The sequence below is a fragment of the Haliotis rufescens genome, unplaced genomic scaffold (assembly GCF_023055435.1).
Source record: "Haliotis rufescens isolate VD_foot unplaced genomic scaffold, xgHalRufe1.0.p SCAF_3, whole genome shotgun sequence".
In the NCBI taxonomy this organism is placed as follows: domain Eukaryota; kingdom Metazoa; phylum Mollusca; class Gastropoda; order Lepetellida; family Haliotidae; genus Haliotis; species Haliotis rufescens.
This window is the reverse complement of record NW_025964001.1, coordinates 42,216,589-42,279,323: the sequence shown is the minus strand read 5'-3', so window position 1 is coordinate 42,279,323 and position 62,735 is coordinate 42,216,589. Positions and strand designations below refer to the sequence as shown.

Sequence of the window (62,735 nt, the reverse complement as noted above, 5' to 3'; positions counted from 1 at the left end):
CAAACACGGTAGGGTGAGTGTGTGGTGTTACCCCCTTTGCAATATGTTTTCACGCTAGTTCTCAGTAAGAGCAGGAAGTTACAGGTGTTGTCATTAACACTTCCCTTCATCACGTAATGTATGGATGGATATAGATATATGTTGTCATAGTAACTGCTATAAATATTAAACAGGCTGATTTGCGACACACTTAAGTCACGTTGCAGTCACGTAACCAGTTATGGATATATAGTACATTGTCTCACTTTACTTTGAATGAGATCTATACAATAGAATATGAGAAGTATACCAGTTCTCACATAGCAAAGTGTACCAGTTCTCACATGGTACAGTATACCAGTTCTCACATATTACAGTTTACCAGTTCTCACATAGCAAAGTATACCAGTTCTGCATCTGTAAGATGAGTAGGACGGTCAAGGTCACAGTAGGGTTGCTGTTTATACAGAAACGTTCTCTCCCGTCCGCCGTGTGGACATTAGGTCAGACATGTCACTCGTTCTCTCCCGTCCGCCGTGTGGACATTAGGTCAGACATATCACTCGTTCTCTCCCGTCCGCCGTGTGGACATTACATCAGACATATCACTTGTTCTCTCCCGTCCACCGTGTCGACATCGCGTCAGACATGTCACTCGTTCTCTCCCGTCCACCTTGTGGACATTAGGTCAGATATGTCACTCGTTCTCTCCCGTCCGCCGTGTGGACATTAGGTCAGACATGTCACTCGTTCTCTCCCGTCCGCCGTGTGGACATTAGGTCAGACATGTCACTCGTTCTCTCCCGTCCGCCGTGTGGACATTAGGTCAGACATGTCACTCGTTCTCTCCCCCGTCCGTCGTGTGGACATCACGTCAGACATGTCACTCGTTCTCTCCCGTCCACCGCATTGACATCACGTCAGACATATCACTCGTTCTCTCCCGTCCACCGTGTGGACATCACGTCAGACATATCACTCGTTCTCTCCCATCCACCGTGTGGACATCACGTCAGACATGTCACTCGTTCTCTCCCGTCCGCCGTGTGGACATTAGGTCAGACATGTCACTCGTTCTCTCCCGTCCGTCGTGTGGACATCACATCAGACATGTCACTCGTTCTCTCACGTCCACCGCATGGACATTACATCAGACATATCACTCGTTCTCTCCCATCCACCGTGTGGACATCACGTCAGACATGTCACTCCTTTTCTCCCGTCCGCCGTGTGAACATTAGGTCAGACATGTCACTCGTTCTCTCCCGTCCACCGCATGGACATCACGTCAGGCATATCACTCGTTCTCTCCCGTCCACCGTGTGGACATTACGTCAGACATGTCACTCGTTCTCTCCCATCCACCTTGTGGACATCACGTCAGACATGTCACTCGTTCTCTCCCGTCCGCCGTGTGGACATTAGGTCAGAAATGTCACTCGTTCTCTCCCGTCCGTCGTGTGGACATCACGTCAGACATGTCACTCGTTCTCTCACGTCCACCGCATGGACATCACGTCAGACATATCACTCGTTCTCTCCCGTCCGTCGTGTGGACATTACATCAGACATATCACTCGTTCTCTCCCATCCACCGTGTGGACATCACGTCAGACATGTCACTCGTTCTCTCCCGTCCGCCGTGTGGACATTAGGTCAGACATGTCACTCGTTCTCTCCCGTCCGTCGTGTGGACATCACATCAGACATGTCACTCGTTCTCTCACGTGCACCGCATGGACATCACGTCAGACATATCACTCGTTCTCTCCCGTCCACCGTGTGGACATTACATCAGACATATCACTCGTTCTCTCCCATCCTCCGTGTGGACATCACGTCAGACATGTCACTCGTTCTCTCCCGTCCGCCGTGTGGACATTAGGTCAGACATGTCACTCGTTCTCTCCCGTCCGCCGTGTGGACATTAGGTCAGACATATCACTCGTTCTCTCCCGTCCGTCGTGTGGACATCACGTCAGACATGTCACTCGTTCTCTCCCGTCCACCGCATGGACATCACATCAGACATGTCACTCGTTCTCTCACGTCCACCGCATGGACATCACGTCAGACATATCACTCGTTCTCTCCCGTCCACCGTGTGGACATTACGTCAGACATATCACTCGTTCTCTCCCATCCACCGTGTGGACATCACGTCAGACATATCACTCGTTCTCTCCCGTCCACCGTGTGGACATCACGTCATGCATGTCACCACATCTACACAAACACGGTAAGGTGAGTGTGTGGTGTTACCCCCTTTGCAATATGTTTTCACGCTAGTTCTCAGTAAGAGCAGGAAGTTACAGGTGTTGTCATTAACACTTCCCTTCATCACGTAATGTATGGATGGATATAGATATATGTTGTCATAGTAACTGCTATAAATATTAAACAGGCTGATTTGCGACACACTTAAGTCACGTTGCAGTCACGTAACCAGTTATGGATATATAGTACATTGTCTCACTTTACTTTGAATGAGATCTATACAATAGAATATGAGAAGTATACCAGTTCTCACATAGCAAAGTATACCAGTTCTCACATGGTACAGTATACCAGTTGTCACATAGTACAGTATACCAGTTTTCAGATAATAATGTATACTAGTTCTCACACAGTAAAGTATACAAGTGCTCACACACTTAAGTATACCAGTTCTCGCATAGTACAGTATACCAGTTTTAATTATACCAGTTCTCACGTAGTAAAGTATACCAGTTCTCACATAGTAAAGTATACTAGTTCCCACACAGAAAAGTATACCAGTTTTCACACAGTAAAGTATACCAGTTCTCACATAGTAAAGTATACAAGTTCTCACATAGTAAAGTATACCAGTTCTCACACCGAAATGTATACCAGTTCTCACACAGTAAATTATTCCAGTTCTCACATAGTAAAGTATACAAGTTCTCACATAGTAAAGTATACCAGTTCTCACATCGTAATGTATACCAGTTCTCACACAGTAAAGTAAAACCAGTTCTCACACAGTAAAGTATACCAGTTCTCACATCGTAATGTATACCAGTTCTCACACAGTAAAGTATACCAGTTCTCATATAGTAAAATATACCAGTTCTCACACAGCAAAGTATACCAGTTCTCACATATTTAGGTATACCAGTTCTCAAACAGTAAAGAATACCAGTTTTCACACAGTAAAGTGTACCAGTTCCCAGACCGTAAAGTATACCAGTTCTCACACAGTAAAGTATACCAGTTCTCACATAGTAAAGTATGCCAGTTCTTACATACTAATGTATACCATAGTGACGGCGATGTGTAAATAATCGAGTCTGGACCAGTCATAGTACAGTATAGCAGTTTTAATTATACCAGTTCTCACACAGTAAAATATACCAGTTCTCACATAGTAAAGTATACCAGTTCTCACACGGTAAAGTATACCAGTTCCCACACAGTAAAATACACCAGTTCTCACATAGTAATGTTTACCAGTTCTCACACAGTAAAGTATACATACCAGTTCTCACATAGTACACTATACCAGTTTTAATTATACCAGTTCCCTCACAGTAAAGTATACCAGTTCTCACACAGTAAGGTATACCAGTTCCCACAAAGTAAATTATACCAGTTCTCACACAGTAAAGTATACCAGTTCTCACATAGTAAAGTATACCAGTTCTCACATAGTGATGTATACTATAGTGAGGTCGATCTGTAAATAATCGAGTCTGGACCAGTCGCAGTACAGTATAGCAGTTTTAATTATACCAGTTCTCACACAGTAAAATATACCAGTTCTCACATTGTAAAGTATACAAGTTCTCACACGGTAAAGTATGCCAGTTCCCACACAGTAAAGTATACCAGTTCTCACATATTTAAGTATACCAGTTCTCACATTGTAAAATATACCAGTTCTCACACAGCAAAGTATACCAGCTCTCACATAGTAAAATATACCAGTTTTCACACAGTACAGGTACCAGTTCTCACATAGTACAGCGTACCAGTTCTCACATAGTACAGTATACCAGTTCTCACTCAGTAAATTATACCAGTTCTCACACAGTAAATTATACCAGTTCTCACACAGTAGAGTATACCAGTTCTCACACAGTAAAGTATACCAATTCTTACATAGTACAGTATATCAGTTCTCATATAGTAAAGTATACCAGTTCTCACACAGTAACATATACCAGTTTTCACATAGTAAACTATACCAGTTCTCACACAGTAAGGTATACCAGTTCTCACACAGTAAAGAATAGCACTTCGCTCCACATTTTCCGCTCACTCGTTCATTCGCCCACTCTGTGGGAAAACTTGAGAACCTTGGATCGTGACGGAACTGATGAGGATGAAATTGCCCCCATCCCCATCTGATTCCCGAACAACCACGATACATATCAATAAGAGAAACCAGTAGCACCATGCACGGTCTTTCAAGAGCACAGACGAAATGATGGAAACTAGTTTTCAACTAACAAAACAGTCCTTGGTCATGGATTCTCCGATTACGATCCAAGTTCGTTCACTTCACCAAAGCGGTAAGGATCTGACACCTGGGTTATAGTGTGAGCTAACCTCCCTAATTTAGCTGCCTCGATTTAACCGAAATACTTGTCAAAGTTAGGTTAAACCCAACTCACTCATTGAACCAACCTGTGGGTATCGGTTCAGAAGAGCGTTATGCCTCTGAGTGGGGAATCGAACACGACCTTTGTGTAGCCAGCATGTAACCACTGTGCTACCTCGATTCAAACTGTTGTTTTGTGATCGATGTCATCGTCTTCAACACGCGGCGCGAAATGAGTGGTTTGTAGAGTTGAATCGCTAAGCATGAACTGAAGCCCAGGCTCATATGTTTGTTTGTTTGTTTGTTTGTTTGTTTGTTTTTGAACGCCGCAATCTGCAATATTTCAGCTTTGTGACGGCGATCTGTAAATAATCGAGTATGGACCAGACAATTCAGTGATTGAACATCATGAGCATCGATCAATTGGTATACGAAGACATGCATCAACCAAGTCAGCGAGCCTTACCACCCGATGCCGTTAGTCGCCTCTTATCTTCATATGGCCCAAGACAGATAGTTCAGCCCCATAAGACTTATTTAGAGCTCCGTCTCCGAGATTTTTGTTTCTTTATAACAGCTTATATTAACCTCATGAATGAAAGTGCACTTTGACTTATGAAAAACACCTGTATTATGCTTCTTTAAAACATTTGTGGGTAATATAAATCTGATTTATTAAAATTACAAGATTTTTGGTTTATTAGAGAATCAAATGTGATATTAGAGGATGACGAAACCGCTTTGTTCGCATTCCGTCATTAAGAGCGCGTGTCGGATCAAAGGGACCGCCTTCTTACGGGATGCTGAAGGTGTGACGACGATAGCAGCTGATGCACTTAGCGTCTCGGACACTTGTAAACTCCAGCCTTGAGACTTACACTTGTAGGCCGAATTGTTTCCATGTAACTGTCGTGTAGCAGGTCGCCGAATCTTGTTTACGGCCTACAATGGTTGCTACTCGTTATTTTGCGTGAACTTTGCCGTGTTTGTGCGACTATTACCAGCAGTTGGAACTGCTGGGACGTGGGGTCTAAATGAATTAGGTTCTAACGCTGTTTACTTATAGCATTTACCTGTAGATTGGGCCGGCGGCCAGGTGTGAACACAGGTATAACGCCGGTTTGTCTCACATGTTTGGATTACTCCTATATACATGCGCACTGTAAGCCTCCCCGCCGACTCGCTGCCCCACTATAGGCCATGACCCACCTGACACCGCGCCCGACTCTATACTTTCGTCAACTTTGGCGACAATGTCCCAATGATTGACACCTACGTGAAAAACGACCTTTTAACCACATTTTCATCTTCACGTTTCACAACACGTAATAGTGTGAATATGGCCAAAAGAAATATCCAATTTGTCTGTCGGGTATTTACGGAAGCCTTTCAGGGCCATTTGCTTATATATTTTTCGTGAAATTTCAAGATACTAAATTGAAATTTCAAGATACTAAGTTGAAATTTCAAGATACTTTAAACTTGAAATTTCAAGATACTTTATACTTGAAATTTCAAGATATTAAGTTGAAATTTCAAGATACTAACTTGAAATTTCAAGATAATTTCATCATGATACTACTCATGCTGATTTGTTAGACATTTATCAAATATAACTACATTGCCGGTCAAAAGAAAGTATACACTTGAAAATCCACACTTCACTCTGATCATTACTGTTACATTGCGACACCACGCTCCTTGTGACGTCATGTGCACGTCATCTGTTGTGAGATACTCATTGTTATGATGCATGTAACATCGCCTTTGATACCCGTATCAAATACATCATCATCCCCTAACCGTTTCTTGTTTCATTTTAGCCGGTATCAAACACGAGCGTATACTTCTTTTTCCCGGGACACTCACCCATGTATTTAATCGCCATTTTCTGCTCGGGGTTGGCGAGATATATGAATTCAAGGGTACTGCCTACATCATGCACACAGACAACCGGTTACCGTGCACGTGTTCACGTCGCCTCACAACAAGGCCCGTCAGGAATGTATTCAATATTTTGTACGACATCGCAGTAAAGATGCCTCGCTAGGCTAGAAACCCGGGAGCGCAATATGTCATAAAGGATTTCTTTTATAAAAAGTGTTAACTTAGCAGCATTTTTATAAACTAAAAACAGGCGTTCAAATTGCAAAATAACTCAAATTTCGAATCAAACAAAAGTTAGCCCCGTCCCACCCCACCCCCAACCCGATAACAATTTCTAAATGTAAAACAGTTTTGTTTGTTTCAATAAGGGGCAGTATATTATTTCATATTCCGTCAGAACATCTCCGTGGTCAAGTGCATAGAGAGTCTGCCTGGAGAGAAGGTCGGACGTTCATGCCAAAAGTCGTTAAAAGATGGAACTTGTTGTTACTTCTCCCCCTGCCCCTCGGTATTAAGGGAATAAAATAAGGACTGGTCGGCTCTGAGTCGGTATATTGGGTTTGAATAAAGTGTCGTCAGTGTTAAACTGCGGTAAGGTATCTCAGTGAGTCAGCACCCATAAGCAGACACACACACGCACGCACGCACGCACGCACGCACGCACACGTGCATGCACTTCGCTATATAAATGCAATTATCTTGAACTCGATATATAAACCACATTTAACCTCACCTCAAATTTCGTCAAATGACTGCATTTTCTGCACCTAAACAATGCAACCTGTTTTACGCGAATGTATATATCAATCCTCAGTACACGGCTCTTCTTTGTGTGATCGTCTCTTTTTAAAAATCATTCCCATTGGTTGTGATTAACATAACACTATTACAGAAAATTATTCCAGATCTTTAACGTGAAACGCCGCATAGCTTTTTGGATGATTATTAATCGTAGAAGGCCGCGAAGTGTATTGAAGTTAAAGAAAATAAAATATTTTGAGTTGATAATAATTAATTAATTAATTTAGTTACAGTATATACTGTTGGCCATGTACGCCATAAGCAATGCAGGCAGCAGAATGAGTCATCGCTCCATTGTTACCGAGGCACACGTTCATAGCTGTTCTAACTTCATAGTGGCACTCAAAAACAAACCAGGGTCCACAAACGCAAAGTTTTCTTAGCGATAAGGGTGAGTGAGTGAGTTGGCTTCAACGCGGCTTTGAACAGTATTCCAGTTATATCACGGCGTGTCTGCTTAATGTGGGAGGAAAGCCCGAAGTGATGCAGGTCTCAGGTGTTGATGAAATGCTGACAAACCTAGAAACATTATCGAGGCGAACCGGGTTAGCGACAACTCCTTTACAAAAAAAATAACTTTTAATATTCGTAGAACTAAATCTCTTTATGTAATTGGGCTCTTTAATGTATTTACCATGATAGATTTATGGAAAGAAAGTAAGATTTGATGTTCCTCTTGCATTAAAATTGTTGCAAGCGAGGTAAATAACGTGGACATTATCAAAGAGCGTTTGTGCCTGTCGGAGATGTAAGGACAATCCAACTATCAGATCTTCTCACAATGTTGTTATGTGTTTTTACGTTATATATACTACTCAACTCTAGATAGGGATAATCCGATATGTCCTTCTACTTAAATACTAGCATACATTTTCTTATACAAGACATTAAATTTACCCCTTTCAAAGTTTGAGTAGTATACACCGACACAACCAATCGTAAACGTGATTATGACGTCAGACTCGCTGCTTGATGCATGTTATTGTATCCCAATTGAGGAGATCGATGTTTATGATGCCAATCACTGGATTGTCCAGTCCAGACTCGGTTATTTACAGATCGCTGTCATAAAGCTGGAATATATTGGGTTAAACAACAATCAACATATTATACTAGACCCCGCTTCGTAAACCGATCGTCGCGCTACGACGATCGAACTCCCATACATTATCACAGACGAACGACAATTGTAGCGATACGATCACTTTGGGAAACGGGGACCTTATTTGAACACTGAATAAAGAAGTACGGACATGTAATATATTTTTTCAAAACTGTTTCCATCCCTATTTAAACCGAGCTGGGCATTTTACAACGGAGAAAGCGTCGTTTACCTCACCATCGCCCATTCACTTCATATCATGTATACACTACTTGACCACAGGTCCACACTTGACCACAGGCTAAGGTTGGGCGAGATTAAGGGCTACCACAGTAAGGTCGCTATGGGTTACCAGTCATTGCATGGAGATGTTGCCATAACAACCAAAACATCACCCGTGGCAGAACGTAGTGTTGTGGCTAGGATATAACTGATTGTGTGTGGTTGATATAACATTATCTACGAAATACCTGTGGTGTGTGATTGATATAACATAATCTACAACAGACCTGTGATGTGTGATTGATATAATATCTACGACACACCTGTGGTGTGTGATTGATATAACATAATATACGACAGACATGTGATGTGTGATTGATATAATATCTACGACACACCTGTGGTGTGTGATTGATATAACATAATCTACGTCAAACCTGTGGTGTGTGATTGATATAACATAATCTACGTCAGACCTGTGGTGTGTGATTGATATAACATAATATACGACAGACCTGTGGTGTGTAATTGATATAACATCTAAGACAGACCTGTGGTGTGTAATTGATATAACATAATCTACGACACACCTGTGGTGTGTGATTGATATAACATAATATACGACAGACCTGTGATGTGTGATTGATATAACATAATCTACGACAGATCTGTGGTGTGTGATTGATATAACATAATCTACGACAGACCTGTGGTGTGAAATTGATATAACATCTAAGACAGTCCCGTGGTGGGTGATTGATATAACAGAATCTACGACAGACCTGTGGTGTGATTGATATAACAGAATCTACGACAGACCTGTGGTACGGATGGATATAACATAATCTACGACAGACCCCTGGTGTGTGATTGACATAACATCTACGACAGTTCAATGGTGTGTGATTGATATAACATCTAAGACAGACCTGTGGTCTGTGATTGGTATAACATAATCTACGACATGTGGTGTGTGATTGATATAACATAATCTACGACAGACCTGTGGTACGTAAATGATATAACATCGTCGGCAGATCGATCGTGTGTGATTTATATAACATAATCTAAGACAGGCCAATTGTGTGTGATTGATATAACATAATACAAGACCGACCAAATGTGTGTGATTGATATAACATAATCTACAATAGACCTGTGGCGTGTGATAGATATAACATAATCTACGACAGTTCAATGGTGTCTAATTGATGTAACAGTAACATGATCTAAGGCAGTTCAATGGTGTGTGATTGATATAACCTATGCTAAGACAGACCAATGTGTGTGACTGATGTAGCATAATCTAAGACAGATCAATGGTGTGTGATTGCTTTTATATCATCTAAGACAGATCAATGTGTGTGACTGATGTAGCATAATCTAGACAGATCAATGGTGTGTGATTGCTTTTATATCATCTAAGACTGACCAATGTGTGTGACTGATGTAGCATAATCCAAGACAGATCAATGGTGTGTGATTGCTTTTATATCATCTAAGACATATCAATGTGTGTGACTGATGTAGCATAATCTAAGACAGATCAATGGTGTGTGATTGCTTTTATATCATCTAAGACATATCAATGTGTGTGACTGATGTAGCATAATCTAAGACAGATCAATGGTGTGTGATTGCTTTTATATCATCTAAGACAGACCAATGTGTGTGACTGATACAACATAATCATCACAAATAAAGGCACGCTACCGTAATAGTATCTACATAATATTTATAATGCTTTAATCATTTAGCAAAACGTTTTAATTTTAAGAAATTCTGTAAAGTTTCAAATAAAGTGCGTGTTTATTTTGTGAACGTCCGCGCATCTCACTTGCACATCGTTGATCCATCGTCACCATATGTACACTGTGCTGGTCTTTGATGACGGAATCTATTTTAAAAAACGGAAATATTCAAGCTTTCTCTTTTTCCGGCAAAATTAGCCTCAATTATCTGTGGTGTCAATTTAGCATTGAACTTGTGTCTCCCCGAGTGGTAGGTTTGCAGCATCAGACTTGGAGGAGGGAAATCTTCAATCTAGTTGGGCCTTACACGGAAATATCTCCTAACAATGAATTATCGGCGACTGGCGACATCCCCCGGACGCCCCCCGTCGGCCATGTTGTGTGTCCCGCGAGGTCCGCACGTGCCAGGGCCGTGTGCTGATTAGGTGAGGCAGACGACTGGAGTTATTGGAAAAGATTAGGACTAGAAAGCGACAGTAGGAGCAGATCCTCGTGTCTCCCCGATCATCCAGCGGAGAGACTGCTATTGTTGGCGACTTTTTAGACGAACTCAGCAGAGACAGTTAAGGTCTGTGCAAAGCACTCGACTTCATTTAGACTTGACTGCATGGGTGATGCGTTTATCAAACAGAGAAACTTAATCATAACTTTATGCATTGGGCAAGTACTGGTCGAACGAAGGCATTGGAGCTAAGGGGAGGTAACTAGATACGTGTAGTTGCCTTACCGTAAAGCAATGCCATGGGTTGAAGTTGGGTGTTCGAGATGGCGTTATATGGGTGGAAGTCGGGTGTTCGAGATGGCGTTAGATGGGTGGAAGTCGGGTGTTCGAGATGACGCTAGATGGGTGGAAGGCGGATGTTCAAGATGGCGCCAGATGGGTGGTAATCGGGTGTTCGAGATGGCGCCAGATGGGTGGAAGGCGGGTGTTCGAGATGGCGTTAGATGGGTGGGAGTCGGGTGTTCGAGATGACGCTAGATGGTTGGCAGGCGGATGTTCGAGATGGCGCCAGATGGGTGGAAGTCGGATGTTCGAGATGGCGCCAGATGGGTGGAAGGAGGATGTTCGAGATGGCGCCAGATGGGTCGAAGTCGGGTGTTCGAGATGGCGTTATATGGGTGGGAGTCGGGTGTTCGAGATGACGCCAGATGGGTGGAAGGCGGATGTTCGAGATGGCGCCAGATGGGTGGAAGTCGGGTGTTCGAGATGGCGCCAGATGGGTGGAAGTCGGGTGTTCGAGATGGCGCCAGATGGGTGGAAGTCGGGTGTTCGAGATTGCGCCAGATGGGTGGAAGGAGGATGTTCGAGATGGCGTTATATGGGTGGGAGTCGGGTGTTCGAGATGACGCCAGATGGGTGGAAGGCGGATGTTCGAGATGGCGCCAGATGGGTGGAAGGCGGATGTTCGAGATGGCGCCAGATGGGTGGAAGTCGGGTGTTCGAGATGGCGCCAGATGGGTGGAAGTCGGGTGTTCGAGATGGCGCCAGATGGTAGGAAGTCGGGTGTTCGAGATTGCGCCAGATGGGTGGAAGGAGGATGTTCGAGATGGCGCCAGATGGGTGGAAGTCGGGTGTTCGAGATGGCGTTAGATGGGTGGGAGTCGGGTGTTCGAGATGACGCTAGATGGTTGGCAGGCGGATGTTCGAGATGGCGCCAGATGGGTGGAAGTCGGGTTTTCGAGATGGCGTGAAATGGGTGAAAGTTGGATGTTCGAGATGACGCTAGATGGGTGGAAGTCGGGTGTTCGAGATGGCGCTAGATGGGTGGGAGTCGGTGTTTGAGATAGCGATAGTTGGGTGGAAGTAGGGTGTTCGACAATGCGCCAGATGGGTCGAAGTCGGTTGTTCGAGATGGGTGACAGTTTGGTGTTCAAGATGCCGCTTGATTGACATGATTATCAAACACATTTTACCCAGACACACATGAACATCAAGCCAGGTTATTCAAAGACACATGTTCTACACAGCTACAGCTCGTTGCAATTAACGAAATGCACATAATGCAAGTAATATGCAAAACATCATTAAAGATGATCACAGTCGACTTCTAACAGGCCTGAAGTATGGTAGAAATCCTTTGATGGGTGATGTGGCTTGACTGAAAAACGGTGTATGTGTTAACTAAAATAATGACAGATTCCCTGTCTCTAAAGATGCATCACACTGCAATATTTTTTATACAAATGGTTCGTTAATCTGTAAATTGAATCCTTTTTTTCCAAGGTTGGCTTCAACGAGCGAGAGTCTGCCGAGCTGTAGATGGTTGATTTTGATGAAGAGGTTCCCGGGGGAACTTGGATTTGCGGGAAGAGAGGGAGAGAGGTGCCGGTGCCCTTCAGATCCTCAGACCACCCCTAGATCAAGACGGCAAGAGGGCATCGTTGTCTTCCGGATACACCCCGCCTCTGTAACGCTACATCCCCAATCTATTACTGTCACAACATTGCCGACGAGGAGGGACTCCGGGGTAAGACATTGCGTGATCACAGCTTGACTAACCATCAGTAACGGGATTACTAAGGCTCAGAGTGATCATGAAGCCCTTGGGAGCCTCCGGACTCACCCTCCTACCAAGTGATCAAATTTAGGAAATATGTCGAGTGTAAATGTTTACTATACTGCCTTTTTTATCATCCGATGGAAGAAAGAAATGCTACATTTGGCTCAGAACTGATGTGATCTGTGTGCACAGTTGTTTTTCCCTTTGTGATCGTAATCGATGATGTTGAAAATGCCGCATCTACCTATCCCCGAGGTCGTATCCTGGACCCTCGCGAATGTCGTGGAGTCACATCCTCATCGCTAGGTGGACAAAATGTGGCGCCACGACACATAGGCCTATGTGTTGGCAGCCATACTATGTATCCGGCAACTACACTGGTGAGGGAATATCTAGCACGACGGCATTGACAATAACAATAGTATTGAAATAAACATCCATTACATATGTTCTTGATAGTGGCTATTAACAAGCAGCATGAGTTGTATGATCCCCAGGGAGCTGAGAAACTCGAGTGCACACTGATCCATTCACCGGGGTAATAATGTAGCGCTTTGAGCAAGCTTAAGGGTGTGGATTTTGCACATGTGCTCAGTATTATCACTTTCTAATTTAACTCTCTCTTTTCTTTTTCTTTTTTTTTATTATTATCATCATTATGATAATGATTATCATTATCATCATCATTGTTATTATTATTGTTGTTGTTGTTGTAATTTTTACAGCTTAAAATAAATATATGCAGCAAAGAGGGTTTGAGTCATCCTGGCACAGTCAGGCTGGTTAGGCTCATCATCAGCTCAGGGCCCTAGCCCCCTCTACACGCAGTCCAGACAGCGAATGGAACTTCTCCCAGGACGCGCTGCCTAGTCAAACCCACCCAGAACTTTTCGGAGAATGTGAAGACTCCCCAACACTGTAGCCTTCTGCATTACCCAGATTGTCAGAAGGGCCGTATTCCTGGTAAGCAAACCCGGGTACTCCGCAATGTCAGTCAACAAATTGGGAGGTACCTAAGGCACCGAGAACAATGGGGAGTCGGACAACTTGGTACTTGGGATGCAAGCGTGACATTTCGAAAGCGAGGTCCGCATATTTGCCATCTTTTTCCTCAATCTTGTCAATCACATTAGTGTCAAAGGGGGACAGAAAACTCAATGATATGAATGATTTTATTGGATTTATCAAAAAGGACAATATCAGGTTTGTTGGCCAGGATACGTCTAAGGCTGTAAATGGGCCTATTCCAAAGAATTTTATGTTTATAATTTTCCATGACGCCCTCTACATAATCCGGGTCGTACCATTGAGGGAAGAGCGAGGGTGGTGGGATCTATTGTCTGACATGATTCTTCGTGTGAGGATGTCAAACCCTGAATTTCTTGTTTCGTCCAATCAACAACACCAAAAGAATACGAAAGTACGGTCACAGCATAAGTATTTGTGGCTTTGACTTTATTGAGAGCATTCAGCTCTGAACTCTGATTTTCTTTAGTCTACATTTGTACTCTGCCCGAAGTTTGTCCTTGATATGGGCATTCTGGAGTTCGTCCCTAATCTGCATCCCTAAGTACGTATAGGCCTGACCTTCCACAAGATGGTCAATTACTCCTCCTCCAAGTACATCCCTCTTCTACCTTGCCACGTTTCAAATGAAGAATGTTGCATTAAAGACTTGAGTAAAACAAGTAGTCGCCCGGGGAAGTCAATACATTCTAGTGACCTCAAAATCCATTCGTGAGGTACAGAATCATAAGCATTTCTGTAGTCCATCCAACACATTGAGAGGTTACGGTTGTAAGTTTTAGCCTCTTCAAGGATCATTTCTGAACTAGTAGTTGATCCTTACAACCCCAACATCCTTTTCGGGCTTCTTTCTGCTCGATGTAAATAATGTCATTGGATGCGCGGTATGATGACACATAGACATCCTGTAAATATTTTGTATTGTGTATTGAGACAAGTAATAGGGCGGAAGTTTTTGGGATCAGTCAAATCATCTTTCTTTAGAAGTATTGTTCGACCCTTGCACAACCAAGGCGGAACATCCCCTGTATCCACAAGAGAATTAAAACAGTGAAGTAATGGTGTTTTGACACAAGGAAACAGATTCCAAAACCTGTTTCGAATACTATCAGGTCCTTGCGCCAATTTGGGATTATGCTTTTTTTAAATACATTTTTTCAGGCAATCAGGCGTAATGAAAGACAACAATGGTGATTTTATTTTTTCGTGTACACAATCATTATATTCCTCTACCCATGGTCCCTCGAGGTTACAGATGCCGGGCATAGACCACAACTGTTTCCACAACCTTTCACTGGAATCCATGGTGGGTCTTTCCTCATCACTGCCATTGGATGCATTTAGATGCCTGTAAAATTGTTTTCATTGGAATTAAACAATTTTTTTTGTCTGATGAAATTATTTTTCTTGTCCCACTTTCTTTTTCTTGCCCAAACCTTCAATTTTGCTTTCAGAGAATCTAGAATTTGATCAAGAATTTTCTCTTTTGTTGTCTTGTATTTTGTTTTTAAGTTTTTCCAAATTGATTTTTGCCGTTTTGACATTGATTGCCCTGAGGAACGTAATTTTTAGTTCTATATTATTATTATTATTATTATTATTATTATTATTATTATTATTATTACCTGCATAAAATGTCACAGATTGGCCACAAAAAAAAACATGCATAGGAACAGTGGAGGACGCTGTTTTTAAGTTTGTTATCACTTTAGAGTGCAACAGCTTGGTTGAAACCTATTCACGTTCTGCAATAATATTACAATCAGTGCTAACGTATACATCAATGTCTTTTATATCATACTCTTATTATCTGGCCCGGTCGACCAGCTGGAGCAATGTAAAGATACATATTGAAAACACATTCAAGTGAAACTGTAATATGAATACAACAATTAGCGTTGCGGGCCGCCACCTTCTGCAAAGGAACATTAAACTATCTTTACAGATCATGTACATGACAACATCGTATGTTATCACAGCAGTAGATTAAAAAGTAATAAAATGACTCTTCCAAAAACATTTAATTGCTAATTATGTATTGAGTGTGATTCCGCTGGAGCCTGTGAACTGTTAAATCTCGTTTGATCTAAATCCTTTGAATCGAAGAATAAAAAACCGTTATCAAAGATGACGACTGCAGCGAGCGAGGTGAGATTTAATCTGTATATGAGTACAATATGGCACATGAGCGGAAAGGCGGTTGTAGCGGGGAGGACGGGCCGTCTCCGCCATTAACCCTCATGTTGACGTAATGCGACCCATCAAGCGAACACGGAACAGCCATGTTTGGCACGACACAAATCACACCGTCATCCGCAATTGGAAAATGTGATCCGCCGTCACGTGCGTGACGTCACAAGCCATGTGGTCACGCGTCACGCGGGTAGATCTGCAAGTGTTTCACCTGTAAAGGTAGTGATCAACGTTCGCCAGGAGCACTGCGCGAGCTGAATGAACGACTGCCCTTTACAAGCGCACTAGTCGTTATCTGATTTTGAATTTATTTGCTGTACAAAATGAGTCTTTTGTCTATCATATTCATTGGATTAGCATAGGTTCCTGTAATCAGTTCCTGCGGAGGGTTGTGTCCCGCCGAACGGCGTCAGAACGCGCCTTTTTACCGGTAATAATGAGGAACGAATCCTCTAGGAACAGCGGAGTCGCGTGGCAGGTAGAGTACACCATGTTTGATGGCGTGTCGCGGGTGTGGCGCGCTGGGCCCAGGTTGGGTTGAGGGTTGCCCTCCGTCCTGGCTCTATGATATGGATCTGGCTGCAACAAAGCCGTGTTGGGTTGGCGGGGGAGATGGAAGAGTGAGAAAGGTGAAACCCGCATCGCCACTTTTCGCTTATTAAACACTAACTGATGACAAACTTGATTACATCAGGGGACTTGAGAGGTTCAGCGGTGTAATTGTGACAGAAAAACAACTCAGTGAGCGAGTGAGCTAAACGGGTTGGTGGTTTCTCTATATTCTGGAAATGGGGTTGCGCATGTGGAAGATCACATTATGTGCGTGGTGGTATGACAGTCGAAGATCACATACTGCACGTGTTGGCATGACAGTGGAAGATCACACACTTTGCGTGTTGGCATGACAGTGAAAGATCACATACTGCACGTATTGGCATGACGTGGAAGATCATATACTGCACGTATTGGCATGGCGTGGAAGATCACATACGGCACGTGTTGCATGACGTGGAAGATCACATACTGCCATGTTTGCATGACGTGGAAGACCACATACTGCACGTGTTGGCATGACGTGAAAGATCACATACTGCACGTGTTGGCATGACGTGGAAGATCACATACTGCACGTATTGGCATGACAGTGGAAGATCACATACTGCACGTATTGGCATGACTTGAAGATCATATACTGCACGTGTTGGCCTGACGTGGAAGATCATATACTGCACGTGTTTAAGAATCACTTTCAAATAATGATGGTACCAGGTGTTCGCGAAAAGGTGAGCGTATACCGCTGTATCACCGTCACAAACACATGCAAAAGCCAGTCAATTATTCACCTAAAACGGAAACTGGGTGACGAGTATCGCACGTATTTATCGTGTGAAAGCTACAAGATCTTTAATTACATTTTTGTACACCGAAAGGCGTAGTGTCATACAATTAAAGATATAGTCTTCAATTTGAAGGCGTAGTGTCATACAATTAAAGATATATTCTCCAATCTGAAGCCGAAGTGTCAAACAATTAAAGATATATTCTCCAATCTAAAGACACAGTGTCATACAATTAAAGATATATTCTCCAATCTAAAAGACCATTCTCTAAGCTTGTGCAGTCCCCCTCCCAACTCTATTGCAGGTGTACAGTGAAGATTCATTAAAGCAATGGAATTCAAAACATCGGCACCACAGAATAATCAGTCTCGAATACCTGCCGAAATATATTCCGTAGGGCTTGAAAGGCACACCAGTGATGAGTGAGTGAGTATGGTTTTACGCCGCTTTTAGCAATATTCCAGCAATATCACTGTGGGGGACACCACAACTAGGCTTAGAACATTGTACCCACGTCGGGAATCGGACCCGGGTCTTCAGAGTGACGAGCGAACGCTTTTACCACTAGGCTACCCGACCGCCCCAACAGTGATGAAAAATATATGAATGGATCACTGATTATTGGCGTTCGAAAAGGGTAAGCGTGTCCTGCTCGACCTGTAGCAGGGGCGGTCGGGTAGCCTAGTGGTTAAAGCGTTAGCTCGTCACGCCGAAGACCCGGGTTCGATTCCCGACATGGGTACAATGTGTTAAGCCCATTTCTGGTGTCCCCCACAGTGATATTGCTGGAATATTGCTAAAAGCGGCGTAAAACCGAACTCACTCACTCACTCTACCTGTAGCACCCGCCACTCACCCAATTTGCATTAAAAACGGAAGTAGTTATAAGTGAGTAAGGAGGTTTAAAAACCCCGTGTTAATGGCATAGCATTGCGTATCATGTTGAAAACGACGTGTAATATCTTTCACTTAATCTAAATGTCAAGCAGGTCTTTGATAGTGAAACCTTGATTGGAGTGAGTGAGTGAGTTGGGTTTAACCCCTCTTTTAACAGGGCCCCCGATAAAATAAGACAATTGAGCAGAAACTTGGACAATGAGGAAATCTGTGACCCACGAGGGATGTTTCACCATATGTGTCCTTAGACGTCGATGAAAATGTTAGGTGGTAGATATTAGACGAATGCTTTCTGAAAAGCTATAAAATTTGGTGACACATTCTTTGATTCTTTGACACATTTTAATCATTCCGTCTCATTAGATGCACATGTAAGTATAAAAACGTGGAAGCGTTGAAGAGTACAAACTTTAAGTCCAATTTGCATTCATACGCTTCGAAGACAAATCGTCAAAAACATTTTCTCAACATTTTACTTTTGCATTTTAGTTAGCCGATGAGTGTCCTTAACACACCTCGACCTTTAGGGTCGGGTTAATGGAAGGCGGTTTGTCAAAGCTATTCTTTAAGTGGTCTGGTTAAGTTGTCCTTTTTCTAAAGTTTAACAGCCTTCCTCACTTGACCTAAATGTTAAAAAATAGTTTTATTGATACTTTGCCCGCACTTTCTCCTGGTTCAAGTGTCAACACAATGTCCGATGTCTAGGAACACCATTAACTCCTGTACGTGGCAACATCGGGGCCAAGGGTAGCCCGCTGATTGGCTGGTCTATACAAGGACCGCAGAAAAGACAGGACCCGGATGGAGTGTATCAGGACATGTGTTTATGCGAGTCACAATATAACATCATTATAACATATTGCTTTCTTAAAGCTTATTTGTTTCTTTTGTGGAACTTCTCCACATCAATATTCATCAGTGGGGAAGATTTATTACCAATTGTTGTGAGAATGAGGTGTATGGCAGGACAATGTGCATGTTTGTCCCCCGCCACTGTCCCCAGGACAACATTACCATGACAACACAACGCTCATCCCAGCACGTGTTGTCACATCCTCCCGTCGGCTCACCCGGTCAACAGTCAGATCAACAGGAGTCGAATTTGAATTTTAACTTTACAATACTACGGTTTTACTTTGTCATAGATCTGGTTTCTTGGCGGGATGAAAGAAGGGGTTGCGAGTGTTTGATTGGGGATCTCCGTGAATGAGATTAGAGAGTCTGGGAGATTATCAGAAGGGGTCTTCGACGGGGATAAGACGGATTTGTTTGTACCAGAGAAGTTGGTAAACATTGCCTTTGCTTTCTTTGATCTGTGTGTGACCTGTGACGATGTTTCCTGAAGTAAATGATAAATAGTAGCCATTCGTACCTTTCACCTTTACGAACATAATATCATACTTCAAATGTGGTCATGTCCTTTGGCACTCCAACGTCGCTATATAAGTGCAATAATCTTGGACGCGACGTTAAACCCAATTTCACCTCACCTTTGGCACTCCAAAAATCAATGTGGGTTCGAATCCTGTCTTATGATTATGATTATGTTTCTAGGTTTATCAGCACCATACCCGTGCTTGTGGGTTTCACCATAAGTGGTAAACGTCTGAGACCTGCATCACTTCCGGCTTTCCCCCCAAATTAAGCTGACACCCCGTGATGTAACTGGAACATTGTTAAAATCGACGTTAAACCCAACTCACTCACTCAAATGTTTTCAAAGGCAAATTATCTTCTTTTTCAGGAAGCTACATAATTGATCGTGTCACGAGGTGGGTGAGTGATTGACTGAGTTCGATTCTACGTTTCTTTGAGCAAAATGCCAGCTAGACACCTTAAACAACGCATTGTTTTCAAGCGGGAATCAAACCCAGGTCTTCGGATTGACTAACAATCGCTTTACCCACTAGGTGCCCTATGTCCCACAAGCTCGACATAAACGACCGAGAATCACAACACACACTGACAATATGGTTATAAATGGCGAGTATTAGTGTCGGTACCTGTGTCGATGAAGGACAAAGCAGATTGATCAGGATTTTTACAGTAACTTCACATTAATAGAGTTTGACTTATAACACACTGAATAAATTGCAAACTCGTGTGCGCGCGAGCATGCACGTGCGGTACCTGGCCGCAGTGTTCACCATGGCGATGCTGCAACCGTACCACGTGACCGGGTCACGCTCCCGTCTCACGCCAGCTCTGCGAGGAAGCGGAAATCAATGTGACATCCTTCTGTTGGTGCGTGAAGAAACCTCGGTGAGGAGCGTGATTAACGGCGGTCTGATACACACGCGTTTAACACGGAGAACGATCGGGGCGCATGTAGATAGATACATGACCAGATAGCGACCCTCGGACAACAAGGCCTACCCAAAAGGTTCCCGATTGAGCAAATCAAGCAGATTTAAGGCCACTTTTGCAACAATTTTATGTTTAACTGCTATCATTAAGGAAGCGATCATGTCTAAATTACAACGTGACCTGTGTGAAGGGGAGTGGCCACCTTAAACAGGCCGATTATTTTCGGGTCCTGCTGACCTTCGGTGACCTCTAAAACATGATATCAGACAGACAGTGTTTCTTTAGGTTTGAAAGTTTAGTTTTTACGTTTTGGAGAATATCTTTTTGGATTCATTTTATTGTTTACCTCACGGGTAAAGTTTCGCGATTTGTTGTATTATGGATGGTTTTCTGTACGAATGTTTTTTGTTTTTTCTTGTTTCTTTTTTTTTTCTGGCTTGTGGTGATAAAGGGTGATAATGATGTTGGAGCAGGGTCAGCGTCACGTGTTATACCTGTATGAGGAATCGACCCCCAGGACTTCCGGCCACGTTCACACTACCCGGGACCTGTGTAGATCCGGGGTGAAATAGGTCTTCAGCAACCCATGCTTGCCATAAAAGGTGACTATGCTTCCCGTAAAAGGCGACTATGCTTGTCGTAAGAGGCGACTAACGGAATCAGGTGGTCAGGCTCGCTGACTTGGTTGAAGCATGTCATCGTATCACAATAGCGTAGATCGATGCTCATGATGTCAATCACTGGATTGCCTGGTCCAGACTCGATTATCCACAGACCGCCGTCATATGGCTGGAATATTGCTGGGTGCGGCGTTAAACAACAAACAATCAATTGAAACAAACACACTACCTTGTACATCACTAGAGCGGAGGTTGTTCTGGCTGACTGGAGTGTTGTCGAACGTTGTTGTGGAGGTTGTTGTTGCTGACTAGTATGTTGTCGGTGGTTGTTGGGGTTGATAAGAGTGTTGTCGAACGTTGTTGTGGGGGTTGTTGTGAGTAACTAGAGCGTTGTCGGTGGTTGTTGTGGCGGACTAGAGTGTTGTCGGTGGTTGTTGTGGCTGACTAGAGCATTGTGGAGGTTGTTGTGGCTGACTAGAGTGGTGTCGGTGATTGTGGCTGTCTAGAGTGATGTCGGAGATTGTTGTGGCTGACTAGAGCATTGTGGAGGTTGTGGCTGACAAGTGTGTTGTGGAGGTTGTTGTGGCTGACTAGCGTGTTATCGGGCGTTGTTGTGGCTGACTAGAGTGTTGTGGAGATGTTGTAACTAGAGCGTTGTTGGATGTTGTTGTGAGTAACTAGCGTGTTATCGGGGGTTGTTGTGGCTGACTAGAGCGTTGTGGAGGTTGTTGTGGCTGACTAGAGCGTTGTTGGACGCTGTTGTGGCTGACTAGAGTGTTGTGGAGGTTGTTGTGGCTGACTAGAGCGTTGTTGGACGCTGTTGTGGCTGACTAGAGCGTTGTTTGACGCTGTTGTGGCTGACTAGAGCGGTGTTGGACGCTTTTGTGGCTGACTAGAGCGTTGTTGGAGGCTGTTGTGGCTGACTAGAGCGTTGTTGGACGCTGTTGTGGCTGACTAGAGTGTTGTTGAGGTTGTTGTGGCTGACTAGAGCGTTGTTGGACGCTGTTGTGGCTGACTAGAGGGTTGTGGAGGTTGTTGTGGCTGACTAGAGCGTTGTTGGGCGCTGTTGTGGCTGACTAGAGTGTTGTTGAGGTTGTTGTGGCTGACTAGAGCGTTGTTGGACGCTGTTGTGGCTGACTAGAGGGTTGTGGAGGTTGTTGTGGCTGACTAGAGCGTTGTTGGACTCTGTTGTGGCTGACTAGATTGTTGTTGGAGGCTGTTGTAGCTGACTAGAGTGTTGTGGCTGACTAGAGTGTTGTCGGAGATTGTTGTGAGTAACTAGAGCGTTGTTGGACGTTGTTGTGGCTGACTAGCGTGTTATCGGGGGTTGTTGTGGCTGACTAGAGTGTTGATGTAGATAAACAGAGCGTTGTAGAGAGAGTTGTATCGAGATTAAATATTTTTCAGCAACATCTTCAAAACCAGGATGTTTTTTTTAATTTATAACTATGAGTCTGATATTTCTCAAAGCAGGCATGTCTGTTTTTTCAACAGTCAGGAGCATTATTATTTACCCAATGTCGTTGATTCACGTATTCACTATCCATCGTCAAATTATTTTAGTAATACAGTGATAACGTTTACAACTGTCCCGAGACAATAATTCTAAATAAACATGCCCCACTGTTAAAAGGCTACTAGGCATTTACGGATACTGTCAGTTTCGAAATATCTTAATTTATTCTTTTTGTTTTGTCAGTAAGTACGTATCTAGAAGTATTTCTATTTCATTTAACATTGGCACCCTGATATACTTCTCAAAAAAAGTTAAGAACCAAACGATTCTTTTATATTATTATAGTTAATCTGTCAAGGCACGCCAGTAATATGAACGTATCTGGTTGTCCTTTAATTTTTATAGTATATAAAGTTTAAGTACGGCTGAGAATAATCTGCCGGTTATATATTGTTAAAAGGTTCAGAAAAAATTAAACTTATAAACAATGTCCTATAGTCGGACTTTTAAATTGTATTAGGGAACATATTAATTTATATACCTTTCACATATTTAAAACAATCATTTCATCGGACGGGTTTTTCTTTGTTTCTGAACTTTATTTTTTTAAAATGTATGGAACCAAGGTGACAAGATCCCCCTGTTGATACAGCTATCGATAGTGAGAGAAGTGATGTATAAACAGTCACCATCTCTCCCAGGGCGCATCGTCAACGGTGTCAGCTGGACCCGCTACAGCTTCAGATGGTCCAGGCGTTTCCCATCACCCCCTACCCCCAACCAACGTCGTCCCTGTAGCCTTCAGCCAACTGCAGTCGTCGCCGGTCGCCCCAGTCAACGTTCCACGCCAAGCCTGCGGGAATATGCCGGCGTAAGAGCCGCAATCATATTTTTCTATTTACGCTAGTTAATCTTCTTACCACCGAAGTCGCTCCTTGATGAGCAACGACAGCACAAAGACTTGGGATGTCTCACTACCCATAGGCTTCTTATTAGTTATTGATTTGCTCAACCAATTAATTTTCTGGCACAATATGTTAGACCCATCATGATGCTGATTAAAGCGGCCCCGCCCTAATGTTTAGAGGGGTAGAAGGCGTCTGATTTGGTCCAGCCCAAACCCGCTGTGCTGGTACAAGCATCAACATTAATGTAATGAGTATTGTGTTTGTGTTGACTATCTAAGAGGACACACGTTGTCCGGCTGACTGCGTCCATGGACGGCGGGCGACGTCTTCATCTTCGTCGTACTCGCGCACCTGCGTCCTGGTTTCAATGTGGCTTCTCAACAGATTATCTCATCCCTAATGAAACGACATGTTAAAACACTTCACCATGGCCACCTCTCATCCTACTCCCGCTAACCTATCACCGTGATCATGTGCTCTTCACATCTCACATCAAATCAACAATTTAATAAATTAAGTACTCCGCTGCACGAGAAGTTCAGGTGTGTGCCTGTGTACCTGGACGAAGGATAATCAGGCATATGTCCCGGGGCCGACATGCCGCGCTTTCAATGCACCACACAATCGACATCAACGTCAATACAAATTTCAATGATGTTATTTCATTTTCTCCGAATTAAAACCGAATAGAAGGGCTAGAGGAGGATTTTAGATTGTAGGATTCTCCACTTGGAGTTAATTTGATGGACAAGACACAAATTGAGGCATTGAAATATTGCAGTTAAACAAAATACGTTGGTTGCAGGGGTTCGTCGGGTCTCAAGTGTTGAGCTTATGAACATCAGCAGTAATGACTGGATAACGTCACATTCAGCATCACTGATGACTGTCGGCACACACACACACACACACACACACACACACACACACACACACACACTTACCCTGCGTATGAGATAGTAGTTTAAAAATTATGAAAACATTTATTTTTATTAAAACGTTTTTTTAATATATCATAGAAATTTATAAACATTTTTAGTTTGTAAAAAATATGTTTTATTCTATATTGTAGCATTCTATATCAGACTTACAAAAATGATTGCGCATTACCCGTGAAGATCCGGGGTAGAATAGGTCTTCAGCAACCTATGCTTGCCATAAAAGGCGACTATGCCCGTTAGAGACGACTAACGGGATCGGGTGGTCAGGCTCGCTGACTTGGTTGATGCATGTCATCGTATCCCAATGGCGTGGATCGATGCGCATGATGTCAATCGCTGGATTGTCTGGTCCAGACTCGATTATTTACAGACCGCCGTCATACAGCTGGAATGTTGCTGAGTGCGGCGTTAAACAACAAATAAACAAACATAAATGTTTACTGTTCATTTTTGATCATGTTTATGATCAGGGAGCACATTCCAAAACCATATGTCGCTGAGGACATTCAACTGCTCTTACTAATGCTGTTGTCAAACACAACTAAACCTTATTGGAAATAACCCACATCAAAAGTAATGTTCCATTTTAATGAATTATTCACAATCTCCTCCGCATCACCTTTGAGGCAGCAATCAGCCCCATCAGCAGTCTCTGTACTTCACTTGGCGGCGAAGGATATCGCCTAAATGGATAATCACTAGCAGCCATGTTAATGCATTATGTTTAAGAGAAAGGAGCCATTCCGTTTGAATATAAATTACTTTCTTAATACAAGTAATCGTATTAACAGTATCGTACTCAGTAATCACAGTGCCGCTCGGAAACTCTATACATTTATCGATGTTGAAATGGGTCCCATCACCGCCGACGATGTCGTAAGGCGCTGCAGTAAGTGCCGGCATCAGAGACGGCGTAAAAAGAACAAAGACCGTTGCCAATGGAAGTAAACGTTTAATAACCTGTTTGGCACTGGTTTGCGCCTCTAGAACCCTGCACGTGCAGAACGGAAATGCAGCGAGAGTGTAGCGCACGTGAGGTTAGCACCTGAGCGAGGTATCAGGTTACCTTGAATTACTGTGTCTATTGTAGAATCGTAACAGCTGACCAGAGCAGAGGTCGCTGTCATTCACCCCACAGAGAATAAAGTCACTGGTACGGATCCCGGGGCGAATAGATCAGTGCCGTTATAATTTACGGGATGGGGTGGGCAAGGTTGCCTGTGGGTGTGGCGGGCAGGGGGACACACGATAGCGTCGGGGTAAGGACGTCTTGTTATACTTAATTCATCGGACAGAACCTGCAAGATGAAACGGGCATTTAGCCTGGGCGAGGACTCACTCGAGAAGAACTGCGTAATGGTTTTTGGAGATAGTAAATCTTGAAATTGATGGTTGTGCTAGATGGACGCCTGAACTCATCACTCACGTGCTGGGGGAGGGCGGAAGAGTGGGAGGGGGGAGACTGTGAGGCTTGTGGATCTCGTGGTAGCTCGGGCTGACAGGTTGAGAGATGGAAGGTGCGCGATTCACAATTACTGGCGTCCCCCCGGCCCCACGCGCTCTACCCTGCGAGGCACGACACAACAACGCGAGGCTACAACCATACATGACACGGGAGATGGAAATAAAAGCATTGCAGCTTTTGTAGGGTATAATCTGAAAATGACTGGAAAATCTCCCGCAAGTAGGAAAGTAATAGTGGCAAATCCTTTTACGTAGGATTCTGCCTTTAATCTTCATTCACGAGTGACAATTTTCATTTTCTCCGTCGAGGCTGAAAATTAGTCATCGGATTTTCCTTTATCATGACGAGAAGTCTTTTTGCTGACATTAATCAAAACCTAATTAGGCTTGCTGTCGTCTATCTGTTGATATTTACTTGAAAAATACCCAAAAGTTTTTCTGGGACAATAATCCAAAAACCGAAATACCGAAAGCGTAAATATTTAGGAGGCGCGCTGCTAATTAAATTGTCATTGTCAAGGGTGGCGGACAAAATACTTAATCATTCTGTCGTCATTAGTGCAGATTTATATCCTTGCTGCGCTATTAGGAAATGCTCAACTGGGATTTCTCACCCACGGCTATAGAAGCCTGTAAGGAGCTAAGCTAATAAGAAAGTGATATTCTTCATCTGAAGAGGACGCACTTGACTCAACCGGCCCTGCAACAGAGCACGGAGTGACAGAGGCATGTGTCCTTAACATTGAATGTGAGTTAAGGAGTAAATTAAAACATTTTTATCTGAATAAACAGGATAACAGTATTTGCGTTATGGCATTTGTTTTCTGTAAATAGATGAGAAGGTGTTCGAGTCAGTGACAATATTACCTTGAGTGGGGTACAACCTCGTGTACTACTTTGAACTCGGCTCACCGAGAAGTGCTTTATCCAGGTGAGCTAAACACGTTACGAATGTAGAAACAACGAATCAAGCCATTTACATTAACAGTTTAGGGAAAAGATTAGTTATGACTATGCTTTAGAAAATTGTCATTTTAAGCACGGAACACATAAGCGCTCTCAACAAACAATTAAATATTATAAATGCAAATATTTGTTGATTTTCTCGAGGCAAAATTAACAGTCATCGGGATAGTTTTATTTATGACTAACTATGTCAGTGTTATTTTGACGTCAATTATTAACACAAATGTGATGGTAATTTCTGTAATTATAAGAATGATGAGGGTTATTTTGAAAATCTTTGTTTTTTTATGGCGCTAGGTGTTTTACATTCAGGAAAAAGGTTTGGAATTTTTGGAATTTTGTAACCATACTACATTTACATTTATTTATATTTTAATTAAAATAAGGACGATTTTTTTTTAAGTAAAGCAATAAATGGCATCTCCTCATAATTGTTTATTTGTTTTTATAAGCATGTATCTTTGGCATGGTACAGATAGTTTACAGATGTAATAGTCACGTCATATTCATTCATTTTTTCATTCATTCATTCATTCATTCATTCGGGCGGTGGGGTAGCCTTGTGGTTAAAGCGTTCGCTCGTCACGACGAAGACTCGGGTTCTATTCCCCACATGGGTACTGTGTGTGAAGCTTATTTCTGGTGTCCTCCGCTGTAATATTGCTAAAAGCGGCATAAAACTATACTTATTTATTTATATATTTATTTATTGATCTTTATTAGATGGTTATTTTTTACAGTCACCGTCTTAGCCCAATTTACGCATAATGCTTCATCCTTCCCTGTCAGTAGGGTAACGAATTCGTCACGCGCTGCAATGAATCCTAACAGAGACTGATTTTGTATTATTGTTTCCATAACGTTCACTCGCACATTTCATCAATCGTTTCAATGATATACTTATATCAAAAAAATATTTTAAATTCAGTTATATTTAGATCTTATTCTAAAGGGACATTTACAAATTATTCTACTCACCGAAATTAAGGGGGCGATGGACAATGCTGCAGTCTATTTTCACGCCAGTTCATGTCGCAGGGGAAATGTACGTGACAACCCATCTTTCGGCATATCCAACGTGTGTGATATGCATGCTTCACATCTTACGAGCAGAATTATGACAAATCGTCGACCTAAAAAATGAGCCGTTTTACGTGCTGAGATAATAATGTTGGTGTTGCATTTTACCACAGCCAGTTTAGTTACACAAAATAATTAGATGGGGAAATACCTTTGGCTACTCAAATGTCTACATGTCCATCTATCACTAACATTTTTCTCACCTTCGTTAAGTGTAAGTTTCGACTGATATAAGTTCGAAATCCCAGACAATTCTCTGTGCGGACATCCCAATATAGTCGTGTCAATGCAGGGAATGCACGTGTAATATATTATAGTATATTATGTACTGATATCTGTATCTCATACAGAATGGCGATATTGGTTTCCATATATTGTGCTGTAGCATATCATTGCATGTAATAATTGTTGATATTCAGAAAGAAGTGAATATAATGACGGCAAAAGCAATTATTCACCCATGTTTGATGGTGGTTAAAATTGAAACAAACAAGTAATGGTTATTTGATAGGGATGTATTTGACACGGGTATTATAGTTGTATTGTCGACCTTAAGTTTACAGTGTCTCAGTGACTGTTTTCGGCATGGAGACGTTTCGGTTACGTTGGTAATTATTTTGTCAAAATCAAGTTTCAAGTTGTAAACTTTCTTTTGCCCGGCAGTGTATTTTCGCGTTACAGTTTAGGCCATATAGTTGCTCTTCTTATTTCTCATCACTGACCGAACTTATTTTAATTTGTTCGGTCAACTCTCCAGCTCCGAGTTATTTTTAAAACTCTATGCACTTACTCAGTATTAAGCCTAGTGGTTAAAGCGTTCGCTCGTCACGCCGAAGACCCTAGTTCGATTCCCGACATGGATACAACGTGTGAAGCCCATTTCTGGTGTCCCCCGCTGCGATATTGCTGGAATAGTGCTTAAAGCGGCATAAAACCATACTCACTCTCTACTCAGTATTAACCTGATGAAGGAGCAGGTAGTAGCTCTGAAACGCCGTGACAAAGAATAAAAGAAGTCGTTATCCATAAAAAGTGTTATATATGTATATAGATTATGATATGTTAACAACACACAAGCTTGGTTGAAGGTACAAAGATGACAAGACAGTGACAAAGCAGAGTTCACACAGGTAAAAACTTCACCCCTGACCTCTGTGTGGCAATCAGTGGTATAGTCTCAGTGCTGTATAGGTGGAAGCCGTTGCTCTGAATGTTCTGCAGACATCCGCGGGGAAGACAGGAAACATATCTTGGCGTAGCGAACCTATCTTGCGGTTCTATCATTCTTGGTGTATTCTACACTTTTTGTTAATGGTACTACATTACATGGTGACATTTTATTTTTGGATTATCTTTCTTCAGAAATTGAGAACATCAAATGAGCTTGGCATCCGAGACCTAAAACTGGAAGCCAGTAAAACCATCAATCATGTTTTAGCAAAATAAGTATGTTTGTTTGTTTGTTGTTAAACGCAACACTCATAAATATTTCCAGCTTTACGACAACCGTCTGTAAATAATCGAGTCTGGCCAGACAATCCAGTGATTGACATCATGAGCATCGATCAACACAATTGGTATGCGATGTTATGCATCAACAAAATCAGCAAGCTTTACCACCGGATCCCATTAGTCGCCTATTACAACAAGAATGGATTGATGAAGATCAATTCTTACCCGGATCTTCACGGGTCAGCAAAATAAGTATTAGAGAACGCTTGAAATTTGTTTTGTGTAGATCAATTAACCTGTACACCATCTGAATTACTTTTCATATAATTTATATTGCATTATCATATCCATTTCTTCATGATGAACACACATTTCGGACCCAAGAAGAACAGTGTAGCTTCGTTAACTCTGTGCCTCGGGGACTATCCAATATACCGTAGTCGCCGTAATAAGCGCCCTGACCAACAAAATTACAGAACACAACAGCACAAGAGAGGTATATAATTACCTAGTAACTAGTATCGAATTAGTTTCATCGACGTTTGAACAACATGTCTACTACTGCTCCATATCTGAAACAGATTTAACCCTTTGTGTATGGTTTTAATAAACGCCACCTTTGTCAATTTCCTTAACGCTCTAGGCGCTTATTATGGCGAATACGTTATGTCGAAGTGCGAGATAGGCGGAGTTCCATTAGAAGGCCTGGGTGGAGATTTGACTGTCGCCGGAACCCTGATTTTATTTGATCTTACAGTACACAACAAGTGATCCGGGTTGGAGCTAGAGCTAACGGGACATCACTGCATGCCATCAATTCAGAAACGAGAAGCTCTTAATATGGATGTTTATGTGACGGACAATTCCTGATATGTTTACTGCTTCGATTAATAAAGTTTCTAATTAATTTAACAGCGTCCGTTTCGGCACGTTAATCTTTTTCAGCGTGTCGACACGTTTTGTTTGCAAAACCTCACTTTTGTTTTCGATCGTTTATATGCTCTACTTCTTTAAATATAAAACGTCAACGCCAGAGAATAACCAGTCTCGATTATCTGCCGAAACAGATTCCACTGAATACTATATGAATGGATCACTGGAAATCAGTGATGACACCAGGTATTCGAGAATAGGGTTAGCATGTCCTGCCCTACCGGTAGCACCCGCCACTCTTTAGTTTGCTTAAAAAATACGTGTTTTTGCCTAACGCCGGACAGCAGAACTCCTGCCCTATGACGGTGGCCTGTAAACGGTCGAGTCTTGACCAGACAATCCAGTGACACGACACAGAAACCGGTGTGTCCAGTACCGCTGAACTTTATCAACAGATTGTGTCAATGAGACAATACAAGAAAACTCCTTTTAGCTGCGTTTTCATTGTTATGAGAAAAAAAGAAAACGTAAAATAGACGGAGCTATTCAGTGTCGATTTTTTGTGGAAACTTTGTTAGTGACGAAGCAACAGTAAGGGCAGTCTGTCTCCTTGACCCAAAAGAACAAATAAACACATGAAACCAACAAGTATACATTGCTTTGTTTTGTTTGTTTGTTTGATTGTTCGTTATTTAACGCCGCACTCAGCAATATTCTAGATATATGACGGCGGTCTGTAAAAAATCGAGTCTAGACCAGACAATCTAGTGATTGATATCATGAGCATCGATCCACGCAATTGGGATCGATGACATGCATCAACCAAGTCAGTGACCCAGACCACCCGATCCCGTTAAGTCGTCTCTTACGACAAGCATACTGGCCTCTTACGGCAAGCATGGGTTGCTGAAGACCTTTTCTACCCCGGTTTATCACGGGTCAGTCTACATTGCCTCAGCTCTGACATTAAGCATTGCTTTAGCCTCCATTTTGATTTTATTTCTATTTTGAAGATATTTATTGTTGAAAAAGATATCTTTATTGCAAAATGTTAGTCAACAGAAAGGCAACAAACAAGGGCTTCTGGTCGCCATAACATACACTGTTCCTTTATTTGTCAATAACTGGCTTCTGGTCGCCATAACATACGCTTATATCCGTCATATAGCTGGAATATTGCTGATTGCGGCGTTAAACAATAAACCAACCAACCATAACATACACTGTTCCTTTATTTGTCAATAACTGGCTTCTGGTCGCCATAACATACACTGTTCCTTTATTTGTCAATAACTGGCTTCTGGTCGCCATAACATACACTGTTCCTTTATGTGTCAATAACTGGCTTCTGGTCGCCATAACATACACTGTTCCTTTATTTGTCAATAACTGGCTTCTAGTCGCCATAACATACACTGTTCCTTTATTTGTCAATAACTGGCTTCTAGTCGCCATAACATACACTGTTCCTTTATTTGTCAATAACTGGCTTCTAGTCGCCATAACATACACTGTTCCTTTATTTGTCAATAACTGGCTTCTAGTCGCCATAACATACACTGTTCCTTTATTTGTCAATAACTGGCTTCTAGTCGCCATAACATACACTGTTCCTTTATTTGTCAATAACTGGCTTCTGGTCGCCATAACATACACTGTTCCTTTATTTGTCAATAACTGGCTTCTGGTCGCCATAACATACACTGTTCCTTTATTTGTCATAACTGGTAAACTCTGACACCAAACCTCTTCTTTAAAAATATCTTCGTTTTGTGACACTGAACACTTACTAAAACACAATGCCACTGGTAGCCACATGTTCTCTAACACAATTACATAATATATAACAGGTAGATGACATTAAACATATACATGCTTCATCTCTTGTTCGCCAAATCTTTTAAAACGATGTATATGTATTTAATATTATTGATTTAAATAATCATCAAAGGTCTCAATCAACACAACTCTACAATTAAACGTTATGCAATACTGTTCTGATTCGGGTTTATTTCTTATCCGCTCGTGTGAACCCATTTCGGGTGTGCCCCGCCGTGATATAGTGGTATAGCTGAATATTGCTAAAAGCGTCGTAAACCGCATCTCACTCACTCACTCCGGTTGTATCGATCACTATCGGGCGTTGGATTCAGATACACCGGGGCAAGTAGGTTGGTAAAGGCTGTTCCCCAGTTGAGCACCACTGGTGAAGTTAATGTTACCAGCATAGCACCCGAGACGTCTCATCGTAGCAAGGTATTTGTCATCTCAACAAGACACTATTTACCCGTATCAGGTAGTTGGTGCAACACTTGTAAACGCGGTAGATGAAGTCGTAATGCTTTAGATTGTTGTTGTAACTGTTGTTTTAAAATTAACATTGTCAAACCGATCTTTGTGCAGGTGCGACACAGGTTCCTATCATTATAATGTTATTGACATGCCACATAAACAAATAATATCTCTACTTTTATTTTGTTTGTTTGTTTGTTTGTTTATTGTTTAACGCCGCACTCAGCAATATTCCAGCTATATGACGGCGGTCTGTAAATAAACGTGTCTGGACCAGACAATCCACGCACTTAGGATACGATGACATGCATCAACTACCCGACCCCGTTAGTCGCCTGTAAACGGCAAGCACGGGTTGCTGAAGATTTATTCTTACCCGGATCTTCACGGGTGTTACTTTTATTGAAAAGAAATGGGTAAGTAGGCCAAATTATTATTAATATTGTTTTGATTTCCCATCCTCTCCAACCATTATTATTATTATTATTATTTTTATTTTTATTTTTATTATTAAACGCAATGAAATAATGAAGCAGAGGAATATATTTGGACATCACGAACGGCATAGCTGGTCGTCAGGACTAGCTGCATGAAACTCTGGCTTTTAATCGGAGCTGGAAATAGCAGGCAAAATTAAATTAAGTTCGGTCAATGATGAGAAATAAGAAGAGCAACTATATGGCCTAAACTGTAACGCGAAAATACACTGCCGGGCAAAAGAAAGTATACAACTTGAAACTTGATTTTGACGAAATAATTACCAACGTAACTGAAACGTCCCCATGCTGAAACCAGTCACGGAAACACTGCAAAATTAAGGTCGACAATACAACTATAATACCCGTGTCAAATACATCCCTATCAAATAACCATTACTTGTTTGTTTCAATTTTAGTCACCATCAAACATGAGTGAATAATTTCTTTTGTCCGGCAGTATATATGTGTGTACCGGTATATTTTTTAAAGAAATAATAAATTTCCCATAAACTTTATGATATGGTGTCGTGTGAGTCTTGATTTGAGCCTATCATTCCCACTGATATCTGTTTCCCAGGCCGTCTCCGCGATCACGTCGCTGGACGTTGACGCTGTTGTTACCGTTGTCACCTCAACTATCAGAGACACGAGCCTCCAGCAAACTCGCCGGCCACTTAGCTGCATGACGAGCTGTTTCTGATGCAGCCGTGAGAGTCGACGCTGTCCCCAGTCGGCTGACCAACGACGTAGACGGTCGGTGCCGATAGGAACAGCGAGGAGAGATGGGAGGGAACACTGCGCTGAGACCCGACCTCGCGACTCCGCGTTCGTGAGACACAACAATTAATTTCCTAATAGACCCCGCGGCGTACGATTGATTTTCTTTTATCAACTGCTAATCTGTTCCGTGCACTCTCGGATTAGCGGACAGGCCGAGTTCGACTAATTTAAACACGAGAAACATGCACGGGGCGTTTTGTGTCCACTCCCTGGAGACCGCCATGGCACGGCGGACGAGTGACGGAGGATGGAGCTGAATGCGGTCGATGATGTTACCTGTCGTCACGGGGAATTACCTGTTCCCGCGTGACACCACAAACTACACACCTTCCCTGCCACGCCCATATCCATAGTGATCTCGTAGTGGCTTACGTTGTGACATGACGGTGACACTGATCCACTAGTGTGACCATGGTATCTAGCCATACGGTCACGACACTTGCCCACTGGTGTGACCATGGTATCTAGCCATACGGTCACGACACTGATCCACTGGTGTCACCATGGTATCTAGCCATACGGTCACGACACTGATCCACTGGTGTCACCATGGTATCTAGCCATACGGTCACGACACTTGCCCACTGGTGTGACCATGGTATCTAGCCATACGGTCACGACACTGATCCGCTGGTGTGACCATGGTATCTAGCCATACGGTCACGACACTGATCCGCTGGTGTGGCCATGGTATCTAGCGATACGGTCACGACACTGGCCCACTGGTGTGACCATGGTATCTACCGATACGGGCTCGACACTGGCCCACTGATGTGACCATGGTATCTAGCGATACGGTCACGACACTGGCCTACTGGTGTGACCATGGTATCTAGCGATACAGTCACGACACTGGCCCACTGGTGTGACCATGGTGTCTCCGGGCAGACACTCTACCACTAAACCACGGGGGCGATCCTATTACATAAACTCAAACTTAACATTTTGCCAAATCAGTAACATCTGACCCATACCGTGACATGACCATGACCTTAACATCTGACCCTATTACTAACATCACACTAAATAATAACATCGGATCATATCCGTAACATCGCCTTATCCGTAACATCTGGTCCAATCAGTGAAACAACACAAACCAACAACATCGGATCACATCCGTAACATCTGGCTCTCTCAGTAACATTTGACCCTTCTACGGGTCAGTAGGGGTGGCGCCCTAATTCGTTGTAGAAACCTATGATTGTGGGTTCTAAATCCCGGTTCGCCCTGATTATGTTTCTAGGTTTGCCAGCACCATACCCGTACTCGTGAATTTCACCAATGTGGTAATCGTATAACACCTGCATCACTTCGGGTTTTCCTCCCACATTAAGCAGACACACTGTGATATAACCGCAATACTGATCAAAGCAGCGTTTGACTCCAAAACATTTTGTCTAACATCGGTTTTAGGGAAATATGGTGTGAACAAGAATAATCTTCTCATTTTTTACCCATGGTTAAGCAACGCATTTTGCATCATGTCTTTCAGAATATTACAAGTCACTTGTTTAATTCTTCTAAAAGTATACTTTATGAAAACATTATTGGGACCTGTACATTACAGTATTATTTACATAAACTTATACTATATTTGTATAAGAAGTATTTGTGAAAGTTTCGTCTTAGGTCAAACAATTCATCAATAGAAACTGGCAGGTATCATAATATAGAGGTATCATAATGGAGAGGACGAATTCCATTTCATATTAAAATTTCTACACTGTGTCAGTCTTAGATTAACGTATATCAAACCATATTATTGGAAATGTGCATCAGTATTCTAACTTACACAACTTTAAAGTGTAAACAAATGCCAATCAGTTATGTAACCTAGGTAAATATTGATATAAAGTCTGTTGTCTTAGAAATGAACTTTAAATTGATAATATGTCCTACATTCAGTACCTTCTCCTTACACATATCCCATTGTAATTGTCTACCTGCACCAGTCTGTCCACACCTGTATACAACTGCCGATTGTCTATAACGGTAAAGGTAAATAAAGAACTGAATTGAATTGAGGTATCCTTGGTTTGGTCTGCCAATCAGCCCTCCGTAGGAGCAATCAATTCTTGTTCAATCTCTGACCATGCAAATATTGTATTTTTTCAAATTTGAAAACAGGTGGAAGTCACGTGGGGCCAGATCTTGCTGATAGAAGCTAATATCCCCATGCCCATACATAAGCCATTGCAGCATGGCTGGTGAGAATTGGAGCATTGTCCTCATGGAGGGGAACAACAAGTCGATGTTTGCTGCGAAGCTTCTCTGTGATAGACTCGCACAATCTGTTCAATAAGTTGCCATAATATCCCCCCCTGTGGTATAATCGATGTGTATTATGCCTTGCTGTTCCATAGCAGGTGGCCGTACCTTTCCCAGTGGATCTCTTTGCCTTAACATCATGGTTTTAGGAAACCCGAAGCGTTTCCACTCCATATTAGTTTACACGCTTATATATAGGGGTTTATGCTGAAACGATCTTATCATGTCTTACATTTTGGGGTACATGTTGGAACGATGTTATTATGTCTTATATATAGGGGTACACGCTGCAACGATGTTATTATGTCTTATATATAGGGGTACATGTTGGAACGATGTTTTTATGTCTTATATATAGGGGTACACGCTGGAACGATGTTATTATGTCTTATATATAGGGGTACACGCTGGAACGATGTTATTATGTCTTATATATAGGGGTACATGTTGGAACGATGTTATTATGTCTTATATATAGGGGTACACGCTGGAACGATGTTATTATGTCTTATATATAGGGGTACATGTTGGAACGATGTTATTATGTCTTATATAGGGGTACATGTTGGAACGATGTTATTATGTCTTATATATAGGGGTACACGCTGGAACGATGTTATTATGTCTTATATATAGGGGTACACGCTGGAACGATGTTATTATGTCTTATATATAGGGGTACACGCTGGAACGATGTTATTATGTCTTATATATAGGGGTACACGCTGGAACGATGTTATTATGTCTTATATATAGGGGTACATGTTGGAACGATTTTATTATGTCTTATATATAGGGGTACACGCTGGAACGATGTTATTATGTCTTATATATAGGGGTACATGTTGGAACGATGTTATTTTGTCTTATATATAGGGGTACACGCTGGAACGATGTTATTATGTCTTATATATAGGGGTACACGCTGGAACGATGTTATTATGTCTTATATATAGGGGTACATGTTGCAACGATGTTATCGTATCTTACATATAGGGATACATGCTGAAACGATCTTATCATTTCTCACATATAGGGGTACATGCTGAAACGATCTTATCATTTCTCACATATAGGGGGACATGCTGAAACGATCATAGTATGTCTAACATACAGGGGTACATGTTGGAACGATCTTATCATGTCTTATATATCGGTATACATGCTGGAACGAACCTGTGATATCTTATACACCGGGATACATGCTGGAACGAACCTATGATATCTTATACACCGGGATACATGCTGGAACGAACCTGTTATATCCTATACACTGGGATACATGCTGGAACGAACCTGTGATATCCTATACACTCCAGTATGGTGTTTGGAGCAAATATCTCCAGTATGGTGTATAGAACAAATATCTGCAGTGTGGTGTATAGAACAAATATCTCCATTCTCCAGTGTGGTGTATAGAACAAATATCTCCAATCTCCAGTGTGGTGTATAGAACAAATATCTCCAATCTCCAGTATGGTGTATAGAACAAATATCTGCAGTGTGGTGTGTAGAGCATGTATCTCCAGTATGGTGTATAGAACAAATATCTGCAGTGTGGTGTGTAGAGCATGTATCTCCAGTATGGTGTATAGAACAAATATCTGCAGTGTGGTGTGTAGAGCATGTATCTCCAGTATGGTGTATAGAACAAATATCTGCAGTGTGGTGTGTAGAGCATGTATCTCCAGTATGGTGTATAGAACAAATATCTGCAGTGTGGTGTGTAGAGCATGTATCTCCAGTATGGTGTATAGAACAAATATCTGCAGTGTGGTGTGTAGAGCATGTATCTCCAGTATGGTGTATAGAACAAATATCTGCAGTGTGGTGTGTAGAGCATGTATCTCCAGTATGGTGTATAGAACAAATATCTGCAGTGTGGTGTATAGAACAAATATCTGCAGTGTGGTGTGTAGAGCATGTATCTCCAGTATGGTGTATAGAACAAATATCTGCAGTGTGGTGTGTAGAGCATGTATCTCCAGTATGGTGTATAGAACAAATATCTGCAGTGTGGTGTGTAGAGCATGTATCTCCAGTATTGTATGAAGAGCGTTTATCTCCTGTGTCGTGTTTGGAGCACATATCGCCAGTGTGGTGTATAGAACAAATATATCTACAGTGTGGATTATAGAGCAAATATCTCCAGAGTGGTGTGTAGAGCATTTATCTCCTGTGTGGCATGAAGAGTATTTATCTCCAGTGTCGTGTTTGGAGCACATATCGCCAGTGTGGTGTCTAGAACAAATATCTTCAGTGTGGTTTATAGAATAAATATCTCCAGTGTGGTGTATACAGCAAATATCTCCAGTGTGGTGTCTAGAACAAATATCTTCAGTGTGGTTTATAGAATAAATATCTCCAGTGTGGTGTATACAGCAAATATCTCCAGTATGGTGTATAGAACAAATATCTTCAGTGTGGTGTGTAGAGCATGTATCTCCAGTATGGTGTATAGAACAAATATCTGCAGTGTGGTGTGTAGAGCATGTATCTCCAGTATGGTGTATAGAACAAATATCTGCAGTGTGGTGTATAGAACAAATATCTGCAGTATGGTTCATAGAACAAATATATCCAGTATGGTTTATACAACTAATATCGCCAATGTGGATTATAGAACACATATCTCCAGTGTGGTTTATAAAACAAATATCTCCAGCGTGGTTAATAGAACAAATATCTCCAGTGTGGTTTATAGAACAAATATCTCCAGTAGGTGTATAGATCAAATATGTCCAGTAATGTGTGTATTGAGTATTTATCTCCACCGTTGTGTATGAAGCATTTATCTTCAGTGAGGTGTATAGAACATATACCTGCAGTGTGATGTATAGAACAAATATCTGCAGTGTGATGTATGGAACATTTATCTCCAGTGTTTTGTATGGAACATATACCTCCAATGTGGTGTATGGAACATTTATCTCCGGTTTGGTGTATGAAACATTTATCTCCAATGTGGTGTATGAAACATTTATCTCCACTGTGGTGTATGAAACATTCATCTCCACTGTGGTGTATGAAACATTTATCTCCAGTGTGGTGTATGGAACATTTATCTCCAGTGTGGTGTATGGAACATGTATCTCCAGTGTGGTGTATGGAACATCCATCTTCAATGTTGTGTTTGGAACATTCATCTCCAGTGTGGTTTTTGGAACATGTATCTCCATTGTGGTATATGGAACATTTATCTCCACTGTGGTGTATGAAACATTCATCTCCACTGTGGTGTATGAAACATTTATCTCCAGTGTGGTGTATGGAACATGTATCTCCAGTGTGGTGTATGGAACATGTATCTCCAGTGTGGTGTATGGAACATGTATCTCCAGTGTGGTGTATGGAACATTTATTTCCTGTTTGGTGTATGAAACATTTATCTCCAGTGTGGTGTATGGAACATTTATTTCCAGTGTGGTGTATGAAACATTTATCTCCAGTGTGGTTTATGGAACATGTATCTCCAGTGTGGTATATGGAACATTTATCTCCAGTTTGGTGTATGAAACATGTATCTCCAGTGTGGTTTATGGAACATTTATCTCCAGTTTGGTGTATGAAACATTTATCTCCAGTTTGGTTTATTGAACATGTATCTCCAGTGCTGTATATGGAACATTTATCTCCAGTTTGGTGTATGAAACATTTATCTCCAGTTTGGTTTATGGAACATGTATCTCCAGTGTGGTATATGGAACATTTATCTCCAGTTTGGTTTATGGAACATTTATCTCCAGTTTGGTGTATGAAACATTTATCTCCAGTTTGGTTTATGGAACATTTATCTCCAGTTTGGTGTATGAAACATTTATCTCCAGTTTGGTTTATGGAACATGTATCTACAGTGTGGTATATGAAACATTTATCTCCAGTTTTGTTTATGGAACATGTACCATTAAATATCAACCTCAATACATAAGATGTAAGTACGTATATTTAAACCTAGATATAGGGGGAAAATAGAAATTTGTTTTGTGGATATGTATTGTAGATATGTATTGTTGGCATGTATTGTGGATATGTATTGTGGATATGTATTGTAGATATGTATTGTGGATATGTATTGTGGATATGTATTGTAGATATGTATTGTTGGCATGTATTGTGGATATGTATTGTGGATATGTATTGTAGATATGTATTGTGGATATGTATTGTGGATATGTATTGTGGATATGTATTGTGCATATGTATTGTAGATATGTATTGTGGATATGTATTGTGCATATGTATTGTGGATATGTATTGTGGATATGTATTGTGGATATGTATTGTAGATATGTATTGTGGATATGTATTGTGGATATGTATTGTGGATATGTATTGTAGATATGTATTGTGGATATGTATTGTAGATATGTATTGTGGATATGTATTGTGGATATGTATTGTTGGCATGTATTGTGGATATGTATTGTAGATATGTATTGTGGATATGTATTGTAGATATGTATTGTGGATATGTATTGTAGATATGTATTGTGGATATGTATTGTGGATATGTATTGTGGATATGTATTATGGACATGTATTGTGGACATGTATTGTGGATATGTATTGTACACATGTATTGTAGATACGAATTGTGGACATGTATTGTGGATATGTATTGTAGATATGTATTATGGATATGAAGTGCAGACATGTATTTTGGAAATGAATTGCAGACATGTATTTTGATTGGTTGGTTGGTTGGTCGTTTAATGCTGCACTCAGCAATATTCCAGCTATATGACGGCGGTCTGTAAATAATCGAGTATGGACCAGACAATCCAGTGATTGATACAACATGCATTGTGAATATGTATGGTGGATATGTCTTGTGGACGTGTAATTTGGGCAAGTATTTTGTACATGTATTGCAGATAAGTATTTTGGACACGTATTTTGTACATGTAGTGTAGATATGTATTGTGGACATGCACTATGGACACATATTGTGTATATACCCTTCTTCACCTTGTACTCTTTGCGTCATAAGCTTTGACCAGTTTGGCCTTTTGTCTCCCACGCGTGTCCTCTTTTACGGGCAAAGCGGAATTCACAAGTGGACGCATCGTCACAGTGTCCAGAGAGAGGGTCACTCAGATCAGTTCCAGTTTGACAAGGTGGACAGAGCGTGTTTCCCCTTGTATGATTCCTGTAGCGTGTAGCACGCTGCGAGGAACATCGAGACTCCTCGTCCATAACACCAGCTTATGTAAGGGGTTTACACCATTGATTTTAGATGCAATTAGTTTGGAATAATGAACGAGTAAGTCAGTAATTGACTCAGAAAATATATCAAATACCTCGTGACATTTATATCTTCTAAGCATGTGTTATATTTCCTTAGATTTTCACCTAATTGTCAATCATTTGTTTTAGATTACATGTTTTTTACACTTTAGTACATCGACCTTGTACCTCGTATAGGTTCAGATGGGCTCAATTTGACATGAGCTATCCGATGTTACACTGGAATATTTTGTTCTCAATCATATGCAACACTGATTTCATTTATAGGATATGATGATAAACAGCCGTTATAGTACAGTACAAGTATATGAACATGTGTTATACTGCCTGTTGATATACAGCCGTTATTCCACCGGGAGTACAGTACAAGTATATGAACATGTGTTATAGTGTATGTTGATATACAGCCGTTATTCCACCAGGATTACAGTACAAGTATATGAACATGTGTTATAGTGTATGTTGATATACAGCCGTTATTCCACCAGGATTACAGTACAAGTATATGAACATGTGCTATAATGTATGTTGATATACAGCTCGTTATTCCACCAGGAGTACAGTACAAGTATATGAACATACAGCCGTTATTCCACCAGGAGGACAGTACAAGTATATGAACATGTGTTATAGTGTATGTTGATATACAGCCGTTATACCACCAGGATAGACTAACATTTAGTCTCTGAAATCTTATATTACACAATATCCTTCTTGACTCTAAAAATAAAAATAAATTCCCTAAGCTGTGGAATAGAGCTAGCTTGAGCTGGCTAGACTAGCTTTTGTATACTTTTCTAGATTATTTTTTTTCATAACATAAATATATTCCACGGTCATGGTGCAGGACTACCACCAGGACTACAGTACAAATATATGAACATGTGTTATAGTGTATGTTGATATACAGTAGGACTAGTGCTGACAGCCTACTTTATATCAGCGGATCAGGTATTATAGTGAGAGAATGCCCTCCACTCGAGTGTTCTAATCTGGCGGTAAATGGCGTCTACTCTCGATTGCACCTCATCTGGAAATGTTTCACGGCACTTCTCTAGACGTATTGGCTCTCAACACACTTACATTGCCATTTAATGTACTACCCGTATGAGGTGGTAACAATAATACCCGGGCCCCTCTCCCCTGGCATGTAGTTCTGGGTAGGTATGCGGGTAGGTATGCGCCTGATTAAGTCACAACAATCACCCACAACTACAGGTGTTGGTTAGGGGTGGGGGAACAGACCCATGAGCGGGGTGGGTTACAGAGTGCATCCCCGGGGTGGAGGAGGCAATAGAGCACGACCAGGCCTTGGATGTACACAGGCTATCTCTATGTTGATGAGGCCTTACAATTTGTTTGATAGATGGCAGAACACACCGTATTTATTCCAACACTGTCATCACTTGCTGTAAATTGTGCGGGGCGCATCAAAGGGGAGTAGATTGCAATACCAGACTCAGCCTATTTCCTCGTGCATGGCGATATGATTGACAAGCCGTGAAGTTAATAGATATGAAATTAGCTTCGTTTGTGAGTCGAGATCGAGGTTTCAATGTGACAACAAATAATTTGTCACCTGTGACCTCTGGGCCTGGCTGGTTAGCAAGAAAGGGCCCGGCTCTGTGTGGCGACGACAATGCCCCTCTGTGTGGCCGAGGAGACGGGGTGGAGGAGGGGGTGGGAGGGGTGCTCGCTGTCACACCTCGCTGACTCCGATCAATGCTTGTTTTGGGCTAGGAGACGCGGCTCACCTGTAGGGGTGTGTCCAGGTGCTCTCGTCGGGGGGAGCGAGAGAGGGAAGGGAACTATATTGTGTCAGTGATACCTTGATACCTCCCAACAAGCGCATATTGAGCCGGCTCATTGCATTCACTCTTCTGTAAATTCCTGTGCTGGTTATCTGTGTGACGAACGCCAACCCCGGAACTTCAGCGCTGATAAACCCATCATTACCCACAGAGGAGTGGGAGGAGCTCCACGCCCTCTCATTATGTAGATATACACTTATATACTCTGCTCGCTGTGTATATTGGGTGATTCATGTCACTACACGTACATTGACTCGCTGGCTTAGGGCGCTCTCTCCTGACACTGAGGGCGCAATGAACTGTTCTGGCAACCTGTTGAAGTCCTTGTCATTCATGGTTTAATCTGACAGCCGCCTGTCACACAATGTAGACGATACGTACATAAACAACATGGCCTTTCACCAGACCAACCAATACACTCGATACACTTGATACAATCAGTCTGTTTAGAAAGCTATTTATCAATATTTATTCATACAGAATTCAGTTACGTTACAGTAGAAATAGTTCACGAAACTAGTACTACATCAAGTGTAACTGACCAACAGAGGTCAGAAAAATCATTAAGAAAGTTGGCTAAAATAAGATTTCCGAATGATAAATGTGGCAATTTTCTAGAATGTCATATCAAAACATAAAACAGAATTTATGTCATATAAAACCAGTGGGGCATGTTTATGTAAAATTATTGTCTCGGGACAAAAGTAAACGATATTACTGCCTGACTAAAATCATTTGAGGATGAATAGTGAATACTTTAAGCAACGACACAAAGGGATAACGGTTAAACAATTATGCTTCAGACTGTTGAAATAACAGAGATTGCCTGCCAAAAAAATTAGATAGTTCCAACATGTTTTTCTTGAAATAAAATCAGGCTCAGAGTTTTAAATATTCCTGGTGTTGAAGTTGTTGAAAAATAGTCATATAAAACAAGACATACTGTTCATCACGAGCTAATTTATGCACATTTTGTTTTACTAATTCATATATTTAACCTATCTGATTAAGCACTAGGTCGAATGTCTTCATTGCCCTGAATGCGATATTATCACTGGAACCATCGATCTGAAACACTGTGTATATGCTGTCATATCGAGTCCCGGTTGTGACAGGTTGTTGTGTTTGTCTGATGCTGTGTGGTGATGGTATCTACAGGTTAACATCCAACACCTTTGATTCGAGATAAGGTGTTTTATTCAGTCTGCCTTATCATGACGTATCTACACGAGAACGCCATACCTGACGGTGTGCCTGTCTCCTACACCAACCGACAGGACAGGCGAAGTTGTAGAGGGTTGGTTGTTATACCATAGTGTCTGATTCGGTGTACAGTGTTGTCGGTGTACAACCTGCAACTTGTATTGTGATAAGGAAGAGAATATATGGATGTCAACGTCTTTATTATGAGGAACACAACGTTTCGGAGTATATGCTTACTCTGTCATCAGGTGAAGGAGTACGCCTGTTGTAGGAGTACACCTGATGAAAGAGTAAGCATAAAGATGTTGGCATCCATATATTCTCTTCCTTATGTGTATAAACTTTTAAATGCCGTTCAAAGACATTGTATTGTGATGTAATTAAAGTTGTGTGCCTCGCTTGATTTATCACGAATCTTGCAACATGTATCAGTAGATGACACAAGTGGCAATCTTTCAATATGAATCAGTTGATGACACAAGTGCCAATCTTTCAATATGAGTCATCTTTCAATATGACGCATGTATCGATCTTTCAAAATGAATCACTTGATGACACAAGTGCCAATCTTTCAATATGAATCACTTGATGACACAAGTGCCAATCTTTCAATATGAATAGGTTGACACAAGTGACAATCTTTCAATATGAATCACTTGATGACGCATGTATCGATCTTTCAATATGAATCACTTGATGAACAAGTGCCAATCTTTCAATATGAATCACTTGATGACACAAGTGCCAATCCTTCAATATGAATCACTTGATGACACAAGTGCCAATCTTTCAATATGAATCACTTGATGACAGACCGCCTCCGTGGTCTTGTGGTAGAGCGTCCGCCCGGAGAGCGGAAGGTCCGGGGTTCGATCCCGGGCCGCGTCATACAAAAAGACGTTAAAAGATTGTACTTGTTGTTACCCTGTCTGGCGCTCGGCATTAAGGGGCTAAAACAAGGACTGGTCGGCTCGGAGTCAGTATACTGTGTCTGAGTGGGGTATTCATGTTAAACTGCGGCATGGTATCTCAGTGAGCTAGCACTATAAATCGGCATCAGTCCGGACTAGTACAAGCAGCCACACACACACATACACGTGCATGCACGTCGCTATATAAGTGCAATAATCTTGGACGCGACGTTAAACCCAATTTCACCTCACTTGATGACAAGTGGACCGATCTTTCAACATCAATCAGTTGATGACACAGGTGCCGATCTTTCAATAGGATCAGTTGATGGCACATGGACCGATATTTCTATATGAAACAGTTAATGACACAGGTGCCAATCTTTCAATATGAATGAGTTGATGACTATGATCAGTCAGTGCAACATACATGAGTTTATATAGTAAGCTGTCAAATGTTTCTTGTGCTTAACTTAAGATAACATACTGCATTCTTACCAAATTTATTTGATCTACATCATAAAAGGCTCTGTTCATTAAAAGAAATATTACCACATACCTAAATACCCCTAATAACGAAACACACCGCTCTAAATTAAATTTTGAACTGAACGTGTTGCATGAGAGGTTTCAAATATTAAACAATTCTTTAGAACTGAAATATTGTATTAAGCGAAATTCTGAAGATTGTAACCTATGATTGTACTTGTCATTATTTCAAAATGCCCACCGACAAGAAGTGTTTTACTATAAATATTAGCTTTCACGATGTTGCAGTAGTCGAAACAATTGTTTCAATCAGAGGCGGTTATTGTGATTTGAAACCTCTGACTGACCAACCAGAATCGAGTGTTTTCTAAATTCACGGTAGAATAGCATTACGGATTGAATGATATGTGTGTCTAGAACAAATAATGACCTAATATTGTATCAATCAAAACTCTTAACGTCCGCTAAAACTAATTCCTCCGTTTTGCTGAAAAAAAACAAAAAAAGTTTGAGCTTGCGTTATGAAATTTGATAGTTCATTTGTGAATGAAATACATAATACTGACAAAAAACAAATGACTATTTTACACAGGATTTTGACGGTTATTAATGTCTAAATCTGTAAAAGCGCATTATCTGTCACGCTTTCCCTCGGCATTTTGGCCACGTGCCTGACAAGTGAAATATCATTTAACACCTTGTCCTAAATGATAAGTTCAGGACATGTTATCTTGAGAATAGCATCACTCCGTTCGTTTCTTACAGACAAGTGTTATTTTCAAAATAAAGGTGTTTCATTTCAACAGATGTAAATTTAAAACAGGAAGGCCACAGCTACAGATGCTATTAATATAACATCCGGCATATTACTCAGCCTTTTATTCCATGAGCGATTGCTCTGTACAAAAATGTTATCATTGTAGTGTACAGCCAAACACCGTTGTGTCGAACTTTGTTGTGCCGAACTTCCGGTTATCTCGAAATAGAAACCTGATCCCTGCATATTTTTTCTTCATTCGTCATTTTCGGTTGTGTCGAACCTCGGATAACTCGAATTATTTACAACGGTGTTTGACTGTATTTCTATATAATGAAATGGACGGGCTCGATATGAAAAACAGAGCACAGATTGGGTCTTGAGGTCGGTCTGAAGACGGCAACAGTGGTGCGCACGTTGTAATGGTTGGGACTGATGCCATATAGTTCGGCACGTGGTCAACAGGAAATTACGTCCCGCCCCTTCATAACGCCCCCCCCCCCCCCCCCCCCCCTTTCCAGATTCTCTACCCGTGTTACATGGGGTGAAGTTGACCTGGTATGGGCCAGTCAACACTATGTGGAGGCAGTTCCCGTCTTCCGACCTTTCATTACTGGAGAATAGAAGTGTCAGTCTTACGCTTCAGCCAAGTGACGGCCGTTGTCTGTGGCGTTCGCTACGGGGTCGTGGAGTACAGAGGAAGAATAACTGTCCGGCCACTCCAGACTAGGGACAAAAAGTCGCACTTAGAAACAAGGTACCCGTCAGAGCAGTACCGGAGGGCCATTTGTGGAAACTATAATAGAAACAATTTATGCAAAAATCTGTGATTTTTCTGAACAACGTTTCCGTGAGTGTGTGAGTGGACGGTGTGAACATGGCGAGTCAATCAGATCGGACTGAGCGCTCAATCGCCAAGTTTCAGACTGCCCTTTGATCTGCCAGAAATGATACCACACAACAGACGCTTGGATTGATTATCGGTGGAACGGTGAAATGCGAGCCCCGCTGTCCGACATACCTTTGATCGTCGGTATCGAACTGGGGAAAACGCTACAAAAATCAGATATGAAATGATGACTGTAAAGTTTGTCCTAGTCTCTCTGAGGGGCAGGGAACACAGGGGTGTCGGTCGCAGTACATGCTTTGTCCTTCTTTAATTACGCTGCGGCTTTTGTAGCCAGCCGTCGGGGTAATCTAGCCACTGGAAGAAGCCCCATAGATACTACTGAATGCCATTGGTTTTTAACCACAGTTTATTGAAACAAGTTAATAATATGATGTTAGGTTGTATGGTCCCGTGTTTGAAATGGCATTCATTGAAGACTGGCGAGAAATGGCGCATAACCGGTCTTTACGATAATCATTGTAACTTGAACTATTGAGCTAACTGACGCTTAAAAGGCTGAGTTTGCCTGCGAGATGGACACAATGGCCGTGACGGTCATATGGCGGGCTGGCATGTTACCTCACCTGCTCGACTGACAGTTGACATCAGTTGTTGTCGAGACGTACTTTTGTTGACATTAGTTGTATTCGAGATGTACTTTTGTTGACATCAGTTGTTGTCGAGATGTACTATTGTTGACATCAGTTGTTGTCGAGATGTACTTTTGTTGACATCAGTTGCTGTCGAGATGTACTTTTGTTGACATCAGTTGTTGTCGAGATGTACTTTTGTTGACATCAGTTGCTGTCGAGACGTACTTTTGTTGACATCAGTTGTATTCGAGATGTACTTTTGTTGACATCAGTTGCTGTCGAGATGTACTTTTGTTGACAGCATTTGTTGTCGAGACGTACGTTTTTTGACATCATTTGTTGTCGAGACGTACGTTTGTTGACATCAGTTGTTGTCGAGATGTACTTTTATTGACATCATTTGTTGTCGAGATGTACTTTTGTTGACATCATTTGTTGTCGAGATGTACTTTTGTTGACATCAGTTGTTGTCGAGATGTACTTTTGTTGACATCATTTGTTGTCGAGGTGTACTTTTGTTGACATCAGGTGCCGTCGAGATGTACTTTTGTTGACAATCGAGATGTACTTTTGTTGACAGTCGAGATGCACTTTTGTTAACATCAATTGTCGACATTAATTGTTGTCGATATGTATTAGTGTTGACATTAACGTGTGTCATTAGATATGTGTCCTTGATGGTCATTAGATGTGTCTCTGTGTGTCATCACGTGTGTCTCTGTGTGTAATCACACGTGTGTCCCTGTGTGTAATCACACGTGTGTCCCTGTGTGTAATCACATGTGTGTCCCCGTGTGTAATCACATGTGTGTCTCTGTGTGTAATCACACGTGTGTCCCTATGTGTAATCAGTTCTATGTGTCCCTGTGACGTCATCAGTTGTGAGTTCCTATGTGCCCTCAGATTATATGCGTCCTTGTATGTCATCAAATATATTCTGTAAAATATTTCATCTTCGTGTTCTTAATGTTTTTATCGCCATATTCTTGTTGGCAATAGGGCAAACGTCAGGAAATGTTGCATCGTCATATTCTTGCTAATGGCAAACTTCGGAACACATTCTATCGTCCAGTCCCGTACACAATATGACAACTTCTGATTCCGCAGTCAAAAGGCAGTGCCGTCCCAAAGCCGCGACCTTTCCATCCTGACTTCATAACACCACAAAGAGAGCTGGAGTATTTATTCTAATAATATTCCCCATTTTTCCTCTTTATGTCCGACTATTTTGAAAATTATAGTCTGTCAAAGTACCATGCGGTTGAACAAAAGACTAGGGCACAATATCGTCCAATTAGTTTCCGATAAGCTGCAGCTTTTTATCCCCTACGCGTGTAAAGACACCTGTATACTCGGCGCTCTTTGTGAGGTAGGGAGGCCACACGCTACCTGTCGTGGCTGATTAGTTCAGGTGAGTGAGGAGATCCCCCCTCTTCTCCTCCATCCCCGTCTACATGTACAGTCAGACCCAGCGCATCCCCTGGGGTGGGGACATGGGACACACCTGGGGAGATGGCCTGGCTTTGTGACACCGCCCAATTAGGGCCCTTGGATCTAAAGCCCTGTACATATTTCCACAGGGTCCAATAAAAAACATAGGGCACATTAAGCTTTTCACTCCGGTGAACCCTATACCTGATCACAGGTATTGAGAATTTTTGTGACACTATTTTCGGTGGTGTTTGGCAGAGATCATAGTTTGGGAAACAAGAAAGCCAATCAGATCACCAGGGCCCACCTGCACAAAGCGATCTTAGTGCTACGACTATTGTAAGCCTATGGGAGTAACGATCATCTCAGCGCTAAGATCGCTTTGTGCAAGTGGGCCCTGGGACATTAGTGGTGTGTTTCCCTCTGTTTCAACCGGGCCCTTACATATCGCGTATCACATATTTCGTATGATACATAATACATCACACATCATATATCACACGTTTTTAATTACATAGCACACATCAATTATCACATATCACACAACTCATATTTATTCCATATCGCGTATCACATATCTTGTATCATACGTCATATATGACATATTATATATCACACATCAATCATCACATATCACATCACATATTTATTACCTATCACGGATATCACACATCACATATGTATTACATATCACGTATCACACATCACAAATTATCAACGATCACGTATCACACATCACATATTTATTACGTATTACGTATCTCGTATCACATATCACACATCATGTATCTAAACATCACGTATCACACATCAAACATCACATATCACACAGCACATGTCACACATAACATCACACACCAGGTTTAGAAAATATCAAACATCACACATCACATACCACGCTGACATAAGGTGACATAAAATGAAAATTCCCGTTACATCAAAGCTGATAACTCGAACCAGTGAGTGAAATCTCGATAACTCGAACTCCATTCCCTCGATGTTTAATGTCGGGCGGTGGAGCGTAATTGTTCAGACATATGCCGTTTGTGCACTTTTCTTAAATATCACAACTCGGACTATGGGTAACAGGATATATCTTCGATGTCCCACGCGATTTCCAGAACACAAGGTTTCACTGCGCAAATAAATATCTGTGAGTGAGTTGTGTTTAACGTCGATTCGAGCCATATTTCAGTTATAGTGAGTGAGTTGGTTTTATCTCCGCTTTCAGCATTATTTCAGTTCAACAAGTAAGTGTGTGAAATGGGTTTAACGCAACGTTTACCAGTTCTGTAAGTGACAGTGAATACATGAGGGTTTTAGGGTTAACGCGGCCTTGGACAGTATTTCAGTTACTTGACATAATATGGAATAAAAGCTAAACATGATGCGGGTCGTTGACGTTTATCATTTTGGTGAACCCAACAGAACGGATATGGTATAATAACCAACAAATATTATTATATCAGGGCTTATCTGGAAATCGAAATCTTTGGATACTGGCATGCCTAAGGGACGCAACTCTGCACATCTAATTGCGTCCCCTGAAACAACAGGGCCTCTCTTGCCACCATATACTAACAGCGTATTTGATACACGTCAACCTCCATGAAGGAATGTGATACCTGAAAACTAGTTGCTCGCTGTTTAATTTTTGTTAGGTTATGAGTGAGTGAGTGAGTGAGTTTGGTTTTACGCCGCTTTTTAGCAATATTCCAGCAATATCACGGCGGGGGACACCAGAAATGGGTTTCACACATTGTACCCATGTCGGGAATCGAACCCGGGTCTTCAGCGTGACGAGCGAACGCTTTAACCACTAGGCTACCCGATCGCCCTGTTAGGTTATGACTATGGCATAAACACACCGACTATTTGGAGATTATGCCTCTTGAGTTTCCGATAAATTAGAAGTTAAACTTCTTTAAAGTACAAATGTCAGATTGTTTGTGTTTATGGGTAGATTGTTTACCTTTTACTATCAGGATGTGTAGTCTTGCACAGTCGTATTTAAATTCATGTAATATGTTGTGCTGGGACAACCGACATGCGGTGATCCATAAGTGCAACTTATTTGTCACCTCTTTAAGTCTCTGAATAGATCCGAAGAACAAACCAATGTTGTTAACATCGAGTGCAAACATAGACTGGTCAAATCTGTATTCGGCGTTATACAAGAACTACTTTAGTGTTACCCGGAGCCGGGGGGAAGGGAGGGGCAGGGTGGGAAAGAGGGGGATCAAAGACAGCGTTGACGGGCCGGCGACAGTTCTGTACAGAGTGAGGTGACGGTGCCTTCACCTTGATTGATTGATTGATGTGGGTCAGGGGCTGCGAAACTTATCCCCCCCATCTGGGTGTAGGGTTGCGGGTCGGGTGTTTACCAAAGCCATGGAGCAAGGAGCGGAGAGGTAAAACTGTCACTGGTAGAGTGACGAGAAACTCTACCCTGAATAGGACCAACGCTTATCCTCGGTAATGGTACGACACACATAACCATGGTAACGGTACGGTACACACATAACATTGGTACCGGTACGGTACACGCATAGCCTTGGTAACAGTAAGGCACACGCATAACCTTGGTAACGGTACTGTACACGCTTAACTTCTGTAATGGCACAGTACACGCATCAACTTGGTAACAGTAAGGCACACGCATAACCTTGGTAACGGTACTGTACACGCTTAACCTCTGTAATGGTACGGTACACGCATCAACTTGGTAACAGTAAGGCACACGCATAACCTTGATAACGGTACGGTACACGCATAACCTCGGTAACAGAAAGGCACGCACATAGCCTTGGTAACGGTACACATTCACAAAACCTAGTATATGGTACGGCACACGCATGAACTTGGTAACTGTAAGTCACACGCACAAAGTTGATAACGGTGACACACTCACAAAACCTAGTTTATAGTACGGCACACGCATAACTGTGGTAACGGTACTGCATACGTATTAACTTGGTAACTGTAAGGCACACGCACAAACTTGGTAACGGTAAGGCACACGCATCACCTCGGTACAGAAGACACATCACCTCAATAACGATACGGCACACGCTTCACATCGGTAACAATGCGGTAGACCAATAATCTCGATAAGGGAACGATGATTTGATTTTATCGAAAATAAATTGCCGAAAATTCTAGAAAAAAAAATAATTATGCTTATGACTGCCTGCCAATCAATTCGGTCCCTAACGGTACGGGAGAGGAGATCCATGATCCATGTTCGTTTTTTATCATATACCTTTATTATCAATTCCTTTCCTAATATGAGACCACCGTCCCTGGCGTGCAAATTCGATAGTGCTGCATTACAGTTATAAGCGGCGTCAAACCCACTCACTCACTCGCACAATTAGTTCACCCAACGTCCTCAAATATCAAACCTTTAATTATTGCTAGAGACGGTGGCATAAAACGATCGTGTTTCAGAACAGACACACACAAACTCGGCGATACATCATTTAACATTACACTGATAATTTGAACTGCAACTGTTCTTCATATGTATGCGGTCCAGAAAATACTAATTACTGGCAACAAAAAGCATGTTTTATTTGGTTATTTGTTTTACATGTTTTCATGTTTCAAATCTGATGCATCAGTGACAAAAAGGATTGTACCATATGTTCACGTGTTTTTCTGGTGAACAATTGACTTGCAGTCGTCTAGCCGTCTACGCGTGTTGAAGCACCTTCGCATTGAATACCGTATTCATAACACTCCAAAAAGATATACCCATTTTTCACTCGACATCTACAAAAGTCGTGGATTGGGTTTCTGACACATTCAGTTGAGATTTTTTATGTGACTGGTATCCGACATCAGAAATAAATTAACAAATTAATGAATTTTATTTTTTAAATATTGCCATGTACAATATTGTATTTCCAGTTTTACAAATAACCGACATAATTTGTATTTTTCAATTAAATATTTTAAAACTTCCACAGGAATGTTTTTATAAGCTGTATCCTTGGTTACAATACCTTATCTGCTGGGTAGGAGTTTATGTAGAAAAGTATAAGTTGATATATAATAATACACTTCCTTGGTAACTGTAGAAATTTGTGACTACTTGTTTCTCAGAACTCAAGAAATATTCTCATGTTTAGAAATGTTTAAATAATATACCTTTAGCTATATGATTGTTCATAGACAATACCCATTTTGTTTACTATTTTTCTAATATGCCATAGCTATATAAATATTTTGCATAACATATACTTAGTATTCTACCACGTGAAGATCCGGGGTAGAATAGGTCTACCGTAACCCATGCTTACCGTATAAGGCGACTATGCTTGTCGTAAAAGGCGACAAACGGGATCGGGTGGTCAGGCTCACTGACTTGATTGATGCATGTCATCGTATCCCAATTGCGTGGATCGATGTTCATGATGTCAATCACTGGATTTTCTGGTCCAGACTCGATTATTTACAGACCGCCGTCATATAGCTGGACTATTGCTGAGTGCGGTGTTAAATAAGAAACAAAGAAACAAGTATTAAAAAATATAATATACTTACCTCAGATTAATGACAGATTAAATCACTCAGTCCTACGTATATTGTAAATTTAAAGTGATCAATGGATCTGCGCAATACAATTTAATCGCTAGGTGATTTGGTTTAACACGTGAAGACTAAGTACCAGATCGACATTTATCCGGAACAAAGGGTAGTGATCGAAGTGTGGTTACTGCGCATAGATTAGGTCACATAACGGTGAATGATGGAATTACCTACCGCTGGACATAGATACAGTCGCGAGCTTGTGTTTGACTTGACACAGTGGAAAAGACGTTCAGTCTACACATTAATGCGACTTTGACAGTATTAGACCAGTATTAGACAAGTATTATCAATACTGTAAGTCTCTTAGATCACCGCCCTGCCGCCAGGGTTTACACAACGATTAACCGCCATATAACCCTGGTCCCCATTCAGGGCAACCAGCGTAGCCTACAGCAGGTACAGGGTACAGGTGAGACAAGCACAGGTACACATGGCGGCCAGCGCCGCCTGCAGCAGGTGCAGGGTATGGGTGAGACAAGCACAGGTACACATGGCGGCCAGCGTTGCCTGCAGCAGGCACAGGGTACAGCTGAGACAAGCACGGGTACACATGGCGGCCAGTGGCGCCTGCAGCAGGTACAGGATATGGGTAGGACAAGCACAGGTACACACGGCAGCCACCAAACCCTACAGCAGGTCCAGGGTATAGGTAAGACAGCCAAATACACAAGGCAGACAACCGCGTCAGAAACAGCGCTACACAGACAAGTGCACAGGATTTATTTCAGGAAAGAAATGGGATTCATTTATTTTGATTCTACTTCAAGAAAAATGTTTTTTTACTTTATCTCTAATATTAATATGAGGTTTAATTCATATTTGCCTTTCTTCACAGAGCTTTTATGAACACAGAATATTTTCAAATTATGTTGTTTTTCTCAATAAAAAAATTTAAAATCACAATGAAGTCAAAGATTTTTTCACATCATTGCTATGCCCAGCATGATGTAATTATCGGCGGAGTTGATCTCAGTCATTGGACGACAGCATCGACGATGATGTGCTGGAAGGTCATATCGAGGTGCATGTCGGGAAGGGTATTTCGAAATAGGGATTCGATCACGTATGTTTGTATAGGCAAAACAGTTTGGACTTTGAAAATATGTTCATTTCCTTGAGGCGACTTGAGTCCTGATTTGCATGGCCAAGTATTGTTCTCTCGAGTGGTACATGGTAATCAAGACACTGAGTGTGGGTCACTGGTACATGTTGGTTTAGGCTAGATTTCATGGTGCAAACCTACCCTGGTAGCAGGACGTGGGAACGCGCATCATGTGGCCAGTCGCTCCCCCTCGCGCACTGCACGAGCAGACCTGACAATAAGGGTCGTGGGTCCCCCGAAGCTCCATTCCTGCCTGAGCGACAAGCAACACCTCCGCTCGCTGTCTGTGAATACATTAGGAGGATTAAAGTCGTGTTTTGTGACTGCGATGAATCCCTTTCGGAGAGCCCTGCTGGTGTATTTCGCCCAACACTCGATTTTGTACCTCGATATTTACCCAGTTGTGAGGGTAATATCATATTTGTAGCCGGGTTCCCCCTCTGACACTGAGGGAGGCGGGATAAGCTCGCCGCCAAACGCTGCTTGTCAAGGAATGTCGCCGTATTCACTCCAGCAAAACAGAGCTCACACAGGAGACAAACTGGCGAGGTAATCCTTGCTAAATCATACAGACAAGCGACGATTGAAGAAAGCTAGGCTCACAGTAATATAGTTGGACACTCGGTTGTACACAGAAGACTGACAAGATAAAGCTGGTGGCTAATCCTCCCTCCCTCCCCCTTATTGTCAGGTAGTAAAGCAGAAGTCTAACTCTTGTTCAGGGGGGCTTAAAGCAGCTTAGCAAGAGGGACACATGTAGCACTTGGCGTTACAACATTCCGTACACGGATTAGAGCCAAACACCAAATGCTGAAAAGTAGTTTGTAGAAGAACTGGTGGACGATAGAGTCTGTTGCCATGGCTGTAACAAGGAAAAGGGTACTGGTGTCAGATACAGGCAGTGGACACTGCAGTTCAGACAGGAAGTTCAGACAGAGAAGGGGTACTGGTGTCAGATACAGGCAGTGGACATTGCAGTTCAGACAGAGAAGGGGTACTGGTGTCAGATACAGGCAGTGGACATTGCAGTTCAGACAGGGAACGGGTACTAGTGTCAGATACAGACAGTGGACATTGCAGTTCAGACAGGGGACGGGTACTAGTGTCAGATACAGACAGTGGACATTGCAGTTCAGACAGGGAACGGGTACTAGTGTCAGATACAGACAGTGGACATTGCAGTTCAGACAGGGAACGGGTACTAGTGTCAGATACAGACAGTGGACATTGCAGTTCAGACAGGGAAGGGGTACTAGTGTCAGATACAGACATTGGACATTGCAGTTCAGACAGAGAAGGGGTACTGGTGTCAGATACAGACAGTGGACATTGCAGTTCAGACAGAGAAGGAGTACTGGCGTCAGTTACAGACAGCGGACATTGCAGTTCAGACAGAGAGGGAGTACTGGTGTCAGTTACAGACAGTGGACATTGCAGTTCAGACAGAGAAGGAGTACTCGCGTCAGTTACAGGCAGTGGACATTGCAGTTCAGACAGCGAATGGGGAATGGTGTCAGATACAGACAGTGTACATTGCATTTCAGACAGCGAATGGGTACTGGTGTCAGATACAGACAGTGGACATTGCAGTTCAGACAGAGAAGGGGTACTGGCGTCAGTTACAGACAGCGGACATTGCAGTTCAGACAGCGAATGGGTACTGGTGTCAGATACAGACAACGGACATTGCAGTTCAGACAGCGAAGGGGTACTGGTGTCAGATACAGACAGTAGACATTGCAGTTCAGACAGGGAAAGGTTACTAGTGTCAGATACAGACAGTGGATATTGCAGTTCAGACAGAGAAGGGGTGCTGGTGTCAGATACAGACAGAGGCCATTGCAGTTCAGATACAGAAGGGGTACTGGTGTCAGATACAGACAGTGGACATTGCAGTTCAGACAGGGTATTGGTACTGGTGTCAGATACAGACAGTGGACATTGCAGTTCAGACAGAGAAGGGGTACTGGTGTCAGATACAGACAGTGGACTTTACAGTTCAGACAGAGAAGGGATACTGGTGTCAGATACAGACAGTGGACATTGCAGTTCAGACAGGGAAGGGGTTCTAGTGTCAGATACAGACAGCGGACATTGCAGTTCAGACAGGGAAGGGGTACTAGTGTCAGATACAGACAGCGGACATTGCAGTTCAGACAGGGTATTGGTACTGGTGTCAGATACAGACAGAGGGCATTGCAGTTCAGATACAGAAGGGGTACTGGTGTCAGATACAGACAGTGGACATTGCAGTTCAGACAGGGTATTGGTACTGGTGTCAGATACAGACAGTGGACATTGCAGTTCAGACAGAGAAGGGGTACTGGTGTCAGATACAGACAGCGGACATTGCAGTTCAGACAGGGAAGGGGTTCTAGTGTCAGATACAGACAGCGGACATTGCAGTTCAGACAGGGAAGGGGTACTAGTGTCAGATACAGTCAGCGGACATTGCAGTTCAGACAGGGTATTGGTACTGGTGTCAGATACAGGCAGTGGACATTGCAGTTCAGACAGGGAAGGGGTTCTAGTGTCAGATACAGACAGCGGACATTGCAGTTCAGACAGGGAAGGGGTACTGGTGTCAGATACAGACAGCGGACATTGCAGTTCAGACAGGGTATTGGTACTGGTGTCAGATACAGACAGTGGACATTGTAGTTCAGACAGGGAAGGGGTACTGGTGTCAGATACAGACAGTGGACATTGCAGTTCAGACAGGGTATTTGTACTGGTGTCAGATACAGGCAGTGGACATTGCAGTTCAGACAGGGAAGGGGTACTAGTGTCAGATACAGACAGCGGACAGTGCAGTTCAGACAGGGTATTGGTACTGGTGTCAGATACAGACAGTGGACATTGTAGTTCAGACAGGGAAGGGGTACTGGTGTCAGATACAGACAGTGGACATTGTAGTTCAGACAGGGTATTGGTACTGGTGTCAGATACAGACAGTGGACATTGCAGTTCAGACAGGGAAGGGGTACTAGTGTCAGATACAGACATTGGACATTGCAGTTCAGACAGAGAAGGGGTACTGGTGTCAGATACAGACAGTGGACATTGCAGTTCAGACAGAGAAGGAGTACTGGCGTCAGTTACAGACAGCGGACATTGCAGTTCAGACAGAGAGGGAGTACTGGTGTCAGTTACAGACAGTGGACATTGCAGTTCAGACAGAGAAGGAGTACTCGCGTCAGTTACAGGCAGTGGACATTGCAGTTCAGACAGCGAATGGGGAATGGTGTCAGATACAGACAGTGTACATTGCATTTCAGACAGCGAATGGGTACTGGTGTCAGATACAGACAGTGGACATTGCAGTTCAGACAGAGAAGGGGTACTGGCGTCAGTTACAGACAGCGGACATTGCAGTTCAGACAGCGAATGGGTACTGGTGTCAGATACAGACAACGGACATTGCAGTTCAGACAGCGAAGGGGTACTGGTGTCAGATACAGACAGTAGACATTGCAGTTCAGACAGGGAAAGGTTACTAGTGTCAGATACAGACAGTGGATATTGCAGTTCAGACAGAGAAGGGGTGCTGGTGTCAGATACAGACAGAGGCCATTGCAGTTCAGATACAGAAGGGGTACTGGTGTCAGATACAGACAGTGGACATTGCAGTTCAGACAGGGTATTGGTACTGGTGTCAGATACAGACAGTGGACATTGCAGTTCAGACAGAGAAGGGGTACTGGTGTCAGATACAGACAGTGGACTTTACAGTTCAGACAGAGAAGGGATACTGGTGTCAGATACAGACAGTGGACATTGCAGTTCAGACAGGGAAGGGGTTCTAGTGTCAGATACAGACAGCGGACATTGCAGTTCAGACAGGGAAGGGGTACTAGTGTCAGATACAGACAGCGGACATTGCAGTTCAGACAGGGTATTGGTACTGGTGTCAGATACAGACAGAGGGCATTGCAGTTCAGATACAGAAGGGGTACTGGTGTCAGATACAGACAGTGGACATTGCAGTTCAGACAGGGTATTGGTACTGGTGTCAGATACAGACAGTGGACATTGCAGTTCAGACAGAGAAGGGGTACTGGTGTCAGATACAGACAGCGGACATTGCAGTTCAGACAGGGAAGGGGTTCTAGTGTCAGATACAGACAGCGGACATTGCAGTTCAGACAGGGAAGGGGTACTAGTGTCAGATACAGACAGCGGACATTGCAGTTCAGACAGGGTATTGGTACTGGTGTCAGATACAGGCAGTGGACATTGCAGTTCAGACAGGGAAGGGGTTCTAGTGTCAGATACAGACAGCGGACATTGCAGTTCAGACAGGGAAGGGGTACTGGTGTCAGATACAGACAGCGGACATTGCAGTTCAGACAGGGTATTGGTACTGGTGTCAGATACAGACAGTGGACATTGTAGTTCAGACAGGGAAGGGGTACTGGTGTCAGATACAGACAGTGGACATTGCAGTTCAGACAGGGTATTTGTACTGGTGTCAGATACAGGCAGTGGACATTGCAGTTCAGACAGGGAAGGGGTACTAGTGTCAGATACAGACAGCGGACAGTGCAGTTCAGACAGGGTATTGGTACTGGTGTCAGATACAGACAGTGGACATTGTAGTTCAGACAGGGAAGGGGTACTGGTGTCAGATACAGACAGTGGACATTGTAGTTCAGACAGGGTATTGGTACTGGTGTCAGATACAGACAGTGGACATTGCAGTTCAGACAGAGAAGGAGTAATGGCGTCAGTTACAGGCAGTGGACATTGCAGTTCAGACAGCGAATGGGGAATGGTGTCAGATACAGACAGTGTACATTGCATTTCAGACAGCGAATGGGTACTGGTGTCAGATACAGACAGTGGACATTGCAGTTCAGACAGAGAAGGGGTACTGGCGTCAGTTACAGACAGCGGACATTGCAGTTCAGACAGCGAATGGGTACTGGTGTCAGATACAGACAACGGACATTGCAGTTCAGACAGCGAATAGGTACTGGTGTCAGATACAGGCAGTAGACATTGCAGTTCAGACAGGGAAAGGGTACTAGTGTCAGATACAGACAGTGGATATTGCAGTTCAGACAGAGAAGGGGTGCTGGTGTCAGATACAGACAGAGGGCATTGCAGTTCAGATACAGAAGGGGTACTGGTGTCAGATACAGACAGTGGACATTGCAGTTCAGACAGGGTATTGGTACTGGTGTCAGATACAGACAGTGGACATTGCAGTTCAGACAGAGAAGGGGTACTGGTGTCAGATACAGACAGCGGACATTGCAGTTCAGACAGGGAAGGGGTTCTAGTGTCAGATACAGACAGCGGACATTGCAGTTCAGACAGGGAAGGGGTACTAGTGTCAGATACAGACAGCGGACATTGCAGTTCAGACAGGGTATTGGTACTGGTGTCAGATACAGGCAGTGGACATTGCAGTTCAGACAGGGAAGGGGTTCTAGTGTCAGATACAGACAGCGGACATTGCAGTTCAGACAGGGAAGGGGTACTGGTGTCAGATACAGACAGCGGACATTGCAGTTCAGACAGGGTATTGGTACTGGTGTCAGATACAGACAGTGGACATTGTAGTTCAGACAGGGAAGGGGTACTGGTGTCAGATACAGACAGTGGACATTGCAGTTCAGACAGGGTATTTGTACTGGTGTCAGATACAGGCAGTGGACATTGCAGTTCAGACAGGGAAGGGGTACTAGTGTCAGATACAGACAGCGGACAGTGCAGTTCAGACAGGGTATTGGTACTGGTGTCAGATACAGACAGTGGACATTGTAGTTCAGACAGGGAAGGGGTACTGGTGTCAGATACAGACAGTGGACATTGTAGTTCAGACAGGGTATTGGTACTGGTGTCAGATACAGACAGTGGACATTGCAGTTCAGACAGAGAAGGAGTAATGGCGTCAGTTACAGGCAGTGGACATTGCAGTTCAGACAGCGAATGGGGAATGGTGTCAGATACAGACAGTGTACATTGCATTTCAGACAGCGAATGGGTACTGGTGTCAGATACAGACAGTGGACATTGCAGTTCAGACAGAGAAGGGGTACTGGCGTCAGTTACAGACAGCGGACATTGCAGTTCAGACAGCGAATGGGTACTGGTGTCAGATACAGACAACGGACATTGCAGTTCAGACAGCGAATAGGTACTGGTGTCAGATACAGGCAGTAGACATTGCAGTTCAGACAGGGAAAGGGTACTAGTGTCAGATACAGACAGTGGATATTGCAGTTCAGACAGAGAAGGGGTGCTGGTGTCAGATACAGACAGAGGGCATTGCAGTTCAGATACAGAAGGGGTACTGGTGTCAGATACAGACAGTGGACATTGCAGTTCAGACAGGGTATTGGTACTGGTGTCAGATACAGACAGTGGACATTGCAGTTCAGACAGAGAAGGGGTACTGGTGTCAGATACAGACAGTGGACTTTACAGTTCAGACAGAGAAGGGGTACTGGTGTCAGATACAGACAGCGGACATTGCAGTTCAGACAGGGAAGGGGTTCTAGTGTCAGATACAGACAGCGGACATTGCAGTTCAGACAGGGAAGGGGTACTGGTGTCAGATACAGACAGCGGACATTGCAGTTCAGACAGGGTATTGGTACTGGTGACAGATACAGACAGTGGACATTGCAGTTCAGACAGGGAACGGGTACTAGTGTCAGATACAGTCAGCGGACATTGCAGTTCAGACAGGGTATTGGTACTGGTGTCAGATACAGACAGTGGGCATTGCAGTTCAGACAGGGAAGGGGTACTAGTGTCAGATACAGACAGCGGACAGTGCAGTTCAGACAGGGTATTGGTACTGGTGTCAGATACAGACAGTGGACATTGCAGTTCAGACAGGGAAGGGGTACTAGTGTCAGATACAGTCAGCGGACATTGCAGTTCAGACAGGGTATTGGTACTGGTGTCAGATACAGGCAGTGGACATTGCAGTTCAGACAGGGAAGGGGTACTAGTGTCAGATACAGACAGCGGACATTGCAGTTCAGACAGGGTATTGGTACTGGTGTCAGATACAGACAGTGGACATTGCAGTTCAGACAGGGTATTGGTACTGGTGTCAGATACAGACAGCGGACAGTGCAGTTCAGACAGGGTATTGGTACTGGTGTCAGATACAGACAGTGGACATTGTAGTTCAGACAGGGAATTGGTACTGGTGTCAGATACAGACAGTGGTCATTGCAGTTCAGACAGGGAAAGGGTACTGGTGTCAGATACAGACAGTGGACATTGCAGTTCAGACAGGGAACGGGTACTGGTGTCAGATACAGACAGCGGACATTGCAGTTCATATGCGTTTACCATATGTATGTCACAATCTAGAAATGGGTGGTTACTTGTGTATGTACAGATGCGGTTACTAAGTGTATGTTACAATCTGCACATATGAGGTTACTATGTGGATGTTACTATCTGTACATATGCGGTTACTAAGTGTTTGTTACAATCTGTACATATGTGGTTACTAAGTGTATGTTACAATCTGTACATATGTGGTTACTATGTGGATGTTACTATCTGTACATATGCGGTTACTAA

The 62,735-nt window shown here is 42.5% G+C and overlaps 1 protein-coding gene across 1 annotated transcript; it reads left to right on the top strand.

Annotated features, from left to right (window-relative positions):
• Window positions 1-11,285: 11,285 nt before the first annotated feature.
• Window positions 11,286-11,897, top strand: LOC125384386. The gene has a single exon (XM_048403427.1). The coding sequence runs from the start codon at window positions 11,286-11,288 to the stop codon at window positions 11,895-11,897; it is 612 nt and encodes a 203-aa protein (XP_048259384.1).
• Window positions 11,898-62,735: the final 50,838 nt, after the last annotated feature.

What these genes read in the sequence shown, in the direction of transcription:
- LOC125384386 (XM_048403427.1), top strand. Translation starts at nt 11,286, where the DNA reads ATGGTTGGCAGGCGGATGTTCGAGATGGCGCCAGATGGGTGGAAGTCG.